Source organism: Zingiber officinale, chromosome 10B, assembly GCF_018446385.1.
Source record: "Zingiber officinale cultivar Zhangliang chromosome 10B, Zo_v1.1, whole genome shotgun sequence".
Taxonomy (NCBI): Eukaryota; Viridiplantae; Streptophyta; class Magnoliopsida; order Zingiberales; family Zingiberaceae; genus Zingiber; species Zingiber officinale.
This window is the reverse complement of record NC_056005.1, coordinates 16,502,609-16,574,697: the sequence shown is the minus strand read 5'-3', so window position 1 is coordinate 16,574,697 and position 72,089 is coordinate 16,502,609. Positions and strand designations below refer to the sequence as shown.

General features: G+C 38.9%; 3 protein-coding genes and 1 non-coding gene across 7 annotated transcripts; 1 reads left to right on the top strand and 3 right to left on the bottom strand.

Annotated features, from left to right (window-relative positions):
* The first annotated feature begins 30,499 nt into the window (after positions 1-30,499).
* LOC122028976 (mitogen-activated protein kinase kinase kinase 17-like) lies at positions 30,500-31,843 on the top strand. The gene has a single exon (XM_042587945.1). It carries the CDS (start codon positions 30,539-30,541, stop codon positions 31,841-31,843), a length of 1,305 nt encoding a protein of 434 aa, XP_042443879.1. The 5' UTR covers positions 30,500-30,538.
* A 3,770-nt stretch (positions 31,844-35,613) lies between these two features.
* Positions 35,614-37,734, bottom strand: LOC122030286 (copper transport protein ATX1-like). Of its 4 annotated transcripts, none has more exons than XM_042589464.1 (3): positions 37,621-37,734; positions 36,170-36,245; positions 35,614-35,890 (listed from the first exon to the last, which is right to left on the bottom strand). In XM_042589464.1, the coding sequence occupies exons 1-3, from the start codon at positions 37,627-37,629 to the stop codon at positions 35,727-35,729; spliced, it is 249 nt and encodes an 82-aa protein (XP_042445398.1). In that variant the 5' UTR covers positions 37,630-37,734; the 3' UTR covers positions 35,614-35,726. The 4 variants fall into 4 exon arrangements, with proteins under 4 accessions (XP_042445398.1, XP_042445395.1, XP_042445397.1 ...); XM_042589461.1 differs by having other exon boundaries at positions 37,590-37,713; XM_042589463.1 differs by having other exon boundaries at positions 37,602-37,713.
* Positions 37,735-42,544: 4,810 nt separating this feature from the next.
* Positions 42,545-43,099, bottom strand: LOC122028975 (B3 domain-containing protein At1g05920-like). The gene has a single exon (XM_042587944.1). The coding sequence runs from the start codon at positions 43,097-43,099 to the stop codon at positions 42,545-42,547; it is 555 nt and encodes a 184-aa protein (XP_042443878.1).
* Positions 43,100-45,947: 2,848 nt separating this feature from the next.
* Positions 45,948-46,053, bottom strand: LOC122030658. Its single transcript, XR_006125526.1, has one exon. It is a non-coding gene; the product is annotated as a small nucleolar RNA R71 (small nucleolar RNA).
* Positions 46,054-72,089: the final 26,036 nt, after the last annotated feature.

Below are 72,089 nucleotides of genomic sequence, written 5' to 3'. Positions count from 1 at the left end.
AACTCCCATGAGGTGACACTTCACTTAAGTAACCATGATGATGTGGGGCATCATCATTGGTCCACTTAATGCCAACTCACCAATGAGGTGGCATAAAGTCAAGTCAAACTTGACACTTCATCTTCCTCTCAAGTCAAGTCAAACTTGACTTAATCTCTCTCATGGTTGATCTAATCCAACCATTTAATTCAAGCCAATTTAATATAATGAATCTAATTTATTTAATTAAATTGATTCAATGAGTCATAATCTAAATTAGACTCATTGAACACATGAATCAACTTGAGTCCAACTCAATTAGCCCAATTAGGATTACTTTTAATCCAATTTGATTCATCAAATGAATCTAATCCTCTTGGTTCATCATATGAACATAATCTCCATCCACTTGTTCTTTGTGTGTGACCCAATAGGTTCTTGTAACGTTAGCAATGCCCCTAAACTCATTTAGAAACATAAGTAATGAGCGGTATCTAGCAATACATCATTACTACCCAAGTTACAAGAATGTTGAGATCCAACATCACCTTGTGACTACTAATTGTGACTCCTCACAATATATAACAAGTGTCCTTCTATCCTAGACATCTAGATTGATCAATGTGAGGCATAGACCGTGTCATCCTCTAATCAATCTAAATCTTGAACTCCAAGTAGACTCACTCAATCAAATGAGCTCAATATCCTATATTGACTCATTTGGACATGGCCATGCACTTCGTGGTCTCACTCTATCAAGAATACCGATGTCTCTCCCGTCATATAGGAGGGATAGATCCCATCTACATCACTCACATCCCTCCGCATAATTTGTTACATACCCAGTAATCGCCTTTATGGTCCACCCAGTTACGGGTGACGTTTGACGAAACCAAAGTACATAACTCCTTATGTAGGGAACCATGGTGACTTCAGGTCTAAGGACTAGTAGTCATACTAATAGCCATATGAGAAAGTATATGACACTCATATAACGATCCATGATACTTTCTCATGGCGGGTCATTCAGTATACATTCTCTAATGCATACCCATGTGTCAACTTGATATCTCTATATCCATGACTTGTGAGATCAAGTCATCGAGTTGACCTACATGCTAGTCTTATTGCATTAACATAGTCCCTGAATGTTAATACTCGACTAGGAATGATTAAGAGTAGTGTTCCCTATATCATCTCACTATCGGTTCAACTAACCGATTGATATAGGTGAGAACCGTCTACTCAAGGACGTTATTATACTTAGTTTATTTGACACCAATACAAGTAAGTATAATAACCAAAAACCAAATGCCTTTATTTATATAGAATATGATACAACAAGTCCAAAATACAATCATCAAATGATTGGCTCTAGGGCTCTAGCTAAGACAACTTTCCAACTTTTAGATCCTTAACTTGCAAACCAATCAATAAGAATCAATTAACTTTCATTTAGATCCTAATATAGATTAACACCATGATCAATTGCTAACCAACCTAAATTTGATTATCGTTAACTTTATTAATCACTATCAATAAATCCATCAATTATGGATTGCTTAATCAAATCTTTAAATATGTAAATTGATCAACATGATATATATATAAATTGATTTACATATTTAAATATTTGATTAAACATCAATTAATCTTTTATGTGAACTCATCGGCAGTGGCTTTTTTTGGCAGCGGCGATCGATGGTTTGTAGATGATGATATCACAATGGGGAAAATAGCTTGGCGCTAAGACAGTGGTGTCGTCGAGCGGAAACATGCAGGGGTGACACTAGAAGTTACCCAATGCTCAGGTGTCGCCCCACGGACATCGACAGTGGCCCTCTCCTGATGCAGCTATCCCTTAACAATAGGTGGAGTGACTTTGAAGGTAAGGAAGGGGAGACACGTTGGGAGCGGCGACTCTCGTTTGTGGCTGATCGGGCTACTGGCAATGGTCATTATGGTTGAGATGCGACGATCGATGGATGGTGATTGGTGTCGCGACAAGGATCATGACCTCGGCGATCTCGGTGACACGATGGAGATGGCGGTGTCGTGCCATGCAGCGTTGTCAAGGTAGTGCGGCAACGTCGGGCGGTGCAGCAAAGGAACGAGGACGCAAATTAGGGAAGAAAGGAAAAAAATAGAAATAAATTTCAAAAATTAAACATTTCCTCATTTAAATAGCTTCGCAAAACAGACTTCCTTTTACCCATTTATCCTCATAATTATAAAATAATTTCTTTAAAATATAGAAAAAAATCCTAAAAATTTTCAAAAAAATTCTATGAGATAATTTCTTAATTAACCTTAATTATTTAATTGCTATTTACTTATCGTATTTAGCATTATCCCCTACTAATAAAAATTTTATCCCTAAATTTCCTACTTAAGTGCGATAAGTCACAATAGTATGTTCAATCAGTTCAAATACTGAATAAACTACTAGCACATTAAGTACACAAGTGAAAGTATCAAGCTTAGATCTTTTCTTCCAGCTCCCAAGTTGCTTCTGCAATCCATAACGCGTGCTCTTCATAGTTGCTCTAATGTCTGTATAGCGCACACTTAGACTGTCCATCTGTCTGGGAATGAAATGTTGTTTGAACAGAGCTCTGTACCCATGGCTTGTTGGAGACTCTACCAAAACCATGAGGTGAATCGATATCATACTCAAAGGTAGACCATGAAGTCTGTTAATCACTCTACATGAGTCCAAGTCTGCTAGGCGAACCAACAGGTTTATCCTATAGATTAGTAAAAAGTTAGCAGATTTAGTTAACTGATCAACGATTACCCAAATTACATTATGTTCTTTCTGTGTTCTGGATAACCCCACAATAAAGTCTATCGTAGTATACTCTCATTTTCATTCTAGTATCTACATCTTTTGAAGCAATCTTGCTAATCTCTGATATTCCTTGTGGCTTATGGGCCCACTATGCTTTTGTTGTTCTACTTTGATATTCTTCCTTCACTTGTTGACACACCGAGTGTCAGGATACCAAATACTCAATGACCTTCTTCACATTATTCCAACCAGAAGAGCATCTTAGGTCATGAAATATGTTGGATCGAGATGCGCTAGAGGGGGGGGGGGGGGTGAATAGCGCTCATGGCTTTCACTCGTTTAAGATTCATAAAACATGTTCAGAATAAAGCAGCGGAAAAATAAAACACACAAAAGGACCCAAGTGGTTTTACTTTGTTCGGAGCCTTGGGCGACTCCTACTCCAAGGCCCACGCTCGTTGAGCATTTACTTTGGGCAATTCACTATGAAAGCGCAAGGTTACAAATTTGTATTACAAAAGAATAATTAAAAGGCTATACCGATAACTAAAAATATAGAAACTGGAGCTCAGGGTCATCGGGAACTTGTCGTTACTTGGCCGGGATGTTTCTTGAGCAGCACGCAATGGAAGAATACTTTAGAAAGCATTGAATTAAGCTGCTGCTCGAACACCCCTTTTATACAATGTTGGAGGCGCCTCAAACCTCATCCAAGGTGCCTCCAAACCTCCGGGTCAGCCGCGTGGATCATTGCTGAACTGCTCGCAACTCATCCACTTGAAGGCGCCTCTAAACCACTCCAAGGTGCCTCCAAGCTCTGGTCCGAGGCACCTCCAGCTCCATTTGAGGCACCTCCAAGTTCCATGGAGGCGCCTTGGACACTGTTCATCCGAGTCTCAACCTTGTTCTTTTGTACCTGCAAGACATGTTAGACCCAAAACACAAGCATATCCTGCAATACAAAAGTTAGCACATATAATATCATAAATATAAAGTTTGACAGTCATCAAACTGTCTAGTTCTGACTTCGGATTTCCTACCGAAAACTCTAGGTCGAACTGACACCTACTGTTCCCTCTTCCGGGGAACGGGTCCTCACCTACTCCACTCAGGAGAGTTTACCTTTGCCAGTTCGATACTCCAGATCGACTGGACTTTTGCTCAGCGTCCGTTGCTTCCGGTCTTCATGCTGGACGTCCGGTCCACGACCCATCCAGACTTCCTCCTGGTTCGCGACACCAGGATTTCAACCTAGGGTTACCGCCCCCTAGGATTTTTGCCCGAAGCTCCGACCCGTCAAGACTTCCTGCATAGGTTACAACCCCCTATGACCTAGGGTTACTTGCCTAACCGTAGCTAGGACTTTCCTGAAACACTCAATCATACACATTAGATAACAATTAAACTTAACTTTGAATCCTTTTGCCATTATCAAAACTAAGGTTCAATCGTCGGATGCTTACCGCACCAACCAAACATACATGTACTTCTTGGATAAATCGCAAGATCGTGATCAATCCTCTTTTGGGGGTATGTTTTCTTTATTTGCATGTGCTTCAGGAGCACATACACTCTCCCTCGAAATCGAGGAGTCTCATCCTCATCTCTAAAAATCTATCTTTAGTCATGAATCTCATTTACCATTTTAGAATTTGAGGTGTTGATCATTAATTAGTGCTTCCTCGATAAGTGCGACCAAAAGTGACTAAGCAACCATAGACACCCATAAGTGCTCTAACCTTTCATCTGATAATAGCTTTTACCTATTTGAGGATACATGAAAATGCTTTTACAAGAAGTTACTTGTCGATTTCCCAACTGTAGTGGCGGGGTAGGTATTGTTAATATTACTTGAGACTGTGCTCCTTGATCTCTAATAGATTGTTGATGGGCCTGACACCTACATCCAACTCAGTATCACATAAGAATCTATATTCTGTGTGTTAGGCTCGGGTCCTGAAATGTCAACTTATCATGTTTATGATCGTTCTCGACCACGATTGGAAATAAGGCTGACTCAGTGTCACCATGCTAACACCAAGTCAGTGAATACTTAACAAATAGGTATAGAGACAGTTATATAATCCAACTAAGTTGGAGAAAGTCTAACTAACCATACATTCATTCTTACAACATTCAACTGATCTAACAGTATCTAAACAAGGTAATGAACCAAAATAGGTATAACAACACTACAGATATACCTTACTTCCTAGAGGTTAAAGAAGTCTTGTCGCTACCTGGTCTCATTGAAAAGTCACATCGAGAAAATAAATTACAAAATCTGAAACACGAAAAATAGACCTCATAAACCTGTGGCTCTGATACCAATAAATTGTCACGTCCTAAAAGAGTCCCTGCTCGGTCAACGGTCAACATCTCCCAGTTATGACAACGTATAAAACTTGGATACATACTACATGACTGTACAAGTATAATAATTACAGTCCACATGGTTGGAAACAAACACAATGAAAGACATAAAATAATTATATAAATCACAAAACGACTTACTACATATTGACACGGCTTAAACTCAATAAGTATCATAACTAAGACCAAAAATACACCATAAGACCAATTATTATGCTAACAAGTTCAAATGCTCAAATACAGGTAAACACAATAAAAATAAAGCGGAAAACTCTCGAGGTGGCGTGGGACTAACGGACAGGACATCCAAGCGACTCTATAAATCCTCTATCTGCTATCTGGGGAAAGGAAAATAGTAAAAGGAGTGGTGAGTACAAAATACTTAGTGGGTATAAGACAGATAGTGCATAATCAATATAATGTAAAGAGATCAAAAAATACAGTCTCAAGTAAAATACTTACTATAAAAATAAGAGAGTTAATACAAGAAATTACTAACAAAGTATAAACAACTACATAATCATCTACTAACTCGCTCAACCAGGTAAGACTAATAAACTAGGAGTAAATGTAGATTTTGCACAAATAAATACATGACCAACATATAGCAAGCACATAACAAGTTCGGACTAGCGTAACAACATACTATCATGAATGGATCTCATGGGAGGTTAGGGTATATACATAGTCAATATCCACGGGAGAATGCTTTACCACGGATGGTCTTATAGGTATACAGAGTATACCAACGATCGTTGATGACTCTTTCAACCACGAATAGGAGATAATAGTCGTCAGGACATAACAACGTAATAATAGCTAAAAAGTGAATAATCACATCTAGTATACTTCTCTATAACTACACCTCAGTCTAACCTCACTAGTGTATGGGAATGAGCCTAAATAACAAATCAAGGCCAAGTAAGATACTCGATATCCTAAATTACGGTATGATCTTACTAATGTATATACATGAGCCTAACACAAACAATCACATTGACAAAATACTAGTCAACCAATCTCATCAAGAGAATACTAGTCATCTAGTCATAATATCTCATCTAACTCCCTTGCATCATCATGAATGTCATAAACCAAATGATTCAAAATCAAGTAGTCATGGGGGTCGGTCCAAAGGAGATAACCCAGTGGAATACTTTATCACTTTGCTAGGGTAAGATATCTATCTCGTATAAGCAGGTATAGTCTCACTAACATATATGCACTTATATAATATACAACTATACTATAATATCCCTAACACATGGTTACAAGCCTAAGTGCATTATGATATGGTGTAAATGTCCGAGTATAAATCTATAACTATACTACGGTAATACTCACACAATACATGCATGAAAATAAAGAAGATTGCATAGATATCAAATATACTAAACATAAGGGCAAACAAAATAGGTATCAATCTCACAATCGATCAAGAGTAGAGTCAAATAAACAAATAAGTACTGCCAAATCACTAAAATAAATCATGCAGTAAAATTAAAGATATCTAAAGAAACAAGTCAAGAAGTATCCACCTTATATATAGGTTGTGCTAAATGTCTTTTAATCTAGGCTGCTAAATCGAATCAGAAACCTGCAACCAATAACACAATCAAAACCTAGATCTACTGTAGATCAGGTAATGAACCCTAATCCTAAACTGATTAGGAACACTCAATGAATTCAATCCAATTATTCCACATCTTATAAATCACTTGATCAATTAATCTATCCATTAATCAACCTTAATGATTCTCCCATCAAGTGATTTACTAATCATTCCAATATTTAACCAAATCTATCTGTAACTCCATTACATATCAAGTTAATTAACAACTAAATTAATGGCTCTACAATAATCAATCTTTCAATCCGCATATCCTTTATAACAAACCAACTATAACAACTTCCCAAGTTTAGATCCTTAACTTGTAAACCCATTAATAAGAATCAATCAACTTTCATTTAGATCCAAATATAGATTAAACCATGATCAATTGCCAACCAACCCAAATTTGATTATCCTTAACTTTATTAATCACTATCAATAAATCTATCAATTATGGATTGTTTAATCAAATCTTTAAATCTGTAAATTGGTCGACATGATATATATATATATATATATATATATATATATATATATATATATATATATATATATATATATATATATATATATATATATATATATATATATATATATACACTATTTAGGATTTAATCAAACATCAATTAATCCTTTACCGGAACTCACTAGCAGTGGTTTTTTTTTTTTTTTTTGTAGTGGCGACCGAGGGTTTGTAGATGATGACATTGCAATAGGGAAAATAGTTTGGTGCTACAATAGCGGTGCTGTCGAGTGAAAACATACAAGGGTGATACTGGAAGTTACCCAATGCTTTGGTGTCGGCACACGGACATCTACTGTGCCCCTCGCCCAATGTAACTAACTATTGTTGAATAGGTGTGAATGGAGAAGAGGTAGAAAAGGATAGAAGCTCTATTATGAATGAGACTTTAGTCCCACATTGGGAGCTTCATGACATGTTGGTTGGTTTATATTGATTCACATACATTAAAGATATGAACAAATGCATGGGGAGAGGTTCTCGCTCACGCGTGGATGCGTAGGGGGGGTGCAAATCTAGGGCCTAGATTGCATTGAATCATGTTGACTCGTGTGCAGGCACGACCTGCGCGCGCTGAATGCCGAACCGGTCGGAGCAAAATTTGCCCAAGTAGAACAACCAACATTTTGCCATATAAATCTTTTTGCTGCTGTGTAACTGATGCATTAAAGTCGAGATTAATGCAGAATTAAAACGGTCGAGCGATAAGGAGTGAAACGGCGGACGTTTCACTGCTCGGCAAGTAATGATCATTAATTAACCATTAACACTATCATTGATCTGAGCTCCTATATAAGGCAGAAGACACACAGCAACACACACAGAAGCTCTCCGCCTTCATTCCCTTATCCTCTGTCGTGTAATTCCTGCTCAGCAGAGTGCCCGTGATAGCATTCGGGTGCCACTCAGTTCGTCGTGACCACTAGTGCTTGGTGGAATCACGGTCAACCATTGTATCATGGGAAACAGACGACCCGAGTAAACCTCGAAGCACTACCGGAGGTGGGGCAAATCTGTTTCAAGGAAACTGCGTCATTCGCAGGCCTCAATCAACTCTCCCGGTCTGCCTCTCGCCAGACCTGTCTGCTCGCGCGATCTACCTTTCGCCAGACCTGTTTACTCACCCGGTCTGTCTTTCACCAGATCTGTCTGCCTCTTGCTAGACCTGTCTACTCGCCCGATTTGCCTTTCACCAGACCTGTTTGTCCGCCCGGTTTGCCTTTCGCTAGACCTGTCTGTCCGCCCAGTCTGCCTCTCGCTCGGCCGGTCTGCTTCGCCCGACCTGCCTGTCTGTCCACCCGACACTAGATCGCCCGACCTGCCTCTCACCAGGCATGTTTGCCCGCTCGGTCGGTCTTACTGCCCGGTCAGCCTTTCTGCTCGGTCGGCCTTTCCGATCTGCTGCACCCGCTCGTGCTGCTCGGCCGATCAGTCCATTTTGTCAACACAGTGCAGACTATCTTCATCACCTGGTAGAAATCAGCCCCTGCTGGCAGCCTGAGATTATCCGCTCAGGTCATCTCTATTGTAGGTTGAATTTAAATTCTGTGTAATTTTAAATTTAGCTAAGTCCCCAAAATCTCCGACAACAGATTATTTTGTTTAACAGCTATCCCTTAACAATACGTGGCGCGACTTTGAAGGCAAGGAAGGGGCGATGTGTATGGAGCGACGACTCTCATTTGTGGTTGATTGAGCTTCTGGCGATGGCCATCGCGGCTGAGATGCAACTATTGATGGACGGTGATTGGTGTTGCGGCAATGACGGCAACGTTGGCGATCTGGTCGGCATGGCGAGGATGGTGACATCATGTCGTGCGATGTCATCGGGCAGTGCGACAACATCGGGCAATGCAGCGGAGGAGCTAGGATGCAGATTTTGGTAGAAAGAAAAAAAATAGAAATCTATTTCAAAATTTAAATATTTCCACATTTAAATAGTTCACAAAACAGACTTTCCTTTTATCCATTTATCCTCATAAATTATAAAATAACTCCATTACAATATAGAAAAATTTATAGAAAAATTTATAAGATAATTTCTTAATTAATCTTAATTATTTAATTACTATTTACTTATTATATTTAACAATTAGTCCATCTTTCACCGGTCGAAAAACTATTAGAAACATGCTCAGAGGGAAGCTATTAGAAAAAGTAATTTGACCTTCCTTGGTGCATCTGAAACCTAACTACAATTAATAAAGTGAGATGATTGTGATTCTATTTAGGATATTCATGACGCTTGGCAGCTGCCAAAGATCAGCCACGCTTGCGCCAACTTATGCACGATTCCTTTAATTTGATACATTGATTCAACGTCTAGTATCGGTGACGTCAGAACACTGAATGAGTTCAATTCCAATTCCGCAACTTATAATTAAAAACATACATCGCTTCCCTTCAAACTCTACTCACTCCTCTTAGGATTTGACTACAAATCTTATTCGATTGTTTTGAATTGTTGGTAGGTCCACTCGTACGGACTTTCGTTGAACACGGGAAATACTCCTTTCGTTCGACGCATGGAAAACGTTTCGACTAGGCTTGTCCAATTATTTTACGTGAGGCATTCAATTCATCCTATTTTCCACGCCAATAGTGTGCAGTTGTTTTGTACACGAATACGTCATTGTTGTTCAGTACCACGTGTCAGAGCCGTGCACTTTTACTTATTATGCAAAATTTACATACAGTTTGCATTAACAAATAAAATTTTATATGTAATTCTTATTGAAAAAAAAATTATCTTCACTCCCTAATCAAATATATTTATCTAAAATATATTTATGTAATTGATTCTAATATTTTAAATATAAAAAATCTAAAAATAAATATAATTTCTCTTCAATTCAATATATTAAATTAGAATCTAGTATATTTTCTATCAAATTGAGCACGATTCTTTTTCTACTGAATTGGATGAAAAATATACTAGATTTTCTTTAAATGATACTCAATTGGATAGAAAATATACTAGATTTTCTTTATATCGTGCTGAATTTAAGAGGAATTATATTAAGCAGAAAAAAAATCTTGCTCAATTTAATAGAAAATATACTCATTCTAATTTAAAGTGTTGAATTTAATAGAAATTATATTCATTTTTAGACTATTTGTACCTAAAAAATATGAAAGGTAATTTTAATAGAAAATATACTCTATTCTAATATAAAGTGCTGACTTTAAGAGGAATTATACTCATTTTAATATATTTTTTATCAAATTGAGCATGATTCTTTTTCCATATTAAATTTTCTTTAAATGATACTCAATTGGATAGAAAAATTTATGAGGAATTATATTAAAGCATGAAAAAATCGTGCTCAATTTAATAGAAAATATATTCGATTCTAATATAAAGTGATGATTTTAAGAGAAATTATACTCATTTTTGGACGTTTTGTACGTAAAAAATTTGAGGGGTAATTAGATAATAATATTTACATAAAGGAGTTGAAGTAAATAAAATTTTATATACGGAAAGTAAAAACAAAGTTTTTTATGATTAAGGACTATATGCAAAATTAAAATTGTGATTAGGGATTTTTTTTTCTCTATTTTACCGTTATTCTATAGTATTAAATTTGTTTAAAAATATACTTGTTATTTATTAAATTATTATTTTAATTAAATGATAAGATAAAAGTATTTCTAGTTGAGCTGGGAGAAAACAGGTCAAGGCCAAATAATTTGTTTAATAAACAATCACAAGAGTTGATAAATCAACATACTTGAATTAATCAAAACACTTGACCCGACTTACTTGCACTTCTAGAAATTATGGACTCTATCACACAAATATTAAGTCTTTATTACGTTGAACTTAAAATTGTTGTTAAGAATAAATTGAATTGAAGTAATTGTATGCTGCCGTTTTATGCTTTTATATATTGTGTTTTATATATAAATACTTAAAATCATAATTGACGGTGTCCTTTTTGCTTACTTGAGCTCCTCCTCTCCGGAAGTTACATCTATAAAAGTTTATCCGATAGTTTAAGATGTAAAGAATGTTAGGATTGATTGGCTTTATCAGCACAATCACTCCGACACTTTAGTCAATATCAAGTGGAAGAAAATATAAGTCTCACATAGATGCGAGGTGAAGAGTAAAGAATATTGAAAAGGAGATAATAGTTTAGTGGATAAGAGTTGTCTTCGTGTGTGAAAAGAAAATCATATTTTGCCCTACCTCTATCGGTCGTTATATAGCTGGCGAAAAGGAATCTCCACGTAGTACTTGACATGGTCAGGCCATTGGAGAGCCAGTTAGACCATACACTGACATTATCGGGTTGTTGGTAGGCAAGTTGTTGGAGTTTGTCGAGCAATTGGGAGTTGCCGGAGGTTGAGGCAAGTCTCTGGGTTTCTCGAATATGAATGGGAAATCGTTGGATGAATACCGAATGTTTAGGAGAATAGACTTTAAATGACTTTTCTCGAGTAATGGAGTTTTGCAAGAACTTTAACATCTCAAGAATGGTAGCTTCATGAGAGGGGGGAGGGTATTGTGGCATCTTGAGTCTCGTAGCTATTAGACAATCTGTTGGAGATTTTGGGATATTAACCAAATTTAAATTCAACTTATCTATCGAGATGAGTTAAGCAGATAATCTTAGGCTACCAGTGGAGGTTGGTTTCTGCTAAGTGTTGAGTGTAGATTGCAGAACAGCCAAGCGAACAAATCAGTGGAGCGAGTAGAGCAAGCCATGAGGCAAAGCAACCAAGTGGTAGAGTTGGCAGATTGGCCGAGCAAGCCCAATGTCCAGGCTACTGAGAGGTCGAGCAGTGGAGACCACCAAATGCTAAGTCTTAGTGGACGAGTAGAGTAGAGTCGTCGACCGGGTGCAACTTTCAAGCAGGCAGTATAGTAGAGTGGTTGATCAAGCCGAGTATCACAGAGCAGCTGAGTGAGCAGGGCAGACGAGTCACAAATTAGACCAAGTGATCGACCTAGTAGATCGATCGATAAGGTAGTGCAATCGAGCAGGCAAAGCAGCAAATCAGGCCGATTAGGTCAATTAGGCCAATTAGGCTAATCAAGCTGATTTGCAACCCCCCTGCACACCCAAGTGTGATAGAAAGCCTCTCCCCATACATTTGCTCACATCATGAATTCATGTGAATCAATATAGTCAATCAATATTCCTTGAAACTTTCAATATGGAACTAAAATCTCATTCATAATGGATCTTCTTGTTGGGACATTGACGTCCGCTAGAGGGGGGGTGAATAACGTCTCACCCAAAACGTCGCTTCCTACAATGGTTAGTGTGCAGCGGAAATACAAACAAACAAGTAGAAAGATAATCTAAATACAAGACAAGAAATGCAAACCAAGCTACACGATCATTTAACGTAGTTCGGAGATCAGGGCTCCTACTCCACGGTTGTTCGTAAGGTGGGCGATCTCGATCCGTCGGTGGATGACTCCCCGACAAACTCCGTCTAGCTCACGTAGCTCCTTCTGGGTGGAGAAATCTCACCACAACTCTCACAAGAACACTTGAAACGCTAGGGCACAGGTAGACTACTAATAGAGGTTAACACCTCTATTTCGTCAACCTCAACCAAGCTCTCAAGGCTTGGTTATATAGGCCACGGGTTAGAAAATCTTACCTACCAGTCGACTGCTAAAACCATCAGTCGACTGCCCTCTTGTGGAAATTTGATCGTTATATCCCAAAGGCTCGATACTAATCGACTAGTAAAAGTACCAGTCGACTGCTCCACACTGGCCGAGCGAACAGAAATATTCTATTCGTTCTCAGTCGACTGCCCAGTCGAAACCACCAGTCGACTGATGAAACCACCAGTCGACTGCTACAATACTGCTACAATACTTCTACAATAACATTGCAGTAAAACCCTAATTCTAGGATTTTACCCTCGAGAACATTCACTCTCCTCGCTCGACCAACCCAGACCTAGTCTTTTAGCCTCCTCCATTAGCCTTGAGTCCCTCAGATGCCTCCTCATCCTTCACGTCTTACCTTCTAGAGCTTCAATCGCCCTTGTCATTGTTGTCGAGTCTTCCTTTGCCAAGAGGTCGCACCTCTAGAACTTCGTCCATTGCCAAGTCACACTTGGACTTACGTTGGCAAGACTACATGCTTGGACTTACACCGCCAAGACTCATCCTTGAACTTTTCTCCTTTGCCAAGATCACACTTGGACTTTCCTTGTTGTACCTGTATCCTGCACACTCACAATGTATATTAAGTATATTAAATATAACAATAAATCTAACTTAAACCTTTGTCCAAACATCAAAACCTATGGTACCCAGATTGCTCTAACACTTCTTTCCTCTTCCACATCTTCTCCATTCATATATATCCAATAACCCCCCCCCCCCAAATGAATGGAGATAGGGTATGTGATAGCATTAAGCAGTTAAGTCTAGTATAGGATAGATAGGTTTTACCTTTTAAACCTTGCCTCATAAAGATCTATTTGTTTACTAGCTAACAATAGACATGATGTCTTTGAACTGTTCTTCTGTCAATGTAAGCATTGAAATATCTCACCAAAGACTCTCCCTTATACAACTCAGTTTTTATGAGTGTGTTTTTTCTTGGCCATGAACACGCCTGGTTCTATGAGAAGTTCTAAGAATTGTGTCTCCAATTCTCCACTTTTTTCTCACATAAGTGATCTCTTAAGAGTATTCCTCATTACTTTGCTTGGATCATTGAAAGTCGTGTGTTCAACCTCCATCTTTCACTGATCTATTGGGTCGTTCCCCACAGTGAGAAATTTTGTCGGTACAATCATGTTGCCCCTTTGAACTTAGTTGTTGGGATCTCTAATCTACATAGGTTGGGTTTCCTTTGCACCAACATTTCTTATTGGCATCAAGCCTATCTCTTGCGATGAGCTTGCAACTAACTCTCTGTTTAACCCCTTGGTTAACAAATCTGCTAGGTTATCCTTTGACTTTACATAGTCAATAATGATAACTCCTAGTTGAGAGTAGTTGTTTAATAGTATTGTCTATGATGTATATATACATCTAGACTTACCATTATACAAATGACTTTGTGCCCGATCGATTGCTGATTGACTATCGCAATGTATGCAAATTGTCGGTACATGTTTCGACCATCTCGGAATATTTTCTAAGAATTGTTGTAACCATTCAACCTCTTCACTACATTTGTCAAGAGCTACAAACTCATATTTCATCGTGGATCTGATTATTACAGATTGCTTAGAAGATTTTTGGGAAATTGTTGCACCTCCAAGAGTGAACACATACCCACTCATAGACTTAGAGTCTTTTAGATCATATATCCAACTCACATTGTTGTATCTTTCAATCACAGTAGGATATCTCATATAGTGCAGTCAATATTCATGAGTATATCTCAAGTACCTCAGTACTCTTGTTATCCCTTTCTAATGTTCAACACCGAGATTACTCATATATCTACTTAGTTTACTTACTGCGTAAACCAAGTCTGGTCGTGTACAACTCATCAAGTATATCAGACTTCCAATCACTTGAGAGTACTCTATCTGAGAGATACTTTTTCCTCAATTTTTTGATAGATATTGACTCGTATCTATCGACGCTTGTGCCAACGTAGTATCACCCTTGGTAAATTTCTCAAGAATTTTATCTACGTAATGAGCTTAACTAAGAATAAGTCCTTTTGTTGTTATAAGAATTTTGATTTCTAGAATCACATCAGCTAGGCCCATGTTTTCCATGTCAAATCTTGATGTTAATATTTCTTTAATAGATTTGATTATCTTATCATTACTCTCAATGAAAAGTATGTCATTTACATATAGACACAAGATGACAGAGTCATTCTTTGTGGCTTTCATGTAGAAACATTTATCACTCACATTGATTTTGAATCCACATTTCTTCATGGCATTATTAAATTTCTCATGTCACTGTTTTGATGTTTGTTTCAAATTATATAATGACTTCTCCAATCTACAAACCTTAGTTTTCTGTCCTGGTATAGAAAACCCTTCAAGTTATTTCATACAGATTTTCTCTTCTAAATCCTTATTTAGAAAGACTATCTTTATATCCATTTGATGTATCTCTAGATTCCATAGAACTGCAATAGCTAATAATACTCACACCGAAGAATATATATTAAAGTAATCAAGGCCTTCTCATTGTCAATATTCTTTTATTACCAATCTGACCTTATACTTATCAATTATACCATCTAACTTCATTTTCTTTTGGAAAATCCACTTGCAACTTAGTGGTTTACTTCTCGGATGAAGATCCTGTAACGCCCCGCCTTCTATTGACTAAACTGTAAGGTCGGGGGTTACAGTTTCTAAACTATTCTGTGCTTTTACTAGAGAATAATATGCGGAAAGCTGAACTAATTTAAATCCCCTACTAATTGTTATAGAATCTGGAATTTATGTTCAAAATACATTTTCATTGTTATACATATGCTAAAGGATGGAACCTAACCTTTACATGCTATATCATACAATAGAACACCATAAACTAAGCATTTACACAACTAAGCATGCCGCTAACAGTGTCCCAACATCCCATATGGTCAAGGAGCTAAAATCAGATGTTTCCAGCCGAATTCAGGCTTTCCAATCGATTGAAATTGGCACTCAATCGATTGAAGTCATTTCAATCGATCCACTGATCGATTCAACGTGTTCCTGTGCACGGAGGTCAATTCTAAATCGATCGGCTGATCGATCCAGCCTGGGCCAATCGATCCGATGATCGATTCAGCAGCTCTCTGTTTGCGGAAATTACTTTCTGATCGATCGGCTGATCGATCCATGGCTAATCGATCTGCTGATCGATTCATCAGCTCTCTGTACGCGGGAAATCACTCCCCAATCGATTAGCTGATCGATTGAGGACTCTCCAATCGATCGGCTGATCGATTGGAACTATGATTCCTGCTGCAATCCACCACTAAGCTCTATCCAATGCCAATGTATCAACTTGAAAGCATTACTAAATTACTAGGCATGTCATTACTTTCATTATTCATAGTTTATTAACTAACATCAAAACAACTAGTAGTCTAGGCATAGCATAGTGCATATTTTTACAATCCATGACATTTAAACATTCTAAAGGTGCGGAATGATAAGAATATAAGAAGTCTAATTCTTAAACTTGCTAGTCCCCGAGTGTCTTTATTCCAAGTTCCTTCTCACACACATCTTGACACATTGACCTCCAGCTTCCGTTAATCCATCTTCCCTTTACCTTTATCTGCAGTATAAGAAAAAAGGAAACTATAAGCTTGGAGCTTAGTAAGAACCATCTACCTCACAAAACATGCATTCGATGAAATAATGTTTTTAAAAGATGCCATTGGAAATGCATGCTGATAATTATGCTGAAAAATGCTAAAACATGACATACTGATACATGAGTCATGACAATCAAATATTGATCATAAAACTATCTTATTGTATCAATAAGAAAAACTGAACTGATACATAAACTAAGTTAAATTAATGCTAGGCTAATGCTTAATCTGAATTGTATTCACATAACTGAATTATGAAGCTTTGAAAACTATTTTCATATTAGATAAAAATAATAATCATGCTGCTGATGGGCCCGGTAACTGTACTTGCTATGCGTGCATCCCTAATTAGACCCGAGGTAGCTAGTCTCGAATCTAGTAGGGTTTACTAGGTTATCTAAACCTAGGGATGACTATGAGAGCTCAACCCAAGGACAACTAAGAGTCCAGCACAGTGCCACTGATAAAAGTAAAATACTGATTCTTAAGCTAATTTATCTTATCTTGCTCTTACTAGATTATCTGAACCTAGAGGCGACTATGGGAGCCCACCCATTGGACCGTAGTCCCATATAAACTGAAGCAATACTAAACATGCTATTTAAAATGCTTCTATCGCATTTAACTGAGCTATTAAAATACCTACTGTAGCATTTAACTATACTAGTCATTTTATCGAACACTTGTTATGCTCTAACTCTCCTCTCTATTAGGGGACGACCTTTAGGCACCCGACAACATCTAAAACCCCAAAACTGGAGAGGGAAACAAGTCTGGCCCATCTAGATGTGCTCAAATAAACCCTAAACTTGCGAGGAGGGTCAAATACATCCTAAGTGTCGAAAAATCTACATATGGTTGAAATAAAACATAAAAACACACGATTAACTACTTATACTGTAGGTGAGGGGTTACTTACCTCCTGCGCTAGGTTTCTTACAGTTCTGATCGCTTGATTTCTGGAGAAGAAGATCTCTTCGGCGATCTTCTTGCGTCTACACGTTCTTCTCGCGGAGAGGAGAGTCCTCTTATCGAAGTTGTCGACGGATGGAACCATAGGTCCCTTGGGGGCTTGGTGTGCCATGAGGGTGAGGAAGAGGGAGAGGGCGGCGATGGAGGGTGAAGGTGAGGAAGAGTTACCGATCCAACAATAATAAATCCTCACATAAATTCCCTATTTATATTAAGTGATTAATATGATCTAACTCAATCATAAATATAATTTCTCCTCTCTTCTTTCAGCACACCCCTGCTGGGGCCACCTGGTTACTAAAGTCATGCTATAAGTCGTAGGGTCTAATAGGTTGCGGGTTCAATTCTTGCTTAGGCTATTTTACATTTTTTTATTTAATTTTGCTACTTCTGCTACTCTTAAAAATTTCATAAAAATATTCTAAAATTCCAGAAAATACTAGAATATTTCTAAAATTTATTCGAGAATTTTCAGGCGTTACAATCCCCATACCTTATAAAAAGTTTGTCTTCGAACTTAAAATAACTCTGGGTACTTCTGTCTCATAGTAGCTTCTGTCTCTCAAGTTGCCTCTTTTGCGGTGTGACTTTGCCAAATGACTTTTACTAATGGTACCTCCTTGTTCCATAATTTCTTAACTGCTCGGTCTATTATCTGAATAGGTCGACTGTCATAACTAAGGTCTTCGCGGACTTGTACCGACTGGGGCTCAATCACCTGGGTGGCATCTGGGATATGCTTCTTCAGCATAGAGACATGAAATACGTTATGGATAGCTGACATCTCCTGGGGTAGCTCTAGCTCATATGCTACCTTGCCAACTCTTCTGGTGATAAGGTATGGTCCCACATATCTGGGACTTAATTTGCCCTTCTTCCTAAAACGCATTACTCCCCTCATGGGAGCCACTCGGAGGAACACTGTATCCCCCACTGAAAACTCTAAGGGTCGACGTCGTGTATCAGCATAACTTTTCTGGCGTCTCTGAGCTATCTCTATCCTCTGGCGGATCTGCTGTATAGCTGCTGTGGTATCTGCTACTAGATCTGTCTGAAGTTCTAGTTCTTTCTGTTCACCACTTTCATACTAGCAGATTGGAGATCTACACCTCCACCCATAGAGAGCCTCGTAGGGTGCCATGCCGATAGTGGCCTGATAGCTATTGTTGTATGCAAATTCTGCTAAGCCCAGATATTTGCACCAACTTCCCTTGAAGTCTAGGGCACACGCTCGGAGCATATATTCGAGTACCTGATTTACTCACTCCGTCTGACCATCTGTCTGAGGATGGAAAGCAGTGCTAAATTTTAACCTGGTGCCCAATGCTGACTATACACACTCCCAGAAGTGTAACATGAATCTACTGTCTCTGTCTGAAATGATGGTCCATGGAATTCAATGCAGTCTGACAATTTCCTTGAGATACAACTGAGCTAGCTGCTCCATGGAGTAGGATATCCTGATAGCTAAGAAGTGGACTGATTTAGTCAATCTGTCGACTATTACCCAGATGACATCAAAATCATTTGTGGTTCTGGGTAGTCCCACTATGAAATCCATGGAAATATCCTTCCACTTCCATTCTGGAATCTGAATAGGCTATAGAACTCCTCCTGGTCTCTGGTGTTCTGTCTTGACCCTCTGACAGGTCAGACAGGTACTGACATATCTAGCGATGTCTCTTTTCATCCCAAGCCACCAAAAACATCCCTTTAGGTCTTGGTACATCTTGGTGGAACCAGGATGCATCGCATAAGGAGTTCTGTGAGCCTCGTCTAGGATCTTCCTCCGTAGTTCCACCTGATCCAGAACACATAGTCTGTCACCAAAATACAATACATCACTATCAGATACTCCGAATTCTCCACTTTCTAATTCTGCTAACTCTTGCTTGATTTTCTGAATTTCAGGGTCCCGACCCTGAGTTGTCTAGATGTCACCAAGTAGGGTAGATGCTAATGTCATGGTAGAGAGCTGTCCAACTATAAGTTCGAGACCAAAATCTATAATTTCCTTTTGTAGGGGCAGTGACATGGCTGCTAGGGATAGTAAGGTGACACTGGACTTCCTGCTAAGTGCGTCTGCCACCTTGTTGGCTTTTCCTGGGTGGTAGAGGATGTCTATGTCATAGTCTTTGACCAGCTCGAGCCATCTGCATTGTCGCATATTCAGATCATTCTGGGTGAAGAAGTACTTCAAACTCTGATGATCTGTATACACTCTACACTGAGCTCCATACAAGTAATGTCTCCAAATTTTGAGGGCGAAGACAACTGCTGCAAGCTCAAGGTCATAAGTAGGGTAGTTCCTCTCATAGTCCTTGAGTTGTCTGGAGGCATAGGCGATCACCTTGCCATTTTGCATCAATACTGCTCCTAGTCCCAATTTAGAGGCATCATTGTAAATATCAAAGTTGTCTGTGTTTTCTGGCAGAGTCAGAATGAGAGCACTGGTCAATCTTCTTTTTAGCTCGATGAAGCTATTCTCACAATCCTCTGTCCACTGAAATTTTCTGTTCTTCCTAGTGAGAGCTGTCAGTGGGGAGGCTATCATGGAGAAATTCTCTACAAATTTTCTATAATAGCCTGCTAGTACCAGAAAGCTTTTGATTTCACTAGCGTTCTTAGGTCTTTTCCAATTACTCGCAGCCTCTATCTTACTGGGGTCTACCATGATACCATCCTTGGAGATGATGTGACCCAGGAAGGATACTTGATCGAGTCAGATTCACATTTCGTGAACTTGGCGTACAGCTGGTTCTGCTGAAGGGTCTGCAGTACTATCTTCAAGTGCTCTGCGTGTTCTTCCTGAGTTCCGGAGTAGATAAGAATGTCGTCGATGAACACGATAACAAACTTATCTAAGTATTCTCTGAATACTCTGTTCATGAGGTCCATGAAAGTAGCTGGAGCATTCGTCACGCCAAAGGGCATGACTACGAACTCATAATGTCCGTATCTGGTCCTGAAAGCTGTCTTGGGTATATCACCTTCTTTAACTCTCACCTGGTGATATCCCAATCTGAGGTCTATTTTAGAGAACACTGCTGCTCCCTTCAGCTGATCAAACATGTCATCTATCCTGGGAAGAGGGCACCTGTTCTTAATCGTGACTTGGTTTAGTGCCCGATAGTCTATACACAGGCGCATGCTCTCGTCCTTCTTCTTCACGAACAATATAGGAGCTCCCCATGGTGAGTGACTAGGGCGTACGAAATCCTTGTCAAGCAGCTCCTGTAGTTTCTCCTGAAGTTCCTTCAGTTCTGCTGGAGTCATGCGGTAGGGTGCTTTAGAGATGAGATTCGTACCGGGGATGAGTTCTATCTCAAATTCAATCTCTCTGTCTGGTGCTAGGCCCGGTAACTCCTCAGGGAAGACTGCTAGGTAGTCACATACAACTCTGACCTCTTCTAGCTTCTGGTTCTTGTCCTGACTGGTACTGACTACATGTGTTAGGAATCCTGTACATCTTGAATCCAGTAGTTTCTGTGCTTTTAGAGCTGAGAGAAACTTCTTAGCCTTTCTCTTTGGTTCTCCGATGTATCCAAACTGCACTCCTGCTTCAGGTTGGAATACAACTTTCTGTTTCCGGCACTCTATGGAGGCACCGTACTTGATCAGGAAGTCCATTCCCAAGATGACATCATAGTCAGTCATATCTAGCACTATAAGATCACCTAAGAGTTCTCTATCTGCTATAATGACTGACACTGCTCGGAGCCAGTACGTGGATGCCATGATTTCTCCTGATGGTAGTGTTGTCAAAAACTGACCACTGAGTACCTCTAGAGATATTGCTAACTTTTCGGCGAATGTCTTGGATATATAAGAATGGGTTGCCCCAGTATCGAATAAGGCAGTTGCATTTTGCTGTAAAATACTAATCTGACCTGTAACAACTGTCGAGGCATTCACTACATCCTCTCTGGTTAGTGAGTAGATTCTCGCGTTCGTCGTGGCTAAGGGGGCTTCTAGTCGACCCTGGCTGATGTGCGGACCATCTAAAGCAGCCTGCATATGGTGTAACTGTGCTGGGTTACCTCCATACTGAATCGGCTGTGATGGGGGAAAGCTGGTCTTGTTCAGACATTGTTTGGCCATATGCCCTTCCTGGCCACATTCGAAGCATCCTCGTATGCCCTTGCGACAAACTCCTGGGTGGAATTTCCCACAAGTGGAGCACTTGGGATAGCTAGGCTGTTTACTAGCTGGTCCTCCTTTTGGGTAACTCCCTGGTTTACGTTTGTGACTGGAGTTCCCTTTTCAGTTAGAGCTGTGGCCACGGTACTTCTGAGTACTTGAGCCTCCTTGGCCTTTTGACTCTGAGAGGGCTTGCTTCTGCTGCTTGATGTTGTTCTGGTAATACTCGGTGATCAGAGCACTACTTACCAGTTCTTTAGTGGTTTGCAGCCTATGGACGCTGCTGGCCACGTTCAGTGCTATTTCCGGCCTTAACATTTTGAGCATCAGCCGGACTCGTTCTCTTTCGGTGTTGACTAGTTCGGGGCACAAACGAGCCAACCTGTTGAATTTCTTCACGGCCTCCCCAACTGAAAGGTTGTCCTGGCGAAATTCAGTGAACTCGTCGTAGTGGCGGTTTGTGACCCGCATGTGAAAAAACTCCTCAAAGAATTCTCTTTTGAAGTCGGCCCATGTCATCTAGTTCACTGGGCGCTTCGCTCTAATCCTCTCCCACCACATACGTGCGTCTCCTGCCAGGCAGAAGGAGGCGCATTTCACCTTTTTATGCTCTGGCCAGTCCAGGAGCTCCATCGTACTCTCCAGTGTTTTGAACCAAGCTTGGGCATCCCATGGTTCACTAGTGCCTGAGAAGTTCTCTGGCTTGATTTTCTGCCACTGGATCAGTTAGGCTTCCCTCCTTGCGCCTGTTGTTGGGGCTACAGGTGCTGTAGATTGGACTGGTGGAACCTCTATAACTACTGGGGTTGCTTTGTTAGGTTCCGAAGTGGCAGTGAGAGTGTTCTGCTGATTAGTCCTTAGGGTGGCTATCTCCTGTTGCTGTTCAGCTATTTGTTTTTGTAACTGAGCCACTACCTCTGTAAGGTCTGGAGGAGTCACTGAGCTGTCTGCCTCATGCTGGGGCTCAGTAGCTGGTGCCCTTCTAGCTGGGCGTCCTCATACCATTTCCTAGAGAAGTAGAGGACATACATAACTACTACAATCATATTCACATAACTACTACTATCATGTTAGATGCTATCATATATAAACATGATTTAGTTATCTATAAACATGGAATTATCTATAACCATGGAAGCAAGAAACATAAATAAGTTGAGGTATTCTTACTTGGAAGCTGCAGATTCAATGTTGATGTGTGTGTGGAGGAAGTATGGAACTTGCTCTGATACCACTCTGTAACGCCCCGCCTTCTACTGACTAAACTGTAAGGCCGGGGGTTACGATTTCTAAACTATTATGTGCTTTCACTGGAGTATAATATGCGGAAAGCTGAACTAATTTAAATCCTCTACTAATTGTTATAGAATCTGAAATTTATGTTCAAAATACATTTTCATTGTTATACATATGCTAAAGGGTGGAACCTAACCTTTACATGTTATATCATACAATAGAACACCATAAACTAAGCATTTACACAACTAAACATATCGCTAACAGTGTCCCAACATCCCATATGGTCAAGGAGCTGAAATCAAATGTTTCCAGCCGAATTCAGGCTTTCCAATCGATTGAAATTGAGACTCAATCGATTGAAGTCATTTCAATCGATCCACTGATTGATTCAACGTGCTCCTGTACACGGAGGTCAATTCTGAATCGATCGGCTGATCGATCCAGCCTAGGTCAATTGATCCGATGATCGATTCAGCAGCTCTCTGTTTGCGGAAATTACTTTCCAATCGATCGGTTGATTGATCCATGGCCAATCGATCAATTGATCGATTCATCAGCTCTCTGTACGCGGGAAATCACTCCTCAATCGATCAGCTGATCGATTGAGGACTCTCCAATCGATTGGCTGATCGATTGGAGCTCTGATTCCTGCTACAATCTACCACTAATCTCTATCCAATGCCAATGTATCAACTTGAAAGCATTACTAAATTACTAGGCATGTCATTACTTTCATTATTCATAGTTTATTAACTAACATCAAAACAACTAGTAGTCTAGGCATAACATAGTGCATATTTTCACAATCCATGACATTTAAACATTCTAAAGGTGCGGAATGATAAGAATATAAGAAGTCTAATTCTTAAACTTGCTAGTCCCCGAGAGTCTTTATTCCAAGTTCCTTCTCACAATCATCTTGACACATTAACCTCCAGCCTCCGCTAATCCATATTCCCTTTACCTTTATCTGCAGTATAAGGAAAAAGGAAACTATAAGCTTGGGGCTTAGTAAGAACCATCTACCTCACAAAACATGCATTCGATGAAATAATGTTTTTAAAAGATGCCATTGGAAATGCATGCTGATAATTATGCTGAAAAATGCTAAAACATGACATACTGATACATGAGTCATGACAATCAAATATTGATCATAAAACTATCTTATTGTATCAATAAGAAAAATTGAACTGATACATAAACTAAGTTAAATTAATGCTAGGCTAATGCTTAATCTAAATTGTATTCACATAACTGAATTATGAAGCTTTGAAAACTATTTTCATACTAGATAAAAATAATAATCATGCTGCTGATGGGCTCGGCAACTGTACTTGCTATGCGCGCATCCCTAACTAGACCCGAGATAGCTAGTCCCGAATCTAGTAGGGTTTACTAGGTTATCTAAACCTAGGGACGACTATGGGAGCCCAACCCAAGGACAACTAAGAGTCCAGCATAGTGCCACTGATAAAAGTAAATTACTGATTCTTAAACTAATTTATCTTATCTTGCTCTTACTAGGTTATCTAAACCTAGAGCTAGGTTATCTGAACCTAGAGGCGACTATGGGAGCCCACCCATTGGATTGTAGTCCCATATAAACTGAAGCAATACTAAACATGCTATTTAAAATGCTTCTATCACATTTAACTGAGCTATTAAAATGCCTACTATAGCATTTAACTATACTAGTCATTTTATCGAACACTTGATGTGCTCTGACTCTCTTCTCTATTAGGGGACCACCTTTAGGCACCCGACAGCGTCTAAAACCCAAAAACTGGAGAGGGAAACATGTCTGGCCCATCTAGAGGTGCTCAAATAAACCTTAAACTTGCGAGGAGGGTCAATTACACCCTACGTGCCGAAAAATCTGCATATGGCTGAAATAAAACATAAAAACATATGATTAACTAATACTGCAGGTGAGGGGTTACTTACCTCCTGCGCTAGGTTTCTTACAGTTCTGATCACTAGATTTCTGGAGAAGAAGATCTCTTCGGCGATCTTCTTGCATCTACACATTCTTCTCGCGGAGAGGAGCGTCCTCGTATCGAAGTCGTCACCGGAAGGTGCTCCTACGACCCTAGGGATGGAACCCTAGGTCCCTTGGGGGCTTGGTGTGCCGAGAGGGTGAGGAAGAGGGAGAGGGCGGCGATGGAGTGTGAGGGTGAGGAAGAGTTGCCGATCCAACAATAATAAATCTGTTGGTTGCTACTCGGAAAACCTAATGGTTCCACTGTACAAAAATTTTGTACAAAGGTCTGAACCTTTTCATAGCTACCATGTGTTCTTTTAAATTAAACTTGGATCGTCTGCGGAACTTAACACGTTTGATCCAAAGTTTAATTTATTTGTTCTTTTAGGTTTAGACTTGGATCTCCTACGGAACTTAACACTTTCGATCCAAATCACCTAGGTTATTAATTCTATTAAATATTAATTTCCAAAATTGGCTTCCAGTACTGACGTTGCGAGGCACATGGCCTTCTTGGATATGGGAGCAACCACCACCGACTAGACAAAGCCTTTTAAGGAAAGCTAATATTTAATTTCCTTAAATAACTTTAGGTCAACCGAAAAGAACAATCAAATCACAAGGAAAAAGAAAAACAAAAGAACACAACATCGAAAATAAATTCGAAATACTAGAATCGCATGCCTCTTGTACTTGGTATTTTTACAAAGAAATAAAACTAGCATGATGCGGAAAAACATTACTAGTTATACCTTTCTTTTGAAGACAAAGACCTCTTGATCTTCTACCGTATTCCTCTTCTAACCTCGAACGTTGTGTGGGCAACGATCTTCCGAGATGAGAACCACCTTTCCACCTTCCTTCTTTCTTCTAGATTTCGGCCACAATAAATTTCTTCAAGGATGAAGAATTTCGGCCACCACCAATGCTCCAAGGGATGCTAGAGACGAGGCTTGCTTTCTCTTATTCTTCTCCTTCCTTGATCCGGCCACAAACAAGAGCTCCACCAAGAAGATAGGTTTCGGCCAACAAGAGGAGAGGAGAGAAATAGGTCCGGCCACCAAAACCAAGGAAGAGAGGGAGGAAAAGAATAGAGGTTGTTCACCCACGAAGACTCCTCTACCTCCTCTTTTATAATCCTTGGTCTTGGTAAATAAGGAAATTTTAATAAAAACTTCCTTAATTCCTTTACCATGAAAAGGAAAAATTTATTTAATTAAAAATAATTTTTCTTCTCATTATTATAATGGCCGGCCAAACCAAATCTCCAAGCAAATAAAAATTTTAAACACAAATTAAAACTTCCTTATTTGCTTCCGGAAATTTTATAAAAAATTTCTCCAATAATTTTTATCCCTTCATGATTGGTTAAAAGGAAATTTTATAAATTAAATCTTTCTTTAAACATGTGGATAATTTCCGGAAAGTTATCTCAAAAATTAAAATCTCCTTTCAATCTACAAATAAGGAAAGATATCAAATCTTTTCTTAATCTTTTGTAGAAACTAATAAAAGAGAATTATTAATTTTTAAACTTTCTTTTAAATCATGAACATGGTTAAAAAGAAAATTTTTACCAAAATTAAAATCAACCTTTTAATCTACAAATAAGGAAAGAGATTTAGCTCTTCTCTTTATCTTTTGTAGAATCTTATAAAAGGAAAGATTTAAATTTTTAAACTCTCTTTTAAATCATGTTATCCACATAAGAAAAATTTTAAAAATAAAAATCCTTTTATTTTAATTTGGGCCGTCCACACCAAGCTGCACCCATGAACCAAACTTTGGCCGGCCCTAGCTTGGTCTCCAAGCTAGCTTGGCCGACCCCTATGGGATGGGTAAGAAGGTGGGTATAGGTGGGTATAGTACTCTATAATTAAGAGGCTATGATAGGGACCGAGAGGAGGAATTATTTTTGGTCTCCCGATAAAATTAAGCATCCCGTGTTCACCCCGAACACACAACTTAATTTTATCAATAATAATTCATTCCACTAGAGAACTCTTATTAAACTACCGCACCAATCCCAAATTATATTTTGGGCTCCTTCTTATTATGAGTGTGTTAGTCTCCCTGTGTTTAAGATAACAAATGTCCACTAATTAAGTAAGTTACTGACAACTCACTTAATTAATATCTAGCTCCAAGAGTAGTACCACTCAACTTCATCGTCATATCGGACTAAGTCCACCTGCAGGGTTTAACATGACAATCCTTATGAGCTCCTCTTGGGGACATTCTCAACAATACACACTATAAGTGATATCATTTCCCAACTTATCGGGCTTATTGATTTATCGAACTAAATCTCACCCATTGATAAATTAAAGAAATAAATATCAAATATATGTGCTTGTTATTATATTAGGATTAAGAACACACACTTCCATAATAACTGAGGTCTTTGTTCCTTCATCAAGTCAGTATAAAAGGAACGACCTCAAATTGTCATACTCAATACACTCTACGTGTACTAGTGTAATTATATAGTTAAGATAAACTAATACCTAATTACACTACAACCTTCCAATGGTTTGTTCCTTTCTATCTTGGTCGTGAGCTACTGTTTATAATTTATAAGGAACCGATAACATGATCTTCTGTGTGTGACACCACACACCATGTTATCTACAATATAAATTAATTGAGCAACTACATTTATCGTAAATGTAGACATTTATCCAATGTGATTCTTATTTCTAGATAAATGTTTATACCAAAAGCTAGACTTTTAGTATACATCCTAACAAAATCCTCACTTAAATTCCCTATTTATATTAAGTGATTAATACGATCTAACTCAATCATAAATATAATTTCTCCTCTCTTCTTACAACACACCCCTGCTGGGGCCACCTGGTTACTAAAGTCATGCTATAAGTCGTAGGGTCTGATAGGTCGCGGGTTTAATTCTTGCTTAGGCTATTTTACGTTTTTTTAATTTAATTTTGCTACTTCTGCTACTCTTAAAAATTTCATAAAAATATTCTAAAATTCCATAAAATACTATAATATTTCTAAAATTTATTTGAGAATTTTCGGGCGTTATAGATCCACAAGTTCTCAAGTATGATTTTGTAAGATAGATTCTATCTCTGATGCAATTACCTCTCTCCAGTGAAGTCCATCAGAAGAGTTTACTGCTTCTGAGTAATTGCGGGGTTCACTTTCCAACATGAAAGTGATAAAATCCATTCCATAGGATTTTTTCACCCGATCTCTTTTACTCTGTCTAAGCTCAACCAAGATTGGTTCCTCATTATCATCTTTACCTTGTATTTCATATGTCCGTTTTGAGGAGCTAGCTTCCTCTCGAGTCTTATATGGAAATGCATGCTCGAAGAATGAGGTATTTCTCAATTCTATTATCAAGTTCTTGTGTATATCCGGTATTTGTGACTTATACATAAAAAATCTATACATACTCCAGTTATGTGCATATCCAATAAATATGCAATCAACACTCTTTGGTCCTATCTTAATCTTTTTCAGATCATACACCAAAACTTTGGTAAGACACTTCCACATTCGTAAATATTTGTAGAATGATTGTCTTTCATTCCACAACCCATAAGGGTTCTTATCTATTTTTTCCCGGACACCTTATTTAAAAGATAAGTAGTTGTTAATATAGCTTTCCTCCACATGAACTCTAGCAGTCCAAAATTTAATAGAAGAGAGTTCATCATCTCCTTTAGAGCATGGTTCTTTCGCTCAGGAACACCATTTTGTTGAGGTGTATAAGGAGTTGTTTCATATTTGATCTCATGTTCAACAGACAACTGAGCGAATGGTGATACATATTCACCGCTTTAGTCACTTCAAACCAACTTAATCTTTTTTATTAAGTTAGTTTTCAATCTCATTCTTATAAAGAGTAAATTTCTCTATAGCTTTATCCTTACTTTTGAGAAGATACACATAACAATATTTTATATTATCATCTACAAAAGTGATGAAGTATTTATTCTCACCATGTGTTGGTGTACCTTTGAGGTTGCACACGTAGGTGTGAATTAGCCCGAGTGGTTCGTTGCTTCTCTCAACAAGTTGAAAGGATGACCTAGTTATTTTCTCTTCAACACAAGTCTCATACTTGTGTTTTGGGTCAAGGTAAAACGTAAGTATACTGTGCATGTTTATTGATCTACGCAACATATCGTAGTTAACATGTCCTAGTCTACTATGCCACAAATATGAATACTCAAGTATATAAGTGGAACCACTTTCATCTTTATTTATCTTAAGCCTAATATCCATTACATTGAGCTTAAATAACTCATTAGATATATAGTCATTCTTATAAATATTCCATTCTTTGACAATACAACTCTGTCAGACTCAAAAATAATGTGAAAGTCATGTTTGCTTAACAGTGATCCGAACACTAAATTTCTTCAAATATCTGGAACATACAACACATTGTTCAAAGTAAGGTCCTTGCCTTAAGTCATCTTCAACACCACTTTTCCTTGGCCTATGATGTTCGAGATTGCTGAGTTCTCCACGAACAGCTTGTCCCCACCTTTGACTCCTTCAAAGTTGTGGAGCAACTCTTTATTAAAAAAAATAGATCTGCTACCTTAGCGACCCCCTTGAACCGACCCCATAGATATAGAGAGAGGTAAATACAGGTATACAGGTCATAGACACATGGTGGGGGTAAATTTTAGGTCGTCAGTTTCTGAGAATCGACCCTTGGCCATTACGCTAGAGATGTCATGCGCTCATAGTCTACGCTACACCCTAGAGACGACAACTTCTTATTACAATAGACATGTCTAGTGACTCCTTATTATATACACTAATTTAATATATATATATATATATATAATTCCAGTATGATATAACTTTTATGATTTGGGTTAGAAAAGTCTTTTAAAAATTAAGTTTACCTCTCCAGACTTGTAGCGGGTATCTTTATGGCTATAGAAGATACTATTTAATTTTTCTTCAGAGCACTAAGCGGAGCCCGAAGACGGACCTATCCAGGTTAATAGCCTCTGTACCGGCATCAATAGCTCTTGGGTCCATATCTATTTGATTAATTTTTTTACTTTTATCTCTCACATTTACCATTTTTCCTGGTTTACAAGATCGTGGGATTCCCGGGCTACAACCCGAGTAGATCAACAGGTGGCTACGCCCTGTCTATGGACGAACTAAAACCTGGGAAGGGATAAAACTCAACGAGTTGAATGAGAAAAGACATTACAAGGCGCAAAATCAGAATACTCCTCCTCTGGTCTTTAGCGGCTACCTAACGATAAGGAGATACTCCTCCTCTTCGGCTGCTGCTACCTACCATTCTGCAGCAACTCCAAATTTAACTCAGCTCATGGGACAAAGGACCTTTCAGTCAGTCTCATCCACCTAATTACTTAACTAACTTCGCAACCCTCGATGGAATGAATCGTCCCCGATCAATATAATATAAACATTTGAACAATAATTGTCTACCTTCTAAGCTCGTGCCTCCACTCGTTTCCTTCCTCGAGTCCGACCGCGTGATGCATTGAACGCGGATGAAGCCGCCGTTGACTTTGCTCAAGGATATCCAAAGATCCCAATTCCCAAACTAGAATCGGCTTCCTCGATAAATAAATACCTGCGAACGCCCAGTGAAACACCTGCGCCTCCACTTCGACCGATGGCGATCCATGACTACCGCCGTGGCCCCATCATCGGCCGAGGAGCCTCCGCCACCGTCTCCCTCGCCACCTCCGTGCCCTCCGGCCAGTTGTTCGCCGTCAAGTCCTCTGACCTCGCCTTCTCCGGTCCCCTGCAGCGCGAGCAGAGCATTCTGTCCGCGCTCGACTCGCCTTTTGTCATCTCCTACTTGGGTTTCGACGTCGCGCTGCCCGCGCCCGGGCTCCGCCCCTGCTTCAACCTCTTCTTGGAGTACGCCCCTGGCGGCTCGCTCTCCGAGGCCATCAAGAAGCAGGGCGGCCGGCTCGCCGAGCCCTCCATCCGATCCTACGCCCGCGACGTCCTCGGCGGACTCGCCTACCTCCACGCAGCCGGCTTCGCACACTGCGACGTCAAGAGCCAGAACGTGCTGCTCTGCGCCGGCGGTCGCGCCAAGCTCGCCGACTTCGGATGCGCGCAGCGGAGCAACGAGACGGATCGTCGCTTCTCGGGCGGCACGCCCATGTTCATGGCGCCAGAGGTGGCGCGCGGGGAGGAGCAGGGGGCGCCGGCCGACGTGTGGGCCCTTGGATGCACCGTCATTGAGATGGCCACGGGGCGGCCGCCGTGGCCGCAGGCTGAGAACCCCGTAAGCGCCCTCCACCGAATCGCGTTCTCCGACGACGTGCCAGAGTTCCCCAGAGGGGCGTCGGGAGATTGCAAGGACTTCCTGAGCAAGTGTCTGAAAAGGGACCCGCGCGAGCGGCGGACGGCGGCGGAGCTCCTCCGGCACCCGTTCGTCGCTTCCTGCTCCGAGATGGATCATCCGCCCTCGAATTCCGATGCAAATCTCGACGGGGTTTCTCCTACCAGCGCTCTGGACCAGGCGTTCTGGGAGTTGCTCTCCGACGACGACGAGCTGGCCGAGCAATCGCCGGAGGAGGATCCACTTGTGAGAATGAAAAGCTTAATCGGCGGTAACCGTCATAATTGGGAATGGGATGAGAACTGGGTAACGGTGAGAAGCCACGGCCGGGAATTGACATTTCCGACCTCTGACCTGATCGCAGAGAACTTCGAGACGACAACAACTCCGGCGACGATCGCGAGTGAAGAGTACACGTTGGACGTCAATCACATTGGTGCCGAATCTGTACATTCTAATTTCGACCGCATCGATTCAATTTCAAATGTTAAATGTCAAATAAATGTTTCAATTAGTGACATGGAAAGAATCAAAATTGAGATTTTAAATTGGTGTTACGCCCCAATTAATTCAATCGCAGCCAACGGATTAGATCTAAACATTGTAGTGGAATGTTTCTAAATCCCAATTTGGCACGAGCTGCTACAAAGTCTCGATCTATTATAGAATTTAACAGGTGTAGATACGCCACCGCAATCTACAACAACAATCACGTGGGGAAAAAAATACAACGGAAGAGTTAGATGGGAGAATTGGAGGTTGGCGTTCCTAATTTTGACCAATTGGAGATTCACCCGATTATTCTGGTACGAAGCCAAATAATTGAGCAATCCAAGTGACAACTGGCACCTCGTTAATTTAAAACGTGCATAGGTAAAAATAAAAATATAATACAATGAAAATGTCAACTTGACAAAATACGCCCTTTATAATTGAAAATTATCGAAAATTACTTATTTCATAAATTAATTTTTTTAATATAAAATATTGTCAATTCTTAGAATACCTAGAAGTTCATAATATTTTTCTTTAAAATAAACTGGATGTCAAATCTAATGTCCCAAATTTTGAAAATTAAAAAAAAAAAAAGGAAGAAGAAGCATGAATTGACTTGTAAATGTCAAATTACTCGTTAAAATATAATTTTTAAATAAAAAATAGAAATCTTTATTATTTTCAAAAGTATGTAATAATAAGAATTAATCAATTTAAAGATCCACGTTAAATAGCAGGTTGGCTTTTACTTCTAAAAAATACATGTAAATTAATTGAATTTTTATCATTATCTAAATATAATTTGATGAAAAATTAATTCTAAGATAATTTATAATCACTTTAAATTTATCTTTATCAATTTCTTAGCGCCAACAGATTAACAAATGCTTTTAAATTCAAAATTAGACTTCATTTTCAAAATTTGAAATTCTGATCGTATGTTAAATAGAATACGAGTGTTCTTTTCGTGTGTAAATGAGTTGTTTTGGATGCAAAAAATTAGAACACAAATTATTAAGAGCATTCATATCAGTTATCCTATCCATTCTTTAAATTTAGATTTGATGAATAATGATTTTTAAATTTAAGGAATGAAACTGTTGATACAGTCTGACCTGGCTGTTGTTTTGATGTTGACACAGATTTAAGTTTGAATCAGATGTTAATTAAACTCGTTTTAATTAATGATCAAGGTTGATCGAGTGGAAGGGAAAAGTCCAAGTTGGAAACTTGGCACGCGAAGTCGGAGAGGGCTCGGTAGCTCGTTCTCCGGACTATGTCAGAGAGGGCTCGGTAGCTCGTTCTCTAGACCGGACGAAGTCGGAGAGGGCTCGGTAGCTCGTTCTCCGGACTAGGTCAGAGAGGGCTCGGGAGCTCGTTCTGTGGACCGAATTAGGTCAGAATGATTCCATGGTACATTGGATCGGTCGGCAGACCGATCCAGTGATACATAAGACAGTGGATCGGTCGGCAGACCGATCCAGTGAAGCTATAAAACTGAGTTTCCATGGATCGGTCTGGTGACCGATCAGGAAACACTTAGTAGCACACTGAGTGTAATCTGATCGGTCTGTAGCACACTGAGTGCAATCTGATCGGTCTTGGAGACCGATCAGGAGAGGGTATTGCGAAGAGAAGAAGGCATGGATCGGTCATGGAGACCGATCCACCTGCAGTCTGATCGGTCTCCACGACCGATCAGATAAGATGCGGACCGATCAGGATATGTCCTGATCGGTCCATGGATCGATCACATTTGTTTCTGCGATTCCTCCACTGCATTTGATCTGCCTGATTCATATAACTCTCTGTGGTGTTAGCTTTTGAGTTTGCAGGATCACAGGTATCATTCCGAGCTTAATTTCAAATTAAGTCCATAAGAGAAATACGACAAATGGCCTTTCTGCTGTGATTCGCGGCGCATGGTGCATTTGAAGCAACAACGGCTACTGGTGTGATCTGGCTACGATCTGCTTGACTCCTGGTGATTGGTTCGAGCTCAGAAGACACCAGTGAAGAATGTGATTTCATTGGTGTGAGGTTAGAGAACCAGGTAAGGAGAAAGAGGGATTGGCTGCAGCGATGATTCTGTGCAGCTTGACCACGATTCGTGACAGCGTGAGAACAGGAGCTTAAGAAGCAGTAAAAAGCGAGAGAAGAGAACAGAAAAGAAAAAAAAGGAAGTGAAAAACGTTCTGTTGATCGTTGTGGTGTTCTTGAGCTCTCGGGTGAAAAACTGCTGTCTTTGAAGTTCTCTGTTTCCACTGATCCTCGCGTGGTTGTAAGCTTTAGTTCATTCTTCTGTGCCACCGAGCTCTGTAAGTCTTGTGCTTTAACATATATATTTCTTGAGACTTTGTGGAGAGGTTACTCCACCGAGAAGGAGGATCTTTAGCCGGAATTTATCCGGGGTGCGATCTACCGAAGATCAAGGATTCGTCCACCTTACGGACACGCCGAGGAGTAGGGGCAAGTTATCCCCGAACCTCGTAAATTCGTGTGTTAGTGTCCTTGCTTCTTTTTGTTTTAGTTTCCTAATTCCGCTGTGCTAACAAGTTTCCTTGTGGAAATTGTGTTTAAGTTTTTAAAGAGGTTATTCACCCCCCTCTAGCCATCTAAGATCCTAACAGAAACCTCTACCCTAAAAATAAAATAATATTTCTTTTTAATTTCTCTTCTTCCACTCAATCTTTTTAATATCCTCCTTCCACTCATTCCATAAATATAATAATAAAAAATAGAAGAAAGAGAAGAAAATAATAAAAAAATTAAGGATGATGAAAATTTTAGAGTATTTGATGTAGTGTGTAGTGAAAAGTGATTATTTATTCTAAATTTAGATATAGTAATAGAGAAACTGATGTAGATGTTCTAAAACTTCTGAAGTTATTTTATATCAATTTTAAAATAGTCTTCCAAATAAAATATTTTAATTATAAAATTTTAAATAATATAAATAAAACATTAACAATTTTTGATAAAATAACTATTAATTATTTGATTAACAATAATATGATGCACTGCCTATTTTAAAATTTTTAAAATATTTCTTTCGTCCAATAGAGGAGTCATCAAGATGAATTGACCGGTTGTTTTAATTATCTAAACATATTAAGATGGAAAATAATATTACAATTGAAATTAACATTCTTCTTTTATTTTATTTTATTTTTTTTGATTTTTTAACAAGGTATCCTGCTCTTACGACAGACTAATTTTTGGATGAACATCTCAACCCTAAGAAAACATCTCAGAAAAGTGCGAGCAAATTCTAACATGGCACCCCTACTATGCCAAAAGTTTGAGCTCCGTGAGCATTCAAACGTGTCCGGCGTGAGAATTGAACTCTTGCTTCCAGATTTATACGCCCCACCTCTTACCGATCCCAGGGCAAATTAGCATTCTTCTAGGATCATTCCTTTCTTTCATTCACAATCACGATTAACCTACTTTTTTTTTTTGTCAAAATTAATGTTAGTCCATATATTCATATAGTATTAATTTTATATGGACTAATATTAATTTTGTAGAGTGGGTCCTACAAATCTCGCCCGTCTAGCCTCGAGAAAACGAGGTTCTCTGATCATTAGCCTCTTTGCCATGCTAACAAGCCTAATTAAGTTTTTCTGGCTCCCCTACTCAGCAATTTAGAATATAGTTCGAGCTGTTATACCAAATGGAGAAAACCCACTCTCTAGTTGACCTCTTTAGTGCAAGCTCAACTGATACTGGAGTTTTCTATTAGATGAATTTAGCAGTTTTACATTATTAGATGATTCTGACAATCTTGTTCACTATTAAACACACCTCTATAATCATTTCTTTAAAACAGGTTTCATCATTATATTTAATGTAATAGTGCTTTTTTACTAGCAACTAGGTTTCAACTAGGGTGCTGTACTAAACGATGGATTTATCATGCATAACAAGCGCAGTAATATTGTCATCAACAGATCCATACGACACAAATGAAGCTGAAAAGAGTATACAGAGAAGGCAAGGATGGTAATCATGCAGTCGTAGCAGAAGCTGAGGCATCAGCTGGAGCACCTTCCTCCCAGAATGAAGTCCTTTTGCCAGTCTTTGAAACAGTCTGAAGAACAGCTTCAGGGTTTACATTGCCTTTGACAGTCACTTTCTGCTCCTTCAGATCAACATCAAAGGATTCAACACCTGAAAGAAATAAGAAGTGAACTTAAAGTTGAAATGATATTGCAAGTTACCAAAAGGATAAATGTCTTGACTCTCAACTCATACTCTTTCCCAGAGTTTTCTTTTTTCTTTTTTTTTTGAAAGGACTAAAGTTGTTTATGTCATCATTTCATATGGCAGCACAACTTGCGAATAAGTTTGTTCTCGTAATGGTGAATATATTACAAAGAAGGCTAATGAAAACAATAAACTCCAGGAAAGCCAGACATCAAGAAATAACATGACGAGGTGAGAATTCACCTTCCATTTTGGTGAGAACCCTCTTAACCGCTCCAACACAGCCTTCACACGACATACCAACCTTAAGAACAACAGTCTGTAAAACAGAATCACATCACTTTTGCAGAAATCATACATCTTCAAGACTAGCATCTCAGACCAATACTTTGCCGTCAAATCAGAGTTGAGACTTCACATTTTGGTTCAATTTAATAGGAAGAAGAAAAGTGGCATGCATATCGAGAAGACAACCATATTATACTAACTATAAAAAAACCGTTCGATCCTTCAGTTTTACAAGTATTACAAAGTAAGGGATAATATAAAGCAAGGATACTATATATCAACACACTATTTGAGGTTGAAAGATAACCGCGCGCGCACACACACACACAAAATCATTGTTTTTTGAGAAAAAAACAGTAAAAGTACAAAATTAATACCACATAAAAGTATCACTGTCGGATTTGTAGAATTTAGAAGACCAAGTGAAATCAAGTGTTCAGGTCTATTTCATACAATGGTAGCAAATGGTGGAATCCGCCGCCATGCCTGCTCATATCTGTTTCATACAAGGTCCTTAAGGGTGAGTACACAATTTTCCATATTCACTTTTCCAGATTTAAGAAGACAATATAGAAGGTACTCTGAACTGAATAGACCTTGCAGCAAAAGAGTAAATTAGTTGCCACAAAGCATGCTGAAAACCAAATAATATCTGTGCAATCATTATTCATTGCTCTAAAGTCTGGCCTCAATGGATATTCCTCTTATGCTACTAATCTTAATGTGCTAGATTGAAATTAACCATATCTTATCATCATTCCAAGAGCCACACAACAGACCAGAAGCTATTTTCTACCAACCATATTGCCTTCATTTTTTGCTTCTGAGAAGCCTTAACAATTCCATCTAACAAAGCAAAATAATATATCATAATCCTTTCATATCTGCATGTTGACTAATGGGCAACAACAATTAAAATTCTGATTCGCACTTTATAGGAATACGAATTCTAACTAAAGGATAATCAACTCCATGCAATAGAGCTATTGATTTGTTAAAAAAAAAAAAAAAATCATCCCATGCTTCTGAGGAAGTTAATTCTACAACAACGGCTTCCCCTATTTTCCTACATGAATCAACCTCTAAAACATGCAACGCAACACTAACTCATAAGTAATATACTCAAAAATATCGTATATAGATTTGGAGAGTAACCATAATCGAAGGCCGAGCATCTCAAACCCTAATCTATGCCCTACTCAATCAACATAGGAAAAAAAAATAGACACATCGAAAGATAAAAGGATTATATTACATAGATAAATAATTAAGGGATGGTCCAACGATCTGATGGAATACATTCAAAAGGAAATCACAAAATTCAAGGAGAAAACTGCAAGGAAAGATTAAGAAACTATGAAATATAATAACCAAACTTATTCCCGACCAACAGAACGAATGAATACATGCGACATCAGGGGAAAAGGGGAAGGAGTTGGCGAGTCGACGAGCTTGATGGCGTGATCGGAGGATTGGGAAAGCGCATAGAAGTCCCAAGCCTTCAATCCTATTTTATAGAGAGGAAATTTCAGTTTCCCCCCCAAGTTATTTTACTATTTTCACAGGGACGAATTCGGTTTGATATCTATAATTAAAAAAATAAAGAAATATCAAAGGTATTTTGTGAACTAAATTGCCTTTTCTCCCGCTCTTAAGTGAAAGTAAATTACTAAATGCCAATTTAACCCTTCCTGAGAAACTATATTTAATCGAATAACAACTAAATAATAAATTTAATAAGTATAAAGGTTATATCAGCAAGACATCATGATCAAATTGCCAATTTGAATCGTTGACTTGTATTATTTCTTAAAAAGAAGAGTGTTGTCTCCTCTTAGGCAAAACGTCAGCCTTTACGAAACTTCTCCTGTTTTTTTAGTTTGAATCTTTAACTCTTACTTGATGAAAATGGTTGAACTATAAATATATAAATAAATATTTTCTAATAATTGAATTTGTTTATGGCCTTTGAGGTACCCGGCAACGTTCAGGAAAATAGACAATGCGTGACTGATTGCTTGTGAATTTTAGTCTATATATAAAATTGGAAGATTATATATCTTAGACCTGAATTGGATTTTCTATGTAGAAAAAAAGTCAAACACTAGAATATAAAACGGAAAAAGACATAACACCACTAATTAAATTACAAGGACGGCAGAAAAAAGAAAAAGAGACAGATATCGAATTATGCTTAAACTTTTATTTCAACTAGGCAAACCAAATATTATAAATGATAGTATGTTAACGCGGATGTCATGAAAGGAACGGATCATATTAGATCTATGAGTGAATACTTAGAAATAAGCAATAATTTAAATGATCAAGAAATGATAGTCTCTCTTGCTCAAAGTCAACCAACCAATGATTCCTCAAGGATGAATAGGTGTTTTATGGTGCCTCGATTTATTCTTAATAGATCATCAGCAGGGGCACTCGGATGGCTTTCATTAAGATCATCAATAAAATTGACTTTTGGGTTTCAACGGGAGATCCTTCCCATCTCCACCGCTTGAAGATGTTCCACACCTTTCGAATGTAAAAAAAGTTTACAAAGTCATACATGACCAATATGGGAATACCTAATTTACAACGAATCATAATTTTTTATTTGAAATTCAGAATCAGACTTTATCTACGCATATGAAGCAGAATTTAAAAATCAACATTTATTATTGCAGAATCGTAACCATAAAATTTTGGGCTCACAAAATACCATTTAAGACATTTTTAGAGGATTCAAATATCTTTTTCTATTTTTAGTAATTTATATTTTATGGTGTTTGGATATTTTGGTATGTTAGGTATTTATGAATTAGAATTTATCTATATAAGCATCCTGTTTAGATATTTGAAGGATTATCTTCAATTATTAATAAAGTTTTTTTTTTTTTTTTGATAAAATCTAAAAAATGACGAGTTTTTCTTTTTGATGGTTTTTTTCTTTGTCCTCAATTCTTTATTCTCATGCTAGTCCAGATAATTGCTATCCTTTCAAAAAAAAACATGATCTATAGTAAATTATTAATAATCCATTTTCTTTAGCCTCTCTAGGTTAAGCTAACTTTGATTTACATCAAATTAAAAGAAGATTTGTGGACGGACATGCTAAATTACCAAAGCTAGATAGCATGGCACGTCTAATTTCAGGATGTCTATGGTATTGTTTATCAAATTATCTATCAGTAGTGCCTTCTAGTTTCATTTATCAGCTTGTTAAGTGAAGCTTATTTCCCATATTTTTAAGTCTAATCACTAGAGCAATGCTTGAAGCTGCTCTTGGACCTATTTCTAGTCATGTATCCACCACAACTTATCAAAGATTAAAAACTCAAACCAGCAAACCCAGTTCTGAACAATTTAGCAGCTAACTAACTAGGAGAAATGAAAGCTTACATACTTCCCATTCATCATCTTCATCATTCCAATTAGGATGGAGTACATCATTCTTTTTCTTTTTTTTTAATTGGCATAGGATATTTAGTTCTTTGAATTGATTATTCTAAGGATGACCAATCTAGTCTTATAAAATTTTCACCGACTAAGATAAATTGAAAGACACTCGTGTCGGTTTATCTAGACACCTCGCTTCCAATATCTACCTCCATCAAATCTTTCTATTATAAATATAAAAGAGCTATTAATTTGAAATGCGAGTCAATATAATGTGTAATTTCTAAATACTACTGACCCATGGATACAAGTCGGCCCAAATGCATCTTGTATGAAGCCCAAGGATACTAGTTTGCGGTGGAAATTAATGTAAATCTAATTGGCATATCCAATCCATTGATCGATCATTCTTATAAACAGGAAGAAAAATCAAATGCTGATCAATCGATTAAGATCGACTCATCAATTTGACTTGAGAGATTCAGGTTACACTGTCATTCCCCAACTTATTTGAATTGTGTCTTCTTTTCTAGACATGTCCAAATCAATGACACTCCTATTCAAGAACAAATTCTTAAAATCCTTAAATTCAAGGCCTACTTCACTGCATATACACACTAATCCTGTCTGAAGGCGTAAAGACGACACGCTGGCTTCGATGAGTAGTTGCTTCGATGAGAATCTTATGTTTGTTCAGTTTTTACCTGGCCGAACGTGTATCAATAACTATAGAAGATTAAGTATCTCTGGACCAGTCCGGACTATGCCCGGTCGGGTGTTCACAGAGAATTTTATGTTCGTTCAACCTTTATCCGATCGAACGCGTATCAAGAACTATAGAAGGTTAAGTATCTCTGGGCCCGTCTAGGCTATGCTCGACCGGGTGTTCATAGAGAATTTTATTTTCGTTCAGCCTTTACCCGGCCGAATGCATATCAAGAACTATAGAAGGTTAAGTATCTTTGGGCCCGTCCAGGATATGCTTGGCGGAGCGTTCACAGAGAATCTTATGTTCGTTCAGTCTTTATCCTGCCGAATGTGTATCAAAACTATATAAGGTTAAGTATTTCTGAGCCCGTCCAAGCTATGCCCGTCCGAATGTTCACAGAGAATCTTATGTTCGTTCAGCTTTTACCCGGCCGAACGGATATCAAGAACTTTATAAGGTTAAGTATCGATCTCTAGGTTCGTCTGAACTATACCCGACCAAGTGCCCATGAAAATCCTTACGTTTGGTTGAGCTTAACCAGACAAAATTCTCCTAATTTTGTTCAACCATTTGATGGATCGAAAGCGCTAGAAGGGGGGAGGGGGGGGGGGGGGGGGAATAGCGCTCGTGGCTACTTTATCGATTTTAAAACACAGAGTAGAAACGCAGCGGAAAGTAAAAAATAAACACACAGAGACGCAAGTGTTTTACTTCGTTCAGAGCCTATAGCGACTCCTACTCGAAGGCCCGTGGTTCTTGACCGCTTTCGGTGGGCAACAACTATAATATCGGAATTATTACAATCTAGAGTACAATTAGTGCAATAAAGAAATTATACCAACGAAAAGAAGAATAGAGAACTTTGGAGTTGATTCGTTGGAGTAGTAGAGCGTTGTTGAGGCGTTAGCAGCAGTACACGGAAGAGCGCAGTTTTCTTGTTCGAATTCGATGATATGAGCTGCATCTCGAGGCCTCCTTTTATAGCTCTGCAAGGTCTGATCCAGATCCCCAAGTCTTGGGATCAGCTTTGACCCGAAGCGGATCGGTCGATCGATCCTCACGTTCGGTCGACCGATCAGATGATCTCCACTGCATCTGATCCATCGATCTGTCGCTCCGCTTCGATCTGGTCAAAACTCTATCCCTGCGTTCGGTCGACCGATCCCAGGGTCCGGTCGACCGATCAGTCTCCTCTGACCCGCACACCTCGGCTTGATCCAGTCGACACCTATCCCAGGTTCGGTCGACCGATCCCAAGGTCCGGTCCACCGATCCTTGGTCGAGCCCGGTCCAACTTCTGGAGATCTGATCTGGTAGCTTGGAGGTTCGGTCGATCGATCCCGGTCAGTTCTAACCCTGCACGAAAATATTAGTTTCCTGCAAAACAGAGTTAGAACACAAAAAAATAATACGATAAATAAAATTGTCAATCATCGGACTGACTGGGTCTGACTTCAAGTTTTCGACCGGAAACCTTAGGTCGACCCGACGCCTACTGTTCCCTCTACGGGGAACGCGTCCTCACCTACTCCACTAAGGAGATTTACCTGATGTCAGTCCGGTCCTCCAGACCGATTGGACTTTCCGCCTAGGGTTACCATCCCCTAGGACCTAGGGTTACTGCCCCCTAGGGTTTTTCTCCACTTAGGGTTACCACCCCCTAGGACCTAAGGTTGTCGCCCTTAGGGTTTTCCTCCACCTAGGGTTACCTCCCCCTAGGACCTAGGGTTACCACTCCCTAGGTTTTTCACCTGCCTAGCCGCAGCTAGAACTTTTGCCTAAGTATCACTTAGGACTTTCCTGCAAGCTCCATGAACCTTGTTAGATCACCACACATCTTAACTTTGAAACCTTTGTCATTATCAAAACTCAGATTTGATCATCGGATGCTTCCCGCACCAACACCATTAATTGACCAAGTGTCATATTTCTCTTTTTCTACCAGATTTACCGTCAGGCGGCCCTATACGATCGTTTTGCTTCAGAGCTACATGGATAAGATTTTAGGGACTCCTAGGTCAGGTTATCAATAGAACCAAATATCACTTTACACTTTGACTTCCCTTTCATCTTAACTTACATCTTAATGTCATCTCCTGAATCCTAACCCGTATCACACATAGTTACCAACTAAGTAATAATTGTTACTTAACGATTTAGATCCCCATAAGGTATTCGTGATCACAGAGAACTGAACAGAGTAGTATCGTAGTAGGTGATCTAGCAGTTCACCGCCTCCCGATGGCGAAGCAAAGTTCGCCGCCGCGGCGGAAGGCCCAAACGTCAATCTTGTCACCCTTTTTCAGAGCACTAAATGAGCGGAACAACTTGAGCTCCTCGCCCTTAATCACGGTGCCACCGCTTCCATCCCATCGAGTCAGCCACAAGTAGAACACGAACCCGCACCGTGCGTACACCCGCACTGACAGCCCTCCGTGCGCCCGCCCCGCCGTCTTCTGCTTCTTCCTCATCTCGTCTTCCTCTGCCTCCGTGCGGCTTCGCTTACTAGGCTGGCCGGTATCACCGACGAGGCTGGCCATGGCGCGCTCCTCCAGGGAGAGGAGGCCGACGAGATTGGCCGCGACGGAGTCGGTGGGAAGGTAGAGGCGGTTCTGCTGCGTGACGAGGTCAGAGTTCTCCACCCTCTTCGAGGCGATGAACCACACGCCAATGGCTTCGCCATCGTTGTCGGTGAACTGCCGCCTCGCTAAGGTGGTCACCCACTCCGGCACGGTGGGGGTGGCCTCGCCGTCGTCGCTGGAAGTCTTTCGCTTCGCCAGCATGGGTTAACTAAAGAAGAGTGCAAGAACAAATTAAGATTGCAGTGTTATTTATAGATTTGTTAGTTAGAAATAATATATTGGAAATAAGATAGGAACGCATTTGATTAGGATTTGGAATAAGCATTCTTTTTAGATTGGCTGTGTTTCTTTTTAATGATAGGAAGGACTATGATTTTATAATCTAATTATAAGATTATGTACAAAATCTAATTATAATAAGATTAGGAAATGAATTGAGACGGCCAGGTCATCAAACCGAGTGGTTAATTTGTTTCCAGCAATTATATAGGGCAAATTAACTTTAATATTCTATTTAATGCACGAACCATGGAGTTAGTTATTCTCTCAATTGGCACTTTTCAAACTACAGATTTATTTTATCATTGACATTGTTACATAAGAAGAAATCAGAATCAGTAACTAATGTTAAATGTTTTTTTAAAAAATTAATCATGTATGTTTGAAGCAGTAATAAAAATGTCTCGAAAACAAAATATAATATTAATTAACTGCTCGTCATTGTATTACTCTATAATGATACAAAATAGTACCATTTAATTCAGTTGTTCATTCTACAAATGATTTTAGTTAAAAGTAAATAAAGAATAAAAAGAAAAAAAAATGATATTAGGGAATGTAATAAAATAAACAACTTGAATTCAAAGTTTCCCGTAATCAAGGGGCAATCATAAACCATTTGAGGGCACAATGTTTCTATTGATTATAAACTCCATTAATTCTTTCACAAGAAATAAAACGCACATCTTAAGAGATCTTGTCCAAAAATCATGAATAAGATCAGCTGAGAATGTAACTTTTATGTTGATCATATGTAGACCTTACTTCACTCTGTAATATAAAAAATGTTAGTATTGAGTTAGGGAAGGGATCTCCGATGTTGACCCTCCAATGCTCAAGTTAATCACTGGAAAAATATAAGGAAGTGGAGCAACAATAAGCACAGGTGTAAATAGTAAATAACGCATATCTCTGTAAGTACATAGACCTCTCTTTATATAGCTCCCCAGCAGGCGATGTGCACGCTCCTTAAGGCGTGGGCATGCTCTCCAAATTGTCCTATGAAAGGATATGTCAGAAAAATGACTTTGTCATCATATCTTAATAGGACATGTAAATATCTGACAAGACAGTAGAAACTTCATCGTACGATCCGCCAGTTGACCATGCCTCGTTGTCAGTAGCATTATCTCCCAAAGGGATATCAATGGATATGAGAGGAGTCCCACTGCTTGGCCGAGTGGGGGACTGTAATTCCCTTGTAATGGAGTAGATATCCATATCAAGGATGTAAGAAGTAGTTGCGATATGTTGTGATGTATGAACTATGTATTTGGATATTTTCCTATGCTATAAAGTGTTTATATAATATTCTATTGTGTATTGTGTGCCTTGTATGTGTTTGATGAAATATGTGTGAGGACAATTCATGTAGATATAAGGGATTTGTCTTTATGTTAAGGTTGCTACGAGATTAGATAAACGGGGGATCCTTGTGAGAGAAGGATACCTATTCAACCGGACATATTATGCCCTTCGTGATAGAGGACATCGATACTTAATTTCTAGAGTCAAAAGATCTTAACATAGGGAATGATCCTTGTTAGGAAGATTAATAAGAGTTTAGAGGGTTCTCCCAAATTAATGTTAGGAACTGATTTGTGTAATCTAGGAACGTGGACCAAGGGTCCTGGTGACAGAAGAATAGCCCTATAATCGGACTTCCTAAATTATCTCTTCTACTTAATTACATTAATCTACCGTTAGGAAGTGACTTGTGTAATCTAGGAATGTGGACCGAGGGCCCTTGTGACAGAAGGATAGTCTTATAATCGGACTTCCTAAATTACCTCTTCTACTTAATGGCGTTAGAACTTCGGTAGACTTTTCGGTGCAATCTTCACGGGGTTGTATTGAACTCTAGTTAGAACTCCTACACGAGTGTAAGCTTGGAGTTAGGGAGATGAACAATGCATAGGGGCATTATCTAGCATCACAACGAAACTCAAATCCTAGTATCTATTTTCCTTCATTCATCTCCTCTCTTTTCTTTCTCTCCTCTCTTTTCTTTCTCTCTAGCGTTTGTGAACCATTTTAGATTGTCTAGATAATTTGCTGTGCAAAGTTAATTAGTGCTTAATCAACAATCCTTGTGGGATCGATAATCTTTTGTATTGCTGACGACATAATTGTGCACTTACGGTTCGTAACAAGTTTTTGGCGGCGTTGCCGAGGATTGCTTTTTATTAACATTAGTTGATTAACATATGAGTTACTTTAGACATTTTTCTTTTTTCCTTTTGCCTTTTCTTTCTTGTTTCCATTATGCACTTTCTTTCTTGCAATTTAAAATTTGCATTTTCTTTCTTATTTTTCTTATAACATTTTATTTCTTGTCTTTGATTCTTCATTTTTATTCTTTTTCTCATAATTTTTTTAAGATATCATGAGTACTAACATGTCAAGAAGGCCTTTGAGAGAATTTTCTACACCTATTTCTTTAATATTTTTATCTCCGATTGTGCAACTTCATATCGAAGCAGAGAGTTTCCAACTAGACTCAGAGTTAATCACCATGATACAAAATCATAAATTTGGAGGAGAAATATCAGAAAACCCATATTTCCATCTTGAAGAATTCCTGAGGCTTTGTGATATGGTAAACTGTGAGGGTGTTTCAGCGGATGCAATTCGATTGATGGCATTTCCTTTCAGTATTAAAGATCGAGCAAATACTTGGTTTAATTTTCTCCATCCTCAAAGTATCACAAGTTGGAAACGATTAGAGAAGCAATTTCTGAATCATTTTTCCCTCTAAGCAGAACAGTTTATATGAGAAATTACATCACAAATTTTGCTTAAGCAGATGGAGAATCACTATTTAAAGCATGAGATAGATTCAAGAGTCTACAAAGATAGTGCCCTCATCATGGTTTGGAAAAATGACTTAACTTACACATATTCTATAGGGGAATTTTTTTCTCAGATAAGTGTTTGTTAAATTCATCAGCTGGTGGTTCTTTCACGAACAAGAGTGTGGATGAAGCATATACATTAATTGATCAAGTGACATTGAACCTCCATGAATGGTCGAACAAAAGTTGGATGGAATCTCCCTCAAAAATTCAAGAAATGCAAGCCATAAATGCAAGAGTGCATGTCAAACAAATTGTAATTCAATCATCCAAGAGTTTTGAAATTCACAAGTCATAGAATGAGGGGTCCAAACAGTTGGAGGCAAAGATTGATATCATAGTTTCAAAATGGTTCAAACATGATCCCCCTCCTACACATACAAGATCTAGTGAAAATGATAATGATATTTAGTTGAGAAGTGGCAAGAATCATAAAGAACTTCCAAAAAAGGACTTGTACAAAATTGAGGAGAAGAATAATAGAAGACCTCAAGAACTTAGTTCCATTACTCCAAGAAGTTCCCAAAAGCCACAAGTACCTTTCCCTCAATGATTGATCACACCAACACTAGATAAGTAAGTTGGACCTCCTTCGCAATCTCAAAGGGAATATGGGAAAAAGGAAATTCAATCATTTCCAAGACCTTCACTAAGGGTTCCTTTTCCACAAAGGCTAGTGAAGGTCAATGAAAACAGACTTTAAAAAATTCTATGATTCTAATATGGTTGAGTGCAAATTTCAGGATGTATATAAAGATGAAGACTCTTCAGATGAGGATTGTGATGATAATGCAGTGGATAACAAGTTTTCGCCCGAAAATTCTCAAATTATTTTTAGAAATATTCTATTATTTTTCTGGAATTTTAGAATATTTTTACGAAATTTTTCGAGTAGCGGAAGTAGCAAAAATAATTAGATAAGCAAAATGGTTTACGCGGGAATCGAACTCGGGACCTCACGGGTCCGCTAAACCTTTAGTTAGCCTTAGTAACCGGTGAACCCAGCAGGGCCGTGCTGAAAGAAAGAGGAACCAATTATATTTATATTAGAGTTGAGTTCAATAATCCACTTAATATAAATTAAGAACTTAAGTAGGTTTTGGTTTATTTTGGGTTCGGCAACTTCTCAACCCTCACCACCGAGACCTCACCGCCGCCTCTTCCCTCTTCTTCCTCTCTCGGCACATCAAGCCCCAAGAACTCTAGGAGCACTTTCCGGCGAGATCTTCGATACGAGGACGTTCCTCTCCGCGAGAAGAACGCGTGGACGCGAGCGAATCGTCGAGAGGTCGTCTCCACCGGAATTTCTAGCGATTAGATTTGTAAGAAATCTAGCACGCAAGTAAGAAACCCCTCACCTGCAGTATAATAGCTTTCGTTTGATTGCATACTTGTAGTTTTAGCTATATGCAGGTTTTTCGGCACATAGGATGTGTTTTAACCCTCCTCGAGGATTAGGGATCTAGTTGAGCACCTCTAGACGGGCCGGACACGTTGTTCTCCTTTAGTTGGAGATTCTAGACGTTGTCGGGTGACTAGAGGTGATCTCCCTATTAGAGGAGAGAGTTTGAGCATACTAAGTGTTCGGTAAAATGTTAGTGTAGCTAAATGCCACCTCAGTTATGTTTAATAGCTCAGCTAAATGCATTAGGAGCATTTAAAATAGCACATTAGTTTAGTTCAGTTTTATGGGACTACGGTCCAATGGGTGGGCTCCCACAGTCGCCTTTAGGTTCAGATAACCTAGCTCTAGGTTCAGATAACCTAGAAACAGCAAGTTAAAACAGTTAGCTATATTCAGTATTTTATTTTCAGTGGCACTGTACTGGATCAGATATCCATGGGTTGGACTCCCACAGTCGTCCCTAGGTTTAGATAACCTAGTTAACCCTACTAAATTTGGGACTTGCAAACCCGGGTCTAGTTAGGGATGCGGGCCCAAACAGCATGATTATGTATTTTCACTTATTATGAATTAGTTTTCAAAACTCAGAATTAGTTATGTTGAGTTTGAATTCAGTATCAGCTTAGCTTATTATATGTTCGGGCAATTCATCTTTATTGATTCATATGATTAGTTGCTATGCCATGATTCAGTTTACATGTTCAGTTATTTCAGTTATGCTTGCAACCATAGTATGTCATGACAGTACATGTTTTCAAATAGCATTCTTTAAAAGCATGTTGGTATCATTGCATGTTTTAGTGAGGTAGATGGTTTCTTACTAAGCTTTTTAGCTTACAGATACTATTTTCCTTATACTGCAGACACAGGAAAAAGGAAAGTGGACTAGCAGAGGAGGCTGGAGGTCAATGCAGATCAAGATGTGTGTGGAAGGAACTGGAATAAAAGACCCTCTGGGGATTTAACATTTACTTTAGCACTTTACAGTTATTAGTTTCAGTTTTCATGTCTTATGCACAATTTAGACAATTAGAACTTTTAGAATTTATACCTTCATGCACTTTAAGTTGTTAAAATGCCATGAGCCAGTAAACCTTGCTTAAGCTTAAGTTTAGAATTGTTACTACATGTTATTAGAATAGTTATTATGCATTAGATAGTTGTGTGTGAGGTTCAGCACGAAGCAATGCTGATATCAGAGTTTCGGATACGAAATCAGAAACCCCTGATCGGTCAGCAGATCGATCAGGGGGTCTCGGATCGGTCGGTAGACCGATCAGGGAGCTGGTTTCGGCAGTCCTAACTCTCTGTTCATAGCTGGATCGTTCGGCAAATCGATCCAGCCGCGAACAGAAAGAATCCCGATAGTGGGATCGCGAACAGCACACCACTGATCGGTCAGCTGACCGATCAGTGAGCCACTGGATCGGTCAGTCCGACCGATCAGTGAGGTCCTGGATCGGTCGGCAGACCGATCCAGGTGCGTACAGAAATAATAGTGAGTCATGGATCGGTCAATCGACCGATCCAAAGGTTCTTCCCCGTAACAGTGTCAGTGGACCGGTCCGTGGACCGATCAGAAGTCTGGTATCAGCGGTGAATACCTTCCCTAGCATGTGTACAATTATTAGGTACATGTAGAACATTCAGTTACAGCATTCCCAGCAATTAGATTAGCAAAATTTTAATTAGCCCAGATTTCCGCACAGCATATAGACAACAGTAATTGTAGCGACCGGCCTCACAGCCAGTACCCAGAAGGTGGGTCGTTACATCATATCTACCTCCAAGTTTTACAGGATGTTATGATGAAATTAAAATTTCAGATGATGAATGTAATGAGGTAGATCAACTTAAGAATTTAAATGAAATCAGTGATCCCCCTATAGTTGATTCTCCCATTGAGGATATTGATGTTGGTTTACTTTTTGATGTTTGTGTTAATGATGATGTTATGAAAGGAAGTGTAGGAAGCTATGTTGTGGAAGCAACATCTCAAGAATCGCCTCCTTTGCCCACATAACCTTTTGAGATTATAAGAGTTGCAAGGATTGAACATGTTGTGGACCAATGTGTAGGGACTCATGTATATATGGCTAAGTCTCAAGAATCACCACCTTTGGTAGCACCAACACTTGAGCCAGAGCCAAAACCATTATTTGATTCAAAAGAAGTCACATTCACTAGTTTGGAACTTTCAGGTACCTTTCGGCAATGCAAGGTTAGTACTTCTTGTGTACCTATGCTTGATTTTATTGAATGTGATTCCATTACTCATAACTACTTTACTAAACTTGATATGGTTTTGATTCTTACTTATTTAACTTGTATATGGAAGTATGTTTTTCTTTTAAGTGTGTAAATTTTCATGGGGCCTATAATTGGAAGCTCAATCTAAACCGTCTTTTACCACATGAAAGAACATCAAAGAAGACGAAGATGGAGAGAGCGATACTTCAGTTTTTAACTCCTATATTGAAAGCTACCTCCATAATAAGAGCCCTTGGTAGGAGGGTGTTGAAATATCTTACTCCTCTAAGAGCAAGATTTAGATGAATCTAACGAGGTGGTCGAGCTAATGACCTTAAACAAGCGCTTCTTGGGAGGCAACCCAAGTTCAATCCTATTAGATGCGTTTGGTTTAGTTTAGTTTTTACTTATTTCTTTTTGTATAATAAATTTTTTCTAGTTGCATCATTCATCACATCATGATTGTTTGTTTCCTAATACAAAATACTAGCATGTTTCATCTAGATATTTATGTTGTGTGATTTGATATGCTAGTATGTCTATTGGTCTATGTTTTTCTATCCATAGTAGCATGAAGTGAGCATTGTTATTACTAGAAGAATTTGAATGTTGGCCTAGTTTTAGGATCTCTTCACATTATTCTTAACTTTGATGGTAGACATTTTTGAAAATAGTCATGATTCATTGAACCAGACTAGTACTCTTGCTTCTATGGTGATCTCTCAACTACATTTTGGTTATTGGATAAACTCAGATCATGTAAGTTCATTTGGAAAAATCAATCCTAAAAAAAAAAATGAAAGTTTGTTCAAGTTTGATACTTTGCAAACATTCAAAGGAAAAAAAATAAGGGATAAAAAATAGTTATCGTGAGTGGAAACTAGTAATTCACCCCTTTGAGACCGAGTTAGGTTACTAGGGAAATGAATGCTATGTTTCTCTTGATACTGAGTATTCCTTTGAGACCTAGTGTAGACGATGCATAGTATTTTTATGGGGAACGAACCTTGCGTGTGGCAGATAAGTGCCTATCGCCGGAAGTATGAGGAACTGTTACGCTTCCGCAAGTGCACGGATATGTCATCAGTAATAAAAGATTATCGATCCCACGAGGACTAGTTATAAGCACTAGCGATTGTTCACGTAGAATTAGTTAAAATACCGATGGTTGTAAGTTAACTATTTCCTAAGAGGAAAGGTAATAGGGAAGTAGACATGAGAACTAGCTAAAGAGAGAAATGTTAACTTGGCTTGGGAAGAGTTCTAGGAGTTCGGTTTCGTTGTGGTGAAACCTGATGTATCATGTTCTATCTTTTTCTCATTGTCAATCAACATGCATTCGCCGGAAGTTAAAGCTGCTATCCTTAAGCACTAAACAGAGAAGATCCCTATGAAATCCTGTTACGGTTAACCCCTGTCACTAGGGCACCTCGGTAGATCACAAGAATACAAATCTAATCAGTATCATTAAGGATGGAGATAGGGGTTTGGTTCGGTCTCTTACTTCCTTATAGAGAAGTTGCCTCTCTTTTCAAGGGAGTATCCTAGATGTCCGTGAACGGGGTACTCCTGTTACTAGGGCCCCTTGGGTATATGATTTAAGATCCTCTCTTTACAAAATTAGTAATTCCTACATAATCGACTAATATGACGAGATAATCTCAGCGAGTCTCATGCATATCAAATAGAAACAAAGCAAGCGAAATCATCCAATAAGTAAAGACATAAACATGAGTCTTACATTAAACCCTATCCACAACTACTCCCTGATCCTAGAACAAGGGATCTACTCCATAGACGCCGAAGAAAAACCCAAAGACATAATAAAAGTAAGCATACAATCCTCAAGCGAGAAGAGAGAAAGAGAAAAGATGTTTATCCAATAACGACGAGTGATCTTCGGGTCTAATCCTTTGCTTCTGGAGTTGATCTGATGATGAAAGTGATCTCGGAAGTCTGCGATAGCGTGGAATGGCACCAAGGTAAATCATCTCTGACGGCTCGCCTCCCCCCGAGAAGAAGAGCTAAAAACCTTTATATATGCTAGGGAACAGGTGGCGCACGACCGTACGAAATCCGCACAGACAAGCTCTTCTTATCTTTGGGTAAAGTGGCACGATCGTGCCACGTCTGCACGGTCGTGTCTTGCTTTGGCTCGGGCTGCACTGCATGGCCGTGTAAGGTTCACACGGTCGTGTGGATCTTGGCTGCTGGTTGTGAGGCACGACCGCGTAAGGTTGCACGGCCGTGCTCTACTCTCTCTCGGTGAATGGCCACACGATCGTGTAGGGTTGCACGACCGTGCTCTGCTCTCTGTTTGGAATCGCCACATGACCGTGCAAGGGTGCACGATCGTGCTCTGCTTTGCTCGGGTGCATCGACAATCACCGTTTTCGCTCTAAAAGTTGTCTCTGTCAATATAAAACCAAACAAAGAGCAGATCTCTGACAAAGGAGTAATAAATACTGAATAAACAATAAGAGAGATGATCGTGCAAAGAATATATACAAATAAAGTAAGTGAATGTTCGTTAAAGCATGCATAAACAATCATAATATCTACACACATCACACCCGCAAACTTGAAACTTTGCTTGTCCTCAAGCAAAACACTGTAATATATGTTCATGAGTTCCTATAGTGTATCATAATCCCTAGTGTACTCGCCTAACTCTATCAACTAGTTTCATTGATAAGCATGATTGTAGAGTAACCTAAGTATGACCTAAGCATAAGTTCTTTGTGCTCGGTGCAATAAGTAACTCAAACTCTTCAAGTTTCAATTTTCTGTCTAAGTTAAGTCATCATACAATTGAATTCCTAATGTTCCTGGTGATAGGCACTTACCTGCCATACACTTGGCTCATTTTCCTTAAATCACATAAGGTCTCAAAGGATACTACTCGGAATCAAGAGAAACATAATATTTATTTCTCCAGTAACCTAACTCAGTCTTAAAGGGGTAAATTGTTAGTTTCCACTCATGACAACTATTTTTTTTATCCCTGATTCAGCTTTTTTTTTATGCTATAGAGGTGTAGCACTAATCACAAATGCCAGATGCATATGCTGGGATTTAGATTTTTCCAAATGAGTTTCCATGATCTGAGGTTATCCAGTAACCAAAATGTAACTAAAGAATCCCCATGGGAACAAAAGTACTAAGCAAATCAGATGAATCATAACTATTTCAAAATATTTCTACTATTCAATCTTAAGTACTTAAGTGAAGTGAAAGTAAGATCTTTACGGTTAGGCCAAGACTTATACTAGACTCCGTACAATGCTTAGCTTATTTCATGCTACTAAAGATAGAGAAAGGAGGTACACCAAACATACTAACACTATTTCTACAACACATGAACTAAAAAAATATACGTGCTAGTCATTTTACTATTGGACAAGTTAGCAGAGGAAGTAGAGGGTTTGATGTTCTCAAATATGCCTCAAAACTACAAGTGGAAAAAGAAAGTGCAAATGAGATGCAAGTAGAAATATAAAACTAAAAGAAATAAAAATGAAATGCAAGTAGATAAAGCAAACTAAATAAATTTGCAAAAAGAAAAGAAAAGGACTCGAGTCGACTCAAGTTGTGCAAACACAACACCCCCCTCCCCCCAGACTTAGACTTTTCATTATTCCGATGAAATCAATATGGAGGCGGGGGAGGGGGATAAGGAGGTCCTCGATGTATGCCGGAGGGAAATCTAGGCATACTAGGGAGATGACCAATGTGCTAATGATATTGGTAAAGAGCGCCCACTTATTGTCTAGTAATATCCATATCATCCATGAAATTCCTCATTCTTTCCTGGTCAACCTCATAATCTTGAACGAATCCTGTCACCTGACTATGGAAATCTCTAGTAAACTGAAAGTGATCTTGTACCTCCCTAAACTGGTTGTCAGATAACTTGAAACGACCCTCCAACAATTGTTGTTGGGTATTGTGTTTCTCATGAAGCGAGTCTAAGGAGGCACAAAAATAAGAAAAATCAAATCTAGAAGGTCCCATACCATAGGCAAAGGAGTGCCTAGCAGTTTTCGGATATCTGGAAGGTTGTGGGAATCCCGATGACGAGAGCTCTTTGTTGTACTCGGTGTCTCCTACAAGAGGGGGAACAAACTCGGGGTCTGAATCAGTGATCACCCAGTTCGCGGGGTTGCGAACTGAAGTGTGCTCGGGACAAGGAAGGGGTAACGAGAAACCATCGTTCCTAGGGAAAGCAAACCCATTCTCGTCTCGATAAATTATCTTTATTGCAAGATAAGAATCGATGTCGATCTTGTCATTACCCTGAACGACCTCTAGCCTATCAAGCTCACAATCCAGATTTATTACTATTTGGGTTATTAAACCGCCAAACACTCATCCTTGAAGAGGCTTTAGCTGCTCTCAGAAAGTTCTGTAGGAGATGAAATCTAAAATCAAAGTCTACTTTATTTAGCATCACCTAAAGAAAATAAAGTTCCACTTTCCTAACCACCTCATCACTCTCACCTGGACCAAAGATTGTTTTACTCATCACACGGTGAAGGTATCTAAAGGTAGGGTTTTGCATGCAGGATGCCTTAGCTCTAGAGAGCTCATAGGGGGTTCTTTAATCCAGTAATTGACGCCCAAAATTCATTCTAGTTAATAGCACTATCAAATCCACGGGCACCACCAGTAGGTAAACCAAAACAACTGTTAAAATCACTAAACGCCCACCGAATTTCTTTGTTCATCAGCCTAAAAGTTATGACCCCTATGTAGTCATTCTCAGAAGAAAATTTCACATCAATTGAGCTAAAAAATTCAAGGACTAGGTGGGGGTAAGTCGGTAAACGTGTGTACATAATGTCATTCCAATCTAATGAGCTAATCATCCAATCCACGTCATCCCTAATTTCTAACATATCCATGGTAGTGGGATCCATATATCTAGTGCACATAATCTTTCTAACGACAAGAATATCATATCTAGCTTTTATGTTCATGATTTCTAAAGATAATATTAAATTCATTTTCGTTACCTTCGTTGAGTGCCACTCTTTTGCCTTTGCCTTTGGAAGAAGAAGTCTTTCCTTTGCCTTTGTCTCCTCCCGGTGCATCTCCTTCGCCAGATTCACCGCTTCCTTGTCGGAGTCTCTTCAAGATTTGAGACATGATGTGCAGGGTGAGCTTGAGGAACTTCTTGTGGGTGGAGATGGATCTTGAGGATGGAGGAGGAGAAAGAAGAAGAGTAGGGAAATTGTTCCCCTCTTTCCGGATTTGGGGCTTGAAGAAATCCTAGATCTAGAAGTAGATCTTAGTAAAGATGAGTTTTAGGTGTAGGACTTTAGGGTTGATGAGGTGTAGTGGGGAGGAAAAAGCTTTTGGGAGAGAGAGAGATGGGAATTAGGGATTTTTAGGGGAGTTAGCGGCGCACACGGGTAGGGCACGACCGTGTCTTAAAGACACAACCTGGTGGCTTGGGTTGCCGCACGACCATGCCAGTTGGCATGCCCCCCTCTTTTCTCATCTTGACCTAGATCGCACGGTCATGCCAGATCTGCATGACCCATACCCTCTTCTCCTCTGGTGACTTCGCATGGTCGTGCCAGTCGGCACGGTCGTGTATTGTTCCTTCTCTGCACAAGCCACACGGTCATGCAGGGGTGCACGACCAGTGGCATTTTTTCCTCTGTTAGCTTCACACGACCATGTGGGGTCACACGACTGACTCTCTTACGCAAGTAGTGTCTCGCCCGTCACATTTACTCCTCTGACGCCTCTACACCCATGAAACGATCATGGCCAGCTCATGGAAGTTATGCATATCCTGAAATAAAGATCCGACAATAAAAAGCTTCATTGAACTAATAACGAATTAAAACGAAAACCCTTGGGTTGTCTCCCAAGAAGCGCTTGTTTTAGGTCTTTAGCTCGACCCCCTTTCTCAGCAACATTCAGGCGGGCGCGGATCTGAGAAGTATATCGGCATGTATTCCTCAGCCGGCACGTCGTGGATGTATTTTTTTAAACGTTGCTCGTTTACTTTAAATTCTCCACGCTCTTCATTCCAAATGTCGACTGCTCCGAATGGGTATACCTTTTTGACTTGGAATGGTCTTGTCCATCTTGATTTTAATTTCCCAGGAAAAAGCTTCAATCTTGAATTAAATAATAGTACTAAGTCTCCTACCTTTAACTCTCTTCGTAGGATATGTTGGTCATGCAATCTCTTTGTTCTCTCTTTGTAAGATTTGGCATGTTCGTAAGTGATCCTGTCTGAGAAGCTGGACAAGACGGAGATCCGAGAGAAAGAAACCCACCGCTGATGGAGAATAATGCCTATGGAACGCCGATCCGAGAAACCCAAAGCGGATCCAAGAAGATGAAGCCCTCAGAATATCCTTTCGATGCAAGATACCAATGGCGATGAAGAGATCCAAAGAACACCGGATTAGGAACTCCCAAGGCTTCCTGCGCACAAGAGACCAACCAACACTATCGTCAGTGACCTAAGACCGGGGTGGGAATCCTTGTTAGCTAGAGCCCTAGAGCCAATCATTTGATGATTGTATTTTGAACTTGTTGTATCATATTCTATATAAATAAATACATTTAATTTTTGGTTATTATACTTACTTGTATTGGTGCCAAATAAACTAAGTATAATAACGTCCTTAAGTAGAAGGTTCTCACCTATATCAATCGGTTAGTTGAACCGATAGTGAGATGATATAGGGAACACTACTCTTAATCATTCCTAGTCGAGTATTAACATTCAGGGACAATGTTAATGCAATAAGACTAGCATGTAGGTAAACTCGATGACTTGATCTCACAAGTTATGGATATAGAGATATCAAGTTGACACATGGGTATGCATTAGAGAATGTATACTGAATGACCCGCCATGAGAAAGTATCATGGATCGTTATATGAGCGTCATATATTTTCTCATGTGGCTATTAGTATGACTACTAGTCCTTAGACTTGAAGTCACCATGGTTCCCTAGATAAGGAGTTATGTACTTTAGTTTCGTCAAACGTCACCAGTAACTGGGTGGACTATAAAGGCGATTACTGGGTATGTAACAAATTATGCGGAGGAATGTGAGTGATGTAGATGGGATCTATCCCTCCTATATGACGGGAGAGACATCAGTATTCTTGATAGAGTGAGACCATGAAGTGCATGACCATGCCCAAATGAGTCAATATGAGATATTGAGCTCATTTGATTGAGTGAGTCTACTTGGAGTTCAAGATTTAGATTGATTAGAGGATGACACGGTCTATGCCTCACATTGATCAATCTAGATGTCTAGGATAGAAGGACACTTGTCATATATTGTGAGGAGTCACAATTAGTAGTCACAAGGTGATGTTGGATCTCAACATTCTTGTAACTTGGGTAGTAATGATGTATTGCTAGATACCGCTCATTACTTATGTTTCTAAATGAGTTTAGGGGCATTGCCAACGTTACAAGAATCTATTGGGTCACACACAAAGAACAAGTGGATGGAGATTAGGTTCATATGATGACCCAAGAGGATTAGATTCATTTGATGAATCAAATTGGATTAAGAGTAATCCTAATTGGGCTAATTGAGTTGGACTCAAGTTGATTCATGTGTTCAATGAGTCTAATTTAGATTATGACTCATTGAATCAATTTAATTAAATGAATTAGATTCATTATATTAAATTGGCTTGAATTAAATGGTTGGATTAGATCAACCATGAGAGAGATTAAGTCAAGTTTGACTTGACTTGAGAGGAAGATGAAGAGTCAAGTTTGACTTGACTTTATGCCACCTCATTGGTGAGTTGGCATTAAGTGGACCAATGATGATGCTCCACATCATCATGGTTACTTAAGTGAAGTGCCACCTCATGGGTGTTACCAAGAGTTGTGACTCTTGGTATCCCATGGAGGTTACAAACCACTTAATTAGATGAAAAGAGTTTCATTTTGCAAGAGTAACTCTCATTCAAGTGATCTTCCTCCTCCTAAGCTCTCTTTTTTCTCCTTCTCTTCTCTTGGTCGTGGGTTTCAAGCAAGGGAGAAGAAAGGAGAGTGAATCTAATCCAAGAAGAAAGGTTAGTGAAAGTCACATAGAGATTTTAGAGGAATGTGTTCTCTTCTTTTCCTTTCTTCTTCTTCCAATCCTACCCGAGAGCCCTAGAGAGTGCTAGCACACTTGTGGTGCTCTCTTCTCCATCCTTGAGTGTTAGAGAACACTTCTTGTTCGTGTGGATATCACTATAGAGTTGTCTACGTTGATAACTTCGAGATCCGGCGTACCGTTGGACGAGCGGGATTTGCGAGGGCACGCTTCAAAGGTATAAAATGTTTTTCCCTTTGTAGATCTATTGTAGATCATAGTTTGAAACTCGTACTCATATTTTCGAAAGTTTTCTTCGCACGGATCCAATGGTTAGGGGGTTTCGGGGTTTCCGCGACGTGAAAAAGCGGTTTTCGCGGCCCGAAAAACCTAACAGTGGTATCAGAGCCACGTGCAAAGACGAATACGAGTTTATTTTGTGTTTTATGAAAACTTTTCAGTTCTGTAATATTCTGTAAATTTAGGTTTTTTATAGTTTTATGGGTAATTTTCTCGTAGAAGAGAAGCACAAGTGTTTCGGTGCTTGTAGGCTTCCGCTACCGGGAAGATTTTTCCAAAACGGCCAAGTTTCGCCCCAAAACCTTTTGGGATAGCGGGCTAAGGTGCTGTTAGATCGCAATGGAACCCTCGCGATGGTTAGATCGCGGGTAGGGGCGCTGCCCCTGGCCCCGCAAGGGGATTCGTTTCGCGATTGCGCCCGAAAACCGCTAAACGGAACCGCTGGAAAATTGTACTCGTAAAAATTGTAAAAAAATTATAAAAAATTACAGAAAATTATAGAAATATATAATTTTGAATTATATATTATTTTGTGATAGTCATGGCCCAAAGACCAAATTTGATTGGATAATTTGTGTTGTAATTCATAATACGGCCTGCGTGCCGTGATGTGATGTGCGTGTTATATGTTTTTATTTTTCTGCGACCTGCGCATCGTGCCTTTCTCTTTTATTCTTGTTGTAAATTAGATTTAGACTCGAATGTAACTCGAGTTTCAAAATGTAATGTAAATTTTGAAGCGGTGGAAGGTCCACTCGAGACGGAGTTACGAGGAGGGCACGAGCAACACGAGGTGGTCAAAGGAAGGAGCCTGAGAAGCTGTTGACCTTAGGTTGACCATCCGATCTTCTCATTGGCTTGAGAAGATCGTAGTAGGGCCATGACATAATCAAAAAATTATTTGATTAATTATTTAATTAATTGTTTTGTGTGTATGTGATGCATGCTAGTTAATTAAGTAATTAATTAGTGCCTTACGATTAGATTAGATCTAAGTCGTGCACATGATGCACCCTTCGATTAGATTAGATCAATCGAGTATATGATACGCATCATTGTTTAGATTAGATCTAAATCACGTCAACTCGTAATGCCTACCATGCCGTGATACCTACCACTACCTCGATCGCATGTTGTTGTTGAATCTGCCAAAGCAAAGTAACACATACTATCTTGGTAGGGTACGGAGGGACAATCTTGGTCCCGCCTATCAACGCATGGGTGAGTACAACTCAATTAGATTGAGTATTCCTAGTTAACTCGATTGGATCAAGTATAACTATAGGCATTCTTCCAACGGTTGGAAAGATAGGTCAAAATCACATATATATTAACTCTCGGGCGTATTAGCCAAAGCTAACTCGAGTTTTAATATAAATGCGGATTTTGATCCTATAAACAAGAGTTGCATAGAGATGTAATTGGTAATCGTTACCTACCGATCATACTAAGTCTTGGGCGTATTAGCCAAAGCTAACTCAACGGTTAGTATGATGTGGATCTTGTCCCACATGAATTATAGAATTCAGTGGGAGCATCATTTAGTTAAAGACCTAATTAAATGATTAAGAATATGATATTTATTTCTGCATTTATTTTTGTTGTAGAATTTCCATGACGTCAAACACGAACAACTTCTCTCTGCGTTCTGTCCTTAAGAAGGACAAGCTCAACGGAGCAAATTTCCTGGACTGATACAGGAACCTGAGAATAGTTCTCACCCAAGAACGTAAACTGTACATTTTGGAGCAGCCTATTCCGGAGGCTCCTCTTGCCACTGCCACACGAGCAGACCGAGATGCTTATAAGAAGCATCAAGATGACGCATTGGATGTGTCCTGTCTTATGCTCGCGACCATGAATTCTGAGCTTCAGAAGCAACATGAGTTGATGGGCGCTTACGATATGGTTGAACATCTTTGTCACATATATCAAGGACAAGCAAGGCACTGGAAGAGGAACTCCAAAGAATACCTGGAAGATCTTAAGAAGAAGAGAAATAAGATTTCTAGTTCAGGTATACATGTTATAGAAGTCAACCTCTCTATTTCTTCATCGTGGGTATTAGATACCGGATGTGCTTCACACATTTGTACTAATGTACAAGCGCTGAGAAATAGAAGGGCATTGACGAAGGGTGAGGTAGACCTACGAGTAGGCAATGGAGCACGGGTTGCTGCTATTGTTGTAGGAACTTACCATCTGGTCTTGTACTAGAATTAGATGATTGTTGTTATGTGCCTGCTTTAACTAAGAACATTATATCTGTTTCTTGTTTGGACAAGAAAGGTTTTTCGTTTATAATAAAGAACAAATGTTGTTCCATCTATTTAAACGAAATGTTCTATTATAGTGTACCTCTGATAAACGGACTCTATATTCTAGACCTTGAGAGTCCTATCTATAACATTAGTACCAAGAGGTTCAAGTCTAGTGACATGAACCAAACCTATCTCTGGTACTGTCGCTTAGGTCATATAAATGACAAGCGCTTATCCCAGCTCCATAAGGATGGTTTGCTGGACTCATTTGATTTTGAATCTTATGAGATATGCGAGTCATGCCTACGAGGCAAGATGACCAAGACTCCCTTTAGTGGGCACAGCGAAAGAGCGACTGATTTGTTAGGACTCATACATACTGATGTATGTGGCCCTTTCAATGTCACTGCTAGAGGCGGTTATAGGTACTTCATCACATTTACTGATGACTTCAGTAGATATGGTTATGTGTACTTGATGACACATAAGTCAGAATCCTTTGAAAAGTTCAAAGAATTCAAGAATGAAGAACAGAACCAGCTTGACAAGAGTATTAAGATACTTCGATCCGATCGAGGTGGAGAATACCTTAGCCATGAGTTCCGTGACTATCTAGCTGAGTGTGGGATTCTATCCCAACTCACTCCTCCTGGAACACCACAGTGGAATGGTGTATTCGAAAGGAGGAATCGTACCCTATTAGATATGGTGCGATCTGTAACACCCACTAAGCTTTTAAGATAAACATATGAATATGGGATTTTGCTTTAGAAAAATAATAAGAAGTGAGTTGAAGCAAAAAGAAATAAAATGAAATAAAAAGAAGAGGAAGTCAAGGATTGAACCTTGAACCTCTTATATTATATTTCACAGAATTAATTAGTAGAAACCAATTGGGATAGAGAGAAGATGTTGATAGCAAAGGAGGGAAACTCATGATAAAGGTAAGAGTAAAAGCTAGCCAAAAGAAAACAAGAAAGGAGCAAGAGAAAGACAACTTGCCTTCCTCCCTTTCTCTCCCTCTTCCTCTTTGCTTTTGCCGAAAATTTAAAGAGGAATTAAGGGGATTCATTCCCCCTTATTTCATCATGAATGGTGAGAATAAATTAGAAAATAAAATAAATGAAAGAAAAATAGAAGATGGGTTAAGGGAGAAGGAAAGCAAAAATCAATTTTGCTACCTCTTCCCCCTTAACATAAAAGGGAGCAAGAAAAGAGAAGTTTATTTTTCTCTCATTTTCTCATCCTCCCTCTCCCTCACCGAGAACACCAACACCCTCTCCTCCACCTTCGGCCCCAAAGCCAAGGTTTTCTCCTAGAAAGCCTAAGATACAAGGAGGACTAAGCAAGGGAATCAAGGGAAAGGAACTAGAAGAAGAGGCTACTTCTTCCATCACCATACCTTAGATCCACAAGCGAAAAGGATGTAAGCTTCCCCTCACCTGTGGTACAAGGCTTTTTATGTGATTTTTGGATTTTATAAGGATTAGAAAACCTAGGAAAGAATTTAAGAAAAATTCGGCCAAAGAAAGGGTTTTCAAATCTAGGAAGGTTTAAACAAGTCCTTATTTCATGATATTTTTCTATGCTATGTAGGAAGGATTTTCTTCATGTTTTTATACCTAAATGATGCTTGATCAGAGGAGTACCTAACCCTAGAATTTAGGACAAAAAAAAATATTTTAAGGAGGTTAGGGAAAATATTGTGTAACCAAACTAGTACAAGATTCCCTCCATGAACTACTAAGGATCTTTTATTGGTTTTCTTGCTTAAAAGTTACTTGGAACCAAAAGAAATCCACTTATATGTTTTGGCCAAGAAAAGGGCTTAGGGTTAGGAAGACCTTTAAATTTAAGTAACCATGTTTGTATGATAGAATATAGAGTTCTCTTAAAGAATTGCATGTTGAACATTGCTAGAAATTCATGAACTCTTATTTTAGATTTTCGGCCATGATAAGATGGATAGTTTAGAAAAGCTTAAACAAAATTCTAATATACTCAAGACCTCTGTGATATTATGATATGAAAGTTATTTAATGCTCTCATGTTTAATTGGAGTATAGAAAATTAGTTACATGATATATGACATGTAAGATCACAAGGGTCCTAGCTTGTTTATGAACCAACTTTGTATATGATGTTCTTAGTAATTTTTGCCATGAAACTTACTTAGGTTTTCCATGCTTTAGGCCACTTAAAACCTAGTTTAGAGATTGGTAGGTTTCGTCCATGAGGAAAAATAAAAGGAAAAGGGAAAGAAACCTAGGAAGCCTAAGACACAATTCACATGTATGTTTATTATGCTTGTCTTTATACATGCTATGAAACTTGTATGATTTCTTATGCTTTTAGGCTATTTGAAGCAAGTTTATATACTATTGAGTTTCGGCCAAGTAGGGTTTAAAAGACCTAGAGGCCTTAGAAATGAAACCAAATGTGTTAAAAATGCTTCCTATGGAAATATGATAATGTGTTGATTGTGTCACATGCTTGTATAATTTTTCCATGACCTAAATGGACTATTGTATGTTTTGGACATGAAGGTATAGATGCCCTAGAAACCCTAGAATAAAAATTAAATATGCTTATGTCACTCTACATGAAATATGATAGGTAGAAAGACAAAGTTCCTATGCTATATGTTGTCTAATGACCTAATTGAGGCTAGGGTAAGTTTTGGCCATACATATTGTATAATGTCTTGTTATGAATTTATACATGATGTTAGTTCAAGTTCACATGATTGTATATTTGTTTTTAGCCCTAATGAACACTTGTTAAAAGTTTGACCATGACATATGTTAAGGGCTTGAAGGACTTAGGAACTAGCTCAATATGCTTACTATGTTACTTGGAAAAAAATGCTATAAATGTGGTTTAAGGTTTCCATGCTTTCATGACATTTGGGACCTTGTTTCACACCTGATAGGGTTCGGCCACATGAAGTTTAGGGACTTGGAGAACTTAGAAACCAAGTAAATCATACTTATAATGCTTCCTATGAAATTTATATAATGATAATTTAGGTTCCACATGCTTGGAGGTTGTTTTTACCTAAATTGAGATCTAAGGGGGTTCGGCCATGATAAGAACCCAAGAGATTAGGAAGCTTAGAACCCAAGCTAACTATGTTACCATGTTTCTTATGATAGTATAATTACATGATACACCCTTATGCTTAAACATGTATGCTTGTGATATCTACTTTCCTTGATATGATATGTGCTTAGAAATATGCATGCTTTGATGATATGTTATGTGCTTAAAATATGCATGCTTTTATGATATGTTATGTAGATAGAAATATGCATGCTTGGATGATATGCTATGTGCTTAAAATATGCATGCTTTTGTGATATGCCATGTGGATAGAAATATGCATGCTTTGATGAAGTGATTATGTGCTTAAAATATGCATGCTTTTATGATATGCTATGTGGAAGGAAATATACATCTTTGATGATATGCTATGTGCTTAAAATATGTATGCTTTTATGATATGCATGTTAATATGATGTATGCCTAAGTGATGCATACTTTTATATGATGTATGCCTAAGTGATGCATACTTTTATGACATGATGTATGCCTAAGTGATGCATACTTTTATATGATGTATGCCTAAGTGATGCATGCTTGTATGATGTATGATATGTATAAGTATGACATGTATTTTACTTTGAATGGCTTGTACCAAAAGGGTGGGCTCCTTATGCGCCCCTAGGTCGAATTACGGGCCTAGTAAAGGGTGGGCTCCTTACGTGCCCCTAGGTCGAGCTACGGGCCTAGTTTCCTAGTAGGTTCAAGACTAGCTACCTTGGATCTACTTAGGATGCGCGCATTATGTATGTATGTGGTACTAAGCCGGGCCCCTTTATGTTGAGATTATGTTCAAGTATATATGTAAGAAGAAGAAATGGTTTTAAAAGATCATGAGACATACACATGTTTTTCGGATACATGTTTTCAAAATCATATTGCATATAATTTATGATCATGTTGTGATGATGCTATGATTTATGATATGCCATGATTGAATATGAATATGTTATGTTTCATGCTATGCTTTAAGAGCTTGATATGTTATGTGATCTTATGATGATAATATGACATGCCATGATTAGATATGATTATGTTATGTTTCATGCTATGCTTTAAGAACTTGATATGCTATGCTACCTTAAAATGATACTAGGATATGCCATGATTAGATATGATTATGTTATGTTCCATGCTATGCTTTAAGAGATGATATGCCATGACTAGTCATGATGTTGTTATGTTGCATGATATGCTTAAAGAGTATGATATGTTATGCCATGACTAGTTGAGATTATGTTATGTTAAGATATTCTTTGATCATGTGATGATTTTCGGTTTTAGTGAGTAGGAAAGGAACTTACTGAGCCATGAGTGCTCATAGCTTACTTTCCTTATACCACAGATAAAGGAAAAAGCTGGATGAGCTAAAGGAGTAGCAGGAGAGGCAAGGAGATGTGTGTGGCGGTGGCTAGGCAACCAAATAAGAACCTGCTTTAAGAACTTTTAAGAATTTCACTTTGGTTTAGTAAATTGTAGTACCATATGGTTGACTTGATGTTATGCTTTTATTTATCTTGTTATCATGTTATGGAAACCATATTAGTGTAGTTCGGATTTTATTAAACCAAGAAAAATGATTTTAAGTCTTCCGCTGTAATATGTACATAGAGTATCGTAGCCCCGTCCCTTAGGGTTAGCAGGGAGGGCGGGCGTTACAGGTTGGTATCAGAGCCAAGTTATTGCCAGCTCACTATACACACATCAAGCCTCCGACCTGCCGCTCCAAGTAAGAATGCTTATGTTTAATTTTCTTGTTATATGTTTATGTTGATTTTCTTGTCATATGCTTATGCTTTATTTTTTTTCTTTCTTGTTATATTGCCTATGCTTTATTTTCGTTACTACATTGCTTATGCTTTATTTCCTTATGTTACATTGTTTGTCATTATATTCTTTATTTTTCCTTATGTTGTTTATGCTTTAGTTTCATGTTTTACTTGCTTATGTTTGATTCTTTATTCTATGCTTTTAGTTATAAATTAGATTAGGATTACATATTGGTAGGTTAGGAATAATACCAGAACAAATAGATAGAAACAAAACAGTAAGTTAGATTAGCTAAAAAACGATAACCACTTACACTAGTCTGTTTGTCCTTATTTAGATAAACATGGTTAGGACACGCAATGCCCGAACCGGAGGAACAGTGACTCCACCAGATCTGACACAGGTAGTCGCAGACCTCCAGCATCAGATCGCAGAGCAACAGCAGCTGATCACTACCTTGATGGGTCAGCAAGGCAACCCAGTCACCCCACCGGTGAATCCACTACCTGTTGTACCTACAGCCGCACCAGTGCCCCCGGCAGCCCCTACTCCGATGGTCCGACAAGAGGCCTATCTAATTCAGTGGCAAAGGCTTAAGCCGGAGGCATTCTCGGGAAACTGTGAACCATGGGATGCGCAAGCCTGGCTCAAAACCGTGGAGAACATAATGGAATTATTGGATTGGCTTGAACACGAGAAGGTCAAATGCGCGTCGTTCTGTCTTACCGGAGATGCCCGGATGTGGTGGGATAGAGTAAAGGCGAAAAGACAAATAAACCAAATGCAGTGGACAGATTTTGAGACAGAGTTCTTAGAGGAATTTTTCCATATGCAAGTGACCAACAAGCACTATGACGAGTTCACTGAGTTCCGGCAAGGTGATCTGTCAGTTAATGAAGCCGTCAAGAGGTTCAACCGCCTAGCCCGACTGTGCCCAGAACTGGTCCGAACTGAAAAAGAAAGGGTCCGGTTAATGTTAAAGATGCTCCGACCCGAGATAGCTCTGAACGTAGCCGGCGGAGTTAATAGACCGCAGACTGCAGAGGAGCTAGTCAGTAGTGCCCTGATTACCGAGCACTATCAGGAAGCAATGAACAAGGGCAAGAACCAAGCACTGACCGGAGGACAAAAATCGCACAATACCAGAACCGACTGGAAAGGAAACTCAGGGGGAAAGAGGAAACAGTGGAATAAACCAAAAGGTGGTTAGGCCAATAAGCAGACCAAGTACCCTCAGTGTGCCACATGTGGGAAGATGCATTCTGGAGTATGTCTTCTGAGCACCAGAAAGTGCTACAACTGCGGAAAGAAAGGTCATTTGATAAGAGATTGCCCTACTCAGCCTCAGGCACCACCTTCACAGAACTTCCAGAACAGGAGTGCCCCCGCACAGCTTCACCAGATGCAAGCTGCCATAGAAGGGACTTCAATCAACCAAGGAAGATTGGAGGCCCCTCCCACTATGACCAATGCCAGAATCTACTCACTTACCCAGGAAGACGTGGCGAACGCCTTTATTGTTGTCACAGGTCAGCTACTTATTTACAATCAGTATGCTGTAGTATTATTTGATACCGGGGCAACACACTCGTTCGTCTCAACACCTTTTATGAAGAAGCTAGATATACCACTCCGAACTCTAGAGGACACATTCTTAACAACCTTACCATCCGGGGAGATTATGCCATCGGACCACATGCTGCAAGCAGTACTCATTCGGATCACAAACAGAGAACTCTACTGCAATCTGATAGTACTTGATATGCAGGATTATGACATAATTTTGGGCATGGATTTCCTTAGCAAGTACGGCGCTTCAATCGAGTGCCGCAAAAGAAAAGTGATCCGAAAATGAACCAGAGTTTGAATTTTACGGGGAATCAAAAGGAACGGAGAAGTTATTGTCATCTATTAAAGCACAAAAGATGTTAGATAAAGGATGTATGGGATTTCTAGCACACGTGGTTGATACCAATCAAGTCAAAGACCCAAAGTTAGAAGACGTCAGAGTAGTATGCAACTATCCAAAAGTATTTCCTGATGAACTACCAGGGTTGGCCCCTGACAGAGAGATAGAATTCGGAATCGAATTGATTCCTGGTACTCAGCCGATTTTAAAAGCACCTTATCGTATGGCTCCGGCTGAATTAAAGGAACTTCAGGAACAGTTATCCGAATTACTCGACAAGGGACTTATTCGTCCTAGTCACTCTCCATGGGGAGCTCCAGTGCTGTTCGTAAAGAAGAAGGATGGGTCTATGCGAATGTGAGCGCTGAATAATGTGACGATCAAGAACCGGTACCCACTCCCACGAATCGATGACCTGTTCGATCAACTGAAGGGTGCGACCGTTTTCTCAAAGATAGATCTACGATCCGGTTATCATCAAGTGAAGGTGAAACCAGATGATATACCAAAAACAGCATTTCGAACCCGATATGGACACTATGAGTTCATAGTTATGCCTTTCGGAGTAACCAACGCTCCTGCAGTATTTATGGACTTGATGAATCGAGTATTTACAGCATATCTTGATAAATTTGTAATCGTCTTCATTGATGATATACTTATCTACTCGAGAACCCCAGAAGAACATGCTGAACAGCTGAATACTGTACTACAGATCCTCCAAGAGAAACAACTATATGCAAAATTCTCCAAATGCGAGTTTTGGCTTGACCGGGTAATATTCCTAGGACATGTCATCTCCAAGGATGGAGTTATGGTGGATCCAAGTAAAATCGAAGCTGTAAATAACTGGAACCGACCAAGGAATGCCAGCGAAGTCAGGAGTTTTCTCGGACTAGCAGGCTATTACAGGAAATTCATAGAGAATTTTTCCAAAATCGCAGCTCCTATGACAACCCTCACCAAGAAAAATACAAAGTATGAATGGACAGAAGCTTGCGAGGAGAGTTTCGCGGAATTAAAAAGGAGACTGACCAGTGCTCCGATTCTTACTCTTCCGGAAACCAACAAAGGCTTCGATATGTACAGCGATGCTTCCATCACAGGACTTGAAGCTGTACTCATGCAAGACGGCAAAGTTATTGCCTACGCTTCAAGACAACTTAAAGAACATGAGAAGAATTATCCCATTCACGACTTAGAACTAGCAGCCGTGGTCTTCGCTCACAAAATATGGAGACATTATTTATATGGAGCTCAGTGTAAGATTTATACCGACCATCAGAGTCTGAAATATTTCTTCACGCAAAAAGACCTGAATATGAGGCAACGCCGATGGCTCGAGTTAGTTAAAGATTACGACTGCGAGATTCTTTATCACCCAGGGAAGGCGAACAAAGTGGCAGATGCACTCAGCCGAAAGTTCAGTGCCACCTGAAGTAACTATTTTAAAGTTCGAGGATGAACTTTTTATGAGGTACGGGGTACTGTAACACCCACTAAGCTTTTAAGATAAACATATGAATATGGGATTTTGCCTTAAAAAAATAATAAGAAGTGAGTTGAAGCAAAAAGAAATAAAATGAAATAAAAAGAAGAGGAAGTTAAGGATTGAACCTTGAACCTCTTATATTATATTTCACAGAATTAATTAGTAGAAACCAATTGGGATAGAGAGAAGATGTTGATAGCAAAGGAGGGAAACTCATGATAAAGGTAAGAGTAAAAGCTAGCCAAAAGAAAACAAGAAAGGAGCAAGAGAAAGGCAACTTGCCTTCCTCCCTTTCTCTCCCTCTTCCTCTTTGCTTTTGCCGAAAATTTAAAGAGGAATTAAGGGGATTCATTCCCCCTTATTTCATCATGAATGGTGAGAATAAATTAGAAAATAAAATAAATGAAAGAAAAATAGAAAATGGGTTAAGGGAGAAGGAAAGCAAAAATCAATTTTGCTACCTCTTCCCCCTTAACATAAAAGGGAGCAAGAAAAGAGAAGTTTATTTTTCTCTCATTTTCTCATCCTCCCTCTCCCTCACCGAGAACACCAACACCCTCTCCTCCACCTTCGGGCCTAAAGCCAAGGTTTTCTCCTAGAAAGCCTAAGATACAAGGAGGACTAAGCAAGGGAATCAAGGGAAAGGAACTAGAAGAAGAGACTACTTCTTCCATCACCATACCTTAGATCCACAAGCGAAAAGGATGTAAGCTTCCCCTCACCTGTGGTACAAGGCTTTTTATGTGATTTTTGGATTTTATAAGGATTAGAAAACCTAGGAAAGAATTTAAGAAAAATTCGGCCAAAGAAAGGGTTTTCAAATCTAGGAAGGTTTAAACAAGTCCTTATTTCATGATATTTTTCTATGCTATGTAGGAAGGATTTTCTTCATGTTTTTATACCTAAATGATGCTTGATTAGAGGAGTACCTAACCCTAGAATTTAGGCCAAAAAAAAAATATTTTAAGGAGGTTAGGGAAAATATTGTGTAACCAAACTAGTACAAGATTCCCTCCATGAACTACTAAGGATCTTTTATTGGTTTTCTTGCTTAAAAGTTACTTGGAACCAAAAGAAATCCACTTATATGTTTCGGCCAAGAAAAGGGCTTAGGGTTAGGAAGACCTTTAAATTTAAGTAACCATGTTTGTATGATAGAATATAGAGTTCTCTTAAAGAATTGCATGTTGAACATTGCTAGAAATTCATGAACTCTTATTTTAGATTTTCGGCCATGATAAGATGGATAGTTTTGAAAATCTTAAACAAAATTCTAATATGCTCAAGACCTCTGTGATATTATGATATGAAAGTTATTTAATGCTCTCATGTTTAATTGGAGTATAGAAAATTAGTTACATGATATATGACATGTAAGATCACAAGGGTCCTAGCTTGTTTATGAACCAACTTTGTATATGATGTTCTTAGTAATTTTTTCCATGAAACTTACTTAGGTTTTCCATGCTTTAGGCCACTTAAAACCTAGTTTAGAGATTGGTAGGTTTCGGCCATGAGGAAAAATAAAAGGAAAAGGGAAAGAAACCTAGGAAGCCTAAGACACAATTCACATGTATGTTTATTATGCTTGTCTTTATACATGCTATGAAACTTGTATGATTTCTTATGCTTTTAGGCTATTTGAAGCAAGTTTATATACTGTTGAGTTTTGGCCAAGTAGGGTTTAAAAGACCTAGAGGCCTTAGAAATGAAACCAAATGTGTTAAAAATGCTTCCTATGGAAATATGATAATGTGTTGATTGTGTCACATGCTTGTATAATTTTTCCATGACATAAATGGACCATTGTATGTTTCAGACATGAAGGGATAGATGCTCTAGAAACCCTAGAATAAAAATTAAATATGCTTATGTCACTCTACATGAAATATGATAGGTAGAAAGACAAAGTTCCTATGCTATATGTTGTTTAATGACTTAATTGAGGCTAGGGTAAGTTTCGGCCATACATATTGTATAATGTCTTGTTATGAATTTATACATGATGTTAGTTCAAGTTCACATGATTGTATATTTGTTTTTAGCCCTAATGAACACTTGTTAAAAGTTTGACCATGACATATGTTAAGGGCTTGAAGGACTTAGGAACTAGCTCAATATGCTTACTATGTTACTTGGAAAAAAATGCTATAAATGTGGTTTAAGGTTTCCATGCTTTCATGACATTTGGGACCTTGTTTCACACCTGATAGGGTTCGGCCACATGAAGTTTAGGGACTTGGAGAACTTAGAAACCAAGTAAATCATACTTATAATGCTTCATATGAAATTTATATAATGATAATTTAGGTTCCACATGCTTGGAGGTTGTTTTTACCTAAATTGAGATCTAAGGGGGTTTGGCCATGATAAGAACCCAAGAGATTAGGAAGCTTAGAACCCAAGCTAACTATGTTACCATGTTTCTTATGATAGTATAATTACATGATACACCCTTATGCTTAAACATGTATGCTTGTGATTTCTACTTTCCATGATATGATATGTGCTTAGAAATATGCATGCTTTGATGATATGTTATGTGCTTAAAATATGCATGCTTTTATGATATGTTATGTAGATAGAAATATGCATGCTTGAATGATATGCTATGTGCTTAAAATATGCATGCTTTTGTGATATGCCATGTGGATAGAAATATGCATGCTTTGATGAAGTGATTATGTGCTTAAAATATGCATGCTTTTATGATATGCTATGTGGAAGGAAATATGCATACTTTGATGATATGCTATGTGCTTAAAATATGTATGCTTTTATGATATGCATGTTAATATGATGTATGCCTAAGTGATGCATACTTTTATATGATGTATGCCTAAGTGATGCATACTTTTATGACATGATGTATGCCTAAGTGATGCATACTTTTATATGATGTATGCCTAAGTAATGCATACTTTTATGACATGATGTATGCCTAAGTGATGCATACTTTTATATGATGTATGCCTAAGTGATGCATGCTTGTATGATATGTATAAGTATGACATGTATTTTAATTTGAATGGCTTGTACCAAAAGGGTGGGCTCCTTATGAGCCCCTAGGTCGAATTACGGGCCTAGTAAAGGGTGGGCTCCTTACGTGCCCCTAGGTCGAGCTACGGGCCTAGTTTCCTAGTAGGTTCAAGACTAGCTACCTTGGATCTACTTAGGATGCGCGCATTATGTATGTATGTGGTACTAAGCCGGGCCCCTTTATGTTGAGATTATGTTCAAGTATATATGTAAGAAGAAGAAATGATTTTAAAAGATCGTGAGACATACACATGTTTTTCAGATACATGTTTTCAAAATCATATTGCATATAATTTATGATCATTGTGTGATGATGCTATGATTTATGATATGCCATGATTGAATATGAATATGTTATGTTTCATGCTATACTTTAAGAGCTTGATATGTTATGTGATCTTATGATGATAATACGACATGCCATGATTAGATATGATTATGTTATGTT

Coding starts and splice junctions, on each gene's coding strand:
- LOC122028975 (XM_042587944.1), bottom strand. CDS start 43,099: ATGCTGGCGAAGCGAAAGACTTCCAGCGACGACGGCGAGGCCACCCCC.
- LOC122030286 (XM_042589461.1), bottom strand. CDS start 37,622: ATGTATTCATTCGTTCTGTTGGTCGGGAATAAG. Junction 36,246..37,589: donor TTCTGTTGGTCGGGAATAAG/TTTGGTTATTAT, acceptor TCTGTTTTACAG/ACTGTTGTTCTTAAGGTTGG. Junction 35,891..36,169: donor GGTTCTCACCAAAATGGAAG/GTGAATTCTCAC, acceptor TATTTCTTTCAG/GTGTTGAATCCTTTGATGTT.
- LOC122028976 (XM_042587945.1), top strand. CDS start 30,539: ATGGCGATCCATGACTACCGCCGTGGCCCCATCATCGGCCGAGGAGCC.